The following is a 72,089-nucleotide window of genomic DNA, read 5'->3' as shown; positions in this document are numbered from 1 at the left end:
AAAATTTGAAGTCATTCCGGATTGATTTGATATGTTTCGGCACAAGATATAGAATTTGAAAGTTCAAAGTTCATAGATTTTGATTTGAGGTGGAATTCGTCGTTTTGATGATGGTTGATATTTTTTTAGGCCTCGAGTAGGTCCGTGTTATGTTATGGAACTTGTTTTTATGTTCGGACGGGGTCCCGAGAGGCTCGGGTAAGTTTCGGATGGTTATCAGATCAAATTCGGACTTAAGGAAATGCTGGAACTGCTGCCTACTGGTATGATCGCACCTGCGAAGCTTTGATCGCAGGTACGAAGCCGCATGTGCGCGCAACCAGTCGCAGAAGCAGCCAAGAATGGAACTGGGCAGTGCTCGCAGGTGCAAAAAAATTGCCCGCATCTGCGAGGCCGCATATGCGAAGGGGAATGCGCATCTGCAAGCCCGCATATGCGAGAAGGGCGCCACAGATGCGAGATTTTAGAAGGTCGGCTGTTTCCGTAAGCGCATTTTTGTCCGCAAAAGCGGATGCGCAGGTGCGAGCCCAGGCACCGCAGGTGCGGAAATGCCTGGGCAGTATTAAAAATGAGGGTTCCGAGAGTTTTTCTCATTTTGGACATTTTGGAGCTCGGTTTAGGCGACTTTGGAGAGGAAGTTTTCCACACAACTTGGGGTAAGTGTTCTTGACTCCCTTGTGTTAATATTCCATGAATCTATCTTCATTTTTAGCAATTGGTTGATGAATTTAAAGAAAACAATTAGGGGTGTTGGCCTAAAGTTCATAACACAAATGTTTGAGTGTTGAACATCGATTTGGAGTCGGAATTGAGTGAAATTAGTATGGTTGAACTTGTAATTTGATGGGTTGTTGAATTTTATGAGTTTCATCAGATTCCGAGACGTGGGCTCCACGAGCGATTTTTGGAGTATAATTTCGGATTTTGTGGAAAATATTAGTATTTTGATATGAAATTAATTCCTATAAATTGTGTGGACTGAATCAAATTTATTGTGGCTAGATTCGAGCCGTTCGAAAGTTGATAGGCACAGAATGGAATTTCTGGAACATTATTTGGCTTGCTCGACATTGGATTCGGCTTGTTCGAGGTAAGTAACTCTTCTAATCTTGGAGCTCAGGGTATGAACCCTGATTATATGTGTTATGTATTTGGTGTTGAGGTGACGCACATGTTAGGTGATGGACGTGTGGACGTGCACCGTATGAACCGTGTAGTTGTTTGAACTTGTCTGAAATCATGAAATCTCTACGTACTAGAGTTATCAAAACGTGATTCATGCTATAAACTATGTTTAGACTACATGTCTATCCTGTTGGGACCCATCGAGATCATTTCTGCTATTAAGTTATTTGTTTTCATTGCATTACATACTTAGTCAGACGCATTCATATGCATATCATATCTCAGTCTATGTTTTTATTTATTGATACATTATATTATCATTTTCGGTCTGTTTTCATGACATTGTGAGCCCATAAGAGAGAGACTGGAGAGATTGATGACTGAGTGAGGCCGAGGGCCTGATTGATTCTGATATTGAAACTGATTTATGATAGCGTTTGGGCTGAAGGAGCCCCTCGGGAGTCTATAACACCACCCCAGTGAGCGCGGATGATATTATTGAGGGATGGATTTCCCTGGACATGGATTTGTCCGAAGTACTTACTACCTAAAGATGGATTTCTCCACAGGGTTGGATTGCCCTTTTTTCCTCGGTACTGGGTGACTTATAGTCAATGTTGTATATGTTCTGGGATGGATTTCCCTGGGCCGTATAGGCCATATACAGTGCAGAGTGGTTGAGCATGATGAATGGAAAGTGTGAGACAGTGAGATTGAGTACTCTGAGAGTGTGAGTACATGATTCATCTCTGAGATACAATATATTGACATGCACACATGACATACAGGCATCGAGATGTACTTTCCTCATGTTGTACGGTATTACATCATTCATTATTTTCTCACACATGTTATCAGATGAGCATAGTGATGCATTTGTTTTACACTAGTTATCTGAAAAGAAAATGAAACATCTTATTTATTATTATTGAAAGTATTTTTGGGAAAAATTATTGTTTTCAAACTTATTCATATTTTTGGCAACTTCGGTAAACGATTTGGGTTTCACTAATGTACTTGAAAAGGGCAGAACTATTTTCGAAAATCATGATTTTGCTGAGCATCTTACTCTGAGTTACTTCTTGTATTATTTGCTTTATGTTGTTATGAACTGTTATTGGTATTTGATGGTGGACCCGACCTTGGTATAAGCTCGTCACTACTTTCAACCTAAGGCTAGGTTTGTTACTAACTCAGTACATGGGGTCGGTTATACTGATACTACACTTCTGCACATTGCGTGCAGATGTGGGCTGTTGTTGTTGCTGTACTCAATGGTTGCCGGATTCGAAGATGTACCTGCGTTCCGGTTGTAGCTACCTCTTGTTCATGGTAGCCTTAGATTTATAACAATCTGTTCATGTACATTTCAGACATATGATGTATTATTACATATCAGTTTTGTAAATTCTATTCTTAGAAGCTCATGATTTGTACTACCAGTTCTTGGGAAAATGTTTAAGATTAAGACCTTTATTTACTTAAATTGCTTTAATAATTGTTATTGGAATTGGATAGTTGAAAGTTGGCTTACCTAGCGGGTTGGGTTAGGTTCCATCACGACTAGTTAGATTTTGGGTCGTGACAAGGTGGTATCAGAGCTCTAGGTTCATTGGTTCTACAACTCATGAGCAAGTGTCTAGTAGAGTCTTGCGGATCGGTATGATGACTTCCATACTTATCTTCAAGAGGCTACATAGCATTTAGGATATATACTTCCTATCTTTCTTTCCTTATCGTGCGAGATTGATTCAGGTTGAGACATAACTCTTTGAATTCCTTCCACGTATTCGTATGCGCACATGAGCGCTCGGTATCAACTGTGCATCGCCGGCTTGTGATTCCATGGACGAGGTTCGAGGTGAGTATTCTGTGTTTTGGTGATGGGCCAGTCTGGAGGACTTGAGGCCATGGTTAGACCGCAGCTTAAGCTCGGTAACTTCACTTGTAACTTGTACATTTGGACTTATATGTCCAGTAATGTCCCTACGAGTGGAATTTGTGGCTCGATGAGCGGTGGAATGGCTTTGTGATGAGTATGATGTAACTACGGGATGTGTTAAGACGATTTGAATATGACGAGAAGTATTTTCTTGAAATATAAAGGAAAGGCCATTGGGTGCTTGATTTTCGATTTGACGTAACGTACAGTCTCGAGTATGAATATTTTGAAGGATCTTTCACATTGTTAAATATTTGGACAAACTAAAATCTCATGTCTTGTTAATAAGTTTGGACTTGGAAAAATTAAGTGATTGCATAGTAATTGTGACTGCAAAAGGGTATAACAAGATACTAATTTGAGGCTAAGCAGATGGGTTATCTCCTACGGAGTAATCTACGTAGGTGTGTTCCTTATGATGTGAGTAGAGAGTTTCTCTTCTGCCGACGGGGCGTGTTGGGATTTGAATTTGAATCTGGTTGAGAAAGTTGACCAGAGTGGTAAGATAATGAATGCGAGTCTAGCGGACGATTGGGGTATTTTTATGGTTGGCGTTGTATGAGCTTGAGAAGAATGTTTTTCGTACTGACTGTGGAATTATGGCAGTAATAGAGTATTGGTATTGTGAGTTATGGAATGTTTTAATCTATGGCTTTGAGCCAAGTGGGGGAGCCTGCTATTGATAATTCAATTTCATGGTTATATGTAAAGGTTTAGATTTTGGATGAGGCATACTGGTGGGTTAGTTATGACTTGCAGAAGTTGAGATCGAGGATGACTCGAATAAAAAAATTCCTGGATACGGGTTATATTGCACTTATGAGTATATGGAAATCGTAGGATGAGTGAGTTGTTATTTGTGAATGATGTAGTGCGCACGGAGTATGAATTTGATAGGTGGTGTTAAAGTGGAGTTACTTCTTTGAGTGTTGTTGTGCTAATGGGGCACGTGTCTTTTGGCCCATTTGGGCGGTGTAATTTGGATTTGAACAAAGAGGGAGACTCTCGAGAAAGTTCCAATAGGTTCGAGGTTTATATATAGCAATTGAGAATATCTCCGGACTTGTGTATGGATAAAACCTGAGATTTGCATTTGATGGTGCCTGGACTTACGAAAATTCTGTATGACTATGGATTCTACATTTTAGTATAAGGAAGGTAAGAATAACAATTTTAAATTCACATAAGGTATTTTTAGAGTGAGTATTACAGTTGTGGTATTTCTGGAGGTGCTTAAGAAGAATACATTGACTTATGGGCCTTAGGGCAGTGTGGTTTTATGTTAGGGCGTCTTATAGTGAGTTGTGGTTAAATATCGTGGTGTTTTAGCAAGGAGAAATATCAATCTGAAGACAAATTCAGAAAGGACTCGGAGAAATAGGACAACTGGGTAGTAGACTGGACCAGTATGGTAATGGTAGGATCGGTCCTTTGGGTAATTACGATGTGGTAAGACTTTACAAATGTTTTGGTGGCAGTATTCTTGGGTTTGGTGACCTGCGTGACTTTGTTGAGTTAGAGAAAATCAGTTCTGATGGCTTGATTATATGCAAATGGATTCCAAAGCATTCTCGAGGATTTCTACCATGGTTGGAGATGGATATTTTCCTATCGGCCTGAGGAGCATATGAGTATTGTGATTTTCTACCGGATGAGATCAAATGGAAAGCTTCTGACTGATCGGATATGTATTCTACTTGTGACTCAGAATGATTATGAGGTTCTCGTATTTTCTTTTTCATATGATGGCATAATATATGCGGTGTGTTGTGTGGGATTAAGGTTTGCGTGTGCAAGGTCACAATTTAGTTTTGAAAGAGAGGTCATAAATTCTTAGAGGGCATAGACGATTTTTGATGTTTAGATGAATGCTATAACTATTTGGTATTGCATGAGTAGAGCGTACATTTCAGAAGGCGCATTATGTTTTAAATTATGGATATTTCATGGGTATTGCGGCATTTTCCTGGTTGATCGACTATTGATTTTAAGACGTTGCTATGTGGCACGAAAGAATGGGAGGAATATTCCTCGTGGGATAATTGTGTATAAGAGATGTGTTAGACATTCGGGCGGTGGAGACTGGATCGGAAATGGTGATTTGGGTGTCCTATGGATTTGGAGACTGGGAATTTTCAGGAACAGATTGTTTCATGGTTGCGGACTGTGAAGTTGTGGCCGAAGCTAGCCAGATAATAGAATGTGTTATGATTCAGTCATTATGGACTTTCGGAGGTTATTTATCCAATTGTGGGTGACCAGAGTTGATTTGGGGGTCCATTGGTAAGCCCAATTAGGAGGTGTATTCTACACCGAGTCGGACTGGTTGGCTCCACACTACGATTGTCAAAGAATGTGCCATTCGATTGATGTTGAACTTATGCGTGTTCTGAAATGATCTGCAAGTTACTCCTTTATGCTACGAGGAGTTGTGATTCATTGGTTATGTGCACAGATGGTGCGGTTCTATTGGGGGCTTCATGGCAGAATTCAAGCGAGATGAGTATTTGGGTATTGCATGATCGATTGCGTTATGGTTATGTTCTTTCAGGTTTCGTGTGGCATTTTTGTCATTTGCCTCTCCGTGGTTATCGATTTTGAGCAGGGTGACTCGAGGTAGATAATATGGACCAGCGTTTGGATGGGGTCGTGCATTGCAACGGAGTTATGTTAAGGTATGAACCTTGTGTTAGAATCGTGTGATGGTTCTACGGTGTGTGATGGATTTTCAGCATTTCTTTGTGGCGGTACTTGTTAATCTTGTGGGGCAGTTATCTCATTTGAGTCATTTTCCATGATTGAGTACATTTGAATTTTAGCATATTGGTGCACGGATGGCACGGGTTGTGGCTCTGAGTTATATTGGTGCGACATGTCTATGGAATAGTTGTGTTTAGTAATATAAGGTCATTGGACCCAGAATGGGTACTGTCAGGTTTGATTACGGTATATTTGGGAAGATGACATTGAAAGTTAGCTAAGAAAGGGATTATAGTTCTGGTTGGGGCGAGAGAGTTCCATGACTTGCTGATCTGATAAGGGGTTACAAGATTCTGCATGTTTCTTTTATTATCAACAGTGTACGAAGTTTTTGGGGTGTTGTTTGGTTCGATATGGGGTTTAATACTAGTATTTGGTTGGTTTTGAGTAGTTACTGTGATCAGAAATAGTGCTACGAGTATGCGAGTTGTGTAGTATGTTATGTGATTATATCTGGGATTATGGTTATGGCTGGATATAGCTTGCTCAGGTTTATACAGTGTGTAGATGTGAGATTCGGGTCTTGAAAAGAATTCTGGATGTTAGAAATTTGGCTCCATGGTTTTTGGGCTAAGGTTAAATTAATGATTTCAGTTTTGTTGTGTGGTCAGGCCTATATAGAATAGGGTGACGTGATATCACCCCCGGGTACGTGTGTGACAAGATGAAACAGTGATTTGATGGCTTGGAAATAACTCTTGGCACGTTCGAGGACGGACGTATGTTTAAGTGGGGGAGAATGTAACGACCCGGCCGGTTGTTTTGAGTATTAGAACTCTGTTTCCTCATTTACTGCTCAAATTGTACATTAAAGTTGTTGTGTGAATTGTCGGGGTGAATGGTTCGTGTCCGGTGAGGTTTTGGAATGAATTGGAATACTTAGTTCTAAGGTTTAAAGCTTAAGTTAAAATAGTGATCGGATGTTGACTTATGTGTAAATGACCCCGGAATGGAGTTTTGGTTATTGCAATAGCTCCGTATGGAGATTTTGGACTTAGAAGCGTGTCCGAAAAATTATTTGGAGGTCCGTAGTTGAATTAGGCTTGAAATGGCGAAAGTTGAATTTTTGGAAGTTTGACTGGGGGTTGACTTTTGATATCGGGGTCGAAATCCGATTCTGGAAATTAGAATAGGTCCGTAATGTGAAATGTGACTTGTGTGCAAAATTTGAAGTCATTTCGGATTGATTTGATGTGTTTCAGTACAAGATATAGAATTTGAAAGTTCAAAGTTCATAGATTTTGATTTGAGGTGGAATTCGTCGTTTTGATGATGGTTGATATGATTTGAGGCCTCAAGTAGGTCCGTGTTATGTTATGGAACTTGTTGCTATGTTCGGACGGGGTCCCGAGGGGCTCGAGTAAGTTTCGGATGGTTATCGGATCAAATTCGTACTTAAGGAAATGCTGGAACTGCTGCCTATTGGTGTGATCGCACCTGCGAAGCTTTGATCGCAGGTACGAAGCCGCATGTGCGCGCAACCAGTCGCAGAAGTGGCCAAGAATGGAACTGGGCAGTGCTCGTAGGTGCAAAATAATTGCCCGCATCTGCGAGGCCGCATGTGCGAAAGGGAATGCGCATCTGCGAGACCGCAGATGGGAGAAGGTCGCCGCAGATGCGAGATTTTAGAAGGTCGGTTGTTTTCGCAAGCGCATTTTCGTCCGCAAAAGTGGATATGCAGGTGTGGGCCCAGGCACCACAGGTGCGGAAATGCCTGGGAAGTGTTAAAAATGAGGGTTCCGAGATGCTTTCTCATTTTGGACATTTTGGAGCTCGGTTTGGGAGACTTTGGAGAGGAAGTTTTCCACATAACTTGGGGTAAGTGTTCTTGACTCCCTTGTGTTAATATTCCATGAATCTATCTTCATTTTTAGCAATTGGTTGATGAATTTAAAGAAAACGATTGGGGGTGTTGGCCTAAAGTTCATAATATGAATTTTTGAGTTTTGAACATCGATTTGGAGTCGGAATTGAGTGAAATTAGTATGGTTGAACTTGTAATTTGATGGGTTGTTGAATTTTGTGAGTTTCGTCGGATTCCGAGACGTGGGCTCCACAGGCAATTTTTGGAGTGTAATTTCGGATTTTGTGGAAAATATTAGTATTTTGATATGAAATTAATTCCTATAAATTCTGTGGACTGAATCAAATTTATTATGGCTAGATTCGAGCCGTTCGAAAGTTGATAGGCACTAAATGGAATTTCTGGAACATTATTTGGCTTGCTCGACATTGGATTTGGCTTGTTCGAGGTAAGTAACTCTTCTAATCTTGGAGCTGAGGGTATGAACCCTGATTATACATGTTATGTATTTGGTGTTGAGGTGACGCACATGCTAGGTGACGGGCGTGTGGGCGTGCACCGTGTAGTTATTTGAACTTGTCTAAACTCATGAAATCTCTACAACCTAGAGTTATCAAAATATGATTCATGCTATAAACTATGTTTAGACTACATGTCTATCCTGTTGGGACCCACCGAGGTCATTTCTGCTATTAAGTTATCTGTTTTCATTGCATTACATATTCAGTCATACGCATTCATATGCATATCATATCTCAGTCTCTGTTGTTATTTATTGATACATTATATCATCATTTTCGGGTTGTTTTCATGACATTGTGAGCGTATGAGAGAGAGACTGGAGAGATTGATGACTGAGTGAGGCCGAGGGCCTGATTGATTCTGATATTGATACTGATTTATGATAGCGCTTGGGCTGAAGGAGCCCCTCGGGAGTCTGTAACACACCCCCAGTGAGCGCGGATGATATTATTGAGGGATGAATTTCCGTGGACATGGATTTGTCCGAAGTACTTACTACCTGGAGATGGATTTCTCCACAGGGTTGGATTGCCCTTTTTTCCTCAGTATTGGGTGACTTATAGTTAGTGTTGTATATGTTCTGGGATGTATTTTCCTGGGCCGTATAGGCCATATACAGTACCGAGTGGTTGAGCATGATGAGTGAAAAGTGTGAGACAGTGAGATTGAGTACTCTGAGAGTGTGAGTAAATGATTCATCTTTGAGATACATTGCATTGACATGCACACATGACATACAGGCATTGAGATGTACTTTCCTCATGTTGTATGGTATTACATCATTCATGATTTTCTCACACATGTTGTCAGATGAATCTAGTGATGCATTTGTTTTACACTGGTTATCTGGAAAGAAAATAAAATATCTTATTTATTATTATTGAAAGGATTTTTGGGAAAAATTATTGTTTTCAAACTTATTCATATTTTTGGTAACTTCGGTAAACGATTTGGGTTTCAATGATGTACTTGAAAAGGGCAAAACTATTTTCGGAAATCATGATTTTGCTGATCATCTTATCTCTGAGTTACTTCTTGTATTATTTGCTTTATGTTGTTATGAACTGTTCTTGGTATTTGGTGGTTGACACGACCTTGGTATAAGCTCGTCACTACTTTCAACCTAAGGCTAGGTTTGTTACTAACTCAGTACATGGGGTCGGTTGTACTGATACTACACTTCTGCACATTATGTGCAGATGTGCAGATGTTGGCTGTTGTTGTTGCTGTACTCGATGGTTGCCGGATTCGAAGATGTACCAGCGTTCCGGTTGTAGCTGCCTCTTGTTCATGGTAGCCTTAGATTTATAACAATCTGTTCATGTACATTTCAGACATATGATGTATTATTACATATCAGTTTGGTAAATTCTATTCTTAGAAGCTCATGATTTGTACTACCAGTTCTTGGGAAAATGTATAAGATTAAGATCTTTATTTACTTAAATTGCTTTAATAATTGTTATTGGAATTGGATAGTTGAAAGTTGCCTTACCTAGCGGGTTGGGTTAGGTTCCATCACGACTAGTTGGATTTTGGGTCGTGACAAGAGTCTACTACATTCAGTGCCAAATGCCAATACAAGAGAGAAAAGATAATACGAAAGGAGAAACAAGGATTGCGGACACCGGTAGCTACCTCGTAAGTCTCCGATAATCAGCTCGCGTGCGAACTCAACGACCGTCAGAACCGGACACACCTGGATCTGCACATGAATTGCAGGGAGTAGCATCAGTACAACCAACTCAGCAAGTAACAGAATTAAATAAGGAACTGAGAAGCAGTGACAAGCTATAAAAAAATACAGATCATTTTAAAAGTTTTCAGTAAAGGGTGAACATGCTTTCAAATCTGGTGGTATAAGTCAAATCAGTTCGAGCTCAAGTAAAACTGATATGAATCTTCCAGAAATTTCACAACAACAGAAGATAAAGTCTAAGTGCAACAATAAATAAAAAAAACATGCACATATGTAGGCATCATCATCATCATATCGTACCCGGGCGTAATAGGCTAAACGTACCCGTCCATCATAAAGCTCGATAGAATCGTACCAGTCCACGTGGAGTTTGGTAAATCCCATCTGATAAGTGGTTGAACAATAGGTGTCGCACCTGGAAGACTATAGCGCGACTCGGTTGAGTAAAATAGGTACATATACATAATGCATGCTCGACTAATGAATCACATTCTGAACCTTTCGGAGTGACGTAAGGTCGTTGCCCCTTCGATTAGCATTATGGACATCCATACAATCAATATAAACCTCAATATGGTTCAAGGATCATATATACATACTTAGAATAATATTACAAGGAAAGAGCAACATGGACAGTCTTAGTTGCTATGAGTAGATCCGTTATAGAATAACATATCGTTTATGTTCGTTTCACTTTAGATCATGCCAAAAGAAAGAAGGAAGTGCCTTAAAATACCTTATACCCAATCCTTCTGTATTCAGTCGAGCTTAGCCTCCTTTACTCTGAATCTATGATTAACAATAAGGACACCAACATTACCATAATGACCTTAACAACTTTTATCGAGCGACAAACTCATTCTATAAGAAATCGGACAACATCTCCCCTTAGTTTCTTGACTTCCCCAAGTCTAAAAAACAACAAAAACACACACAATAGCTTACAATACATTCTCAGTTCCATACCAAGCTCAAACAATCAACAACAACTAACCTACTTTTTTTCCAAAATTTCGGCAGCACCTATATCACTTCCTTCCAATTCAAACCAACACTAAAAACAACAAAAACAACATCAACAACAACACATCCAAGCTTCTACATCAAGAACGAGCCGAAACCTAGATAAAAAACCTTTCAAAACAGTCCTATATGCACAACACCTCAAACTTACTTCCAACTTCAAGTTTAAAATGTTTTCCTTCAATATCTAGGCTTGATATGGCCTAAATTTGACTCAACCTAATGAGAAGGGTGAAGAACATACATTATAGCACACAACTTCATTCGCGAAGGAACCGTACTTTTGACGGGCCAGCCCTTTTTTATGCGCCGTATTTCCCCAATTTTCTGACCTTAATTCGTTGCTATGTCTTCCTCAATCCGCCATGAAGAGAGAAAGAGGCAAACTATCGACTAGTTCGGGTTCCTTAGGCTTGAATTCACTTATTTCACCTTATCCACCTTCGATTTAGCTTCCAAACCCTAAGGATATATTTAGGAGGTCTAGAGAGAGTTTTAGGTTTGATTTGGGTAAATAATGAGGCATGGAGACGAAGGCCACCACTTTATATGGCAAGATAAGTCTCCACCGACTTTGTGGGTCCCAAAGGGAGCTTCTTGCAGTCTCACAAAAATATAAATATTGATCTACTCTAATATCGTATCAATGAACAATTTAATACATTAAAAACTAGACTCATAGAAATTCAATTTGGTAGGTGGATTACCCCGTAGCTCAAAATTTATTGGAAAAAAACCTCAGTGACATATGACCCAAATTTCAGTAAAATTTATGAACGTAACTTGTGACGACTATCGTCGAGTTTTGTTTCACAACTCCCTTGACTTCAAAACTTAATGCACGAATATTATATAAATAAAATACCTCATAACATCCCCTTCTTATCATGTTAAGAACCCTAGTCTCACCCCAAAAGTACGGGTTATAACATTCCCAACTTTCAATTTTCGACGAAACTGATTTTCTTCGATTCATTTAGCTTCTAAACCTTCCAACCCTCACGATACTTCCTTAAAACTTGTTTCAACCCATCATTATTTTTGAAAAGGCACTTCAACTCTCCGGCTTATATTGATTCTCTTAAGATAAATTCTAACATGAAAGTACGTGGTGTAACACAATCCATGCCCAAAATTACATCAAATTCTACCATATTAAGTAACAAAAGGTTAGCCCTAGTCTCATAGCCCCAATAGATATAAAACAAGAATGATAGATACGGTCCACCATAATAGAATTCTCAACAGTTGTAGAAACATAAATAGGAGTATTCAAAGAATCATGAGACATATCCAAATATGAAGCAAAATAGGGTCACACAAACAAATAAGTAGAACCTAGATCAAATAAAACTGATGAATCCCTATGATAGACCAGAACACTATATGTGGTTACGGCATCTGAAGCAACAACCTCAGTCATACCAGGGAAAGCATAACAACGGGTTTGGCTCCCCCCTTTAGGACGTCCTCTACCCGCATATCTTGCACCTCTAGCTGGCTGTGTAGGTGGAGTAGCAACTGGAGAGGAAACCATAGCCTGAGTACCCTGTAGAGGTCCCTCCCTCCAAAGTCTGAGACAATCTCTCACAATGGCCTAGTATCACCACACTCAAAACAACCCCTCTATGGGTGTGGCTACTAGTACTGAGTCTGCCTCGAATGACTGGAATAGCAGTTGTAGGAAACCCGTGCAGAAGCTACACTGAAGGATGGATGTCCGGTATGAGTACCCTAATGTCTCTATCTAGCTGGAGCTCTATGAGTAACCTGAAGTGCGGACTGAACTGGTCGACTGACAAAGCCTCTGCCATGACGAGCTGTAACTGAAGTGTTGGAACCATTGAATCCTCCAAAACCTTGAGGCCTCTTGGCCTCCCTTTACCCCTCTCCTGCCCCCGGATACACTCCAATATCCTAGCAATCTCCACAACCTGGCAGAATGAAGTATCAATTTCCAACTCTCATGCCATCCCGATTCTGAGGCTATAAGTGAGTCCTTCAAAATAAATGTGCAGACTCTCTCTCTAACAGTCGAAACAAATGCAGGTGCATGATGAAATAACTCAGTAAACCTTATAGCATACTTGGACACATTCATACACCCCTGACGCAACTACTCGAACTCGGTGGGCAACTCTTCCCTGTGGGTCTAAGGAATAAACTCTCTGAAAAAGAAATCAGTGAACTGGGACCAAGTGAGTGGCGATGCGCCAGCTGACCTACTCGCCTCATAAGTCTGCCACCATCTATATGCCGGCCCCATCAGCTGGAAAGTAGTAAGGTCAACCCCGCTCAACTCTACCAAACCCATAGCACACAGGATACGGTGACATTGGTCTAAGAAACCCGATGCGTCCTCAGAAGGCCCGTCGCTGAAATAAGGAGGATGATACTTCTGAAACCTCTCTAACCTCTTCTGCTCCTCAACCGGCGCAACTAGCCCGACCATGGGCTGGACCGCAATCATGGGCTGCACCGGTATAACAACCAGAGCCTAATGAACATGAATGTATTGCTCTAGAGTACGTGTAGTAGGAGTCTGGACCCCCAGCCTATGAAGTAGCTAGTGAAACTGGAATCAACACAGCCTAAGCCAAGGTCTCAAACATGCTCAGAAAGTGCGCCAAAATCTCTTGAAGTCCAGGGGTAGCAACAGGCACCTCGGGTTCCTGCTCCCCAATCAGAGCTACTGGTAGCTCCTTAGTCACGGCCCTAGCACGACCCCTTGCTGCGGCATGTGCTCCGCTTCTACCTCTGCCGCGACCTCTTGCATCACCGGCCTTGGGGGCAACATCATCAGTAACTGAAGCTTATCTCCTCACCATATGCGAGAGAATAGAAAGACAAAGGCTCAAACTCCGAAATCAATAAATCCGTACAACAAAGAATGAAAGAAATGAAATTTTCTAATAGTTCTATAGCCTCTCGAAGATAAGTAGAAATGTTTCCATATCGACCCACAAGAGTCTACTAAACTTGCTTATGACTCATAGAACTTATGAACCTAGAACTCTGATACCAACTTTTCACGACCCAAAATCCTGCCAGAGGGGCCGTGATGGTACAAAGACTCTAAGATTCGGTGAACCTATCACATACAATTACAATCAAAATATAACAACTTAAGAGTTTAACAAAAATACTACCAACATGAGTACAATAAACAACTTCCCAAAGCGAGGTAGTACTGAGTGAAAAACTCTGCATGGAATATATAACCAGTCTCGACGAATACAATACTATCTAGAATACATAAATAATAGAAAACAAGATAAAGAGGGTGACTCTGAGATCTGTGAACGGAACAGTAAGGATACAATACAATCTCCAACCAGCTCTAGCACATCGCCTAACGATCAACTCGATCTGCACAAAGAATGTGCATAAGCGTAGTATGAGTATACCACAGTCGGTACTCAGTAAGTATCAAGACTAACCTTGGTGGTGTAATGATGAGGTTCAAGTCATGACACTCACGAGTCAAATAACCTGTGCAAAATATCAACAGAAAATTGACAATAGAAAGCATAATCGAACAAATATCAACAACCTCAAAGAATGTGTAACAGCAACTCAATATAGAATAATCCGTTTTTGCCAACAAAACATCAATGGGAACGGGGCATGTAATAACATATCAAAATTTTTTAACCAACAACTCATAAAGCACAAGACAAAATATTTAAGAAACACATTTGTGATCAAAATATTAACCCCGGTTCCAACACATTAACAATAACAAAAGAACACCCCGATATATCTCAAAATATCCCCATCAAATCCACCCTTATGACTCCGCATGCAATAAATAATGGAATGCCTCCCTTAAGTCACCGCATGCATATAACAAGCAACCCTTATCTCGCCGCATGCATATCACAATAAAATACCTCACTTATGTCGCCGCATGCGCATCTCGCCACCCATATACTCCATGCAACAACAATCAACCCGCACAACAAACCCACATGTGCCACAATATTACAAAATAACAATACCCCAAAGTCACATCAAGATATAGCCCACGGCTCAAGAACAAGGTGCACAATAACATTACAATAGCACAAGAGTGCGGGGAGCATTTAGCAATATAGCATGTTTCATATAGCAAACAACACCAATTCAAAGCATATTAATAGCCTAAGGCCTAATCCGGTCATATATCACACATACGCCAGTGTACACACTTGTTACCCCGTGTACACATCGTTTCTCAAAACACAATTATACAATTTAGACCAAATCCTAAAGGTACCCCCTCCCTCCCCCCCACAAGGTTAGGTAAGATACTTACCTCAAATAGCCCTAATCAATACTCTAAAAATACTTTTCTTTTAAAATTCACCTCCGCTCGACTCAAATCTAGAAAAAATGGCTTAATAATATAAAAGAATTCAAGAAAAATCAATTTCAATTAATAAAGTTGCAATCTTTACCAATTTCACGAAAATCAACAAAAGTCAACCCCGAGCTCGCCCGGTCAAAACCCGAGTCGAGGGGTAGATCTCGACAATCTATAACCCCACGAGTCCAAATATATGATTAGTTTGCAAAACCGAGTCCAAACCGACTCTTAAATCTCTAATTTTGCATTTTTTAAAACATAGTCTAAAATTCCCAAAAATTCCCTTCAAATTTCATGATTTTGATGTTAAAATCCATAAGTAATCATGTTATAATATCAAAATTAAGTGAAAATTACTTACCCGATGACTATGTGTGAAAATCCCCTTCCACTAAGTCTAGTGCTCAAAATGTGATAAAATGAGACTAATACCCGAATCCAATCTTTTAACCCAGGTGCAGATGTCACATTTGCGACCAGAGGCGACGCAAAGATCGCAAAACCGAAATCTGTCTGCCCCAAGAAATATCACAAATGCAACCAAAACTTTGAGTTTTCAAAGTCAGATCATGTCACAAAAGCGACCAAATGGATCGCAAATGCGATTAGCCTAGCCTAGCTTCCCCCTGTGCAAGTACGATAATTGCAAATGCAAACTGGTGCTCGCATTTGCGTGACCTGCAATACCAGCACACCAGCAGCACTGAAACAGTCCAAAACATTCTAAAACACGTCAGAAACTTATCCGATCCCCCGAGGCTCCACACCAAACATTCCCACAAGTCTGTAAACATCACACGAAATCGCTCGCGAACTCAAAATGCCAAAATAAAATTCGAAACCACGGTCGAACACCAAAATGCATCAAAATCACTATGAAAACTCAAGAACTTCTAAAATCACAACTAAGTGTTTGATTCCTATCAAATCAACTCGGAATTATAAGTTCCAAATGATAAAACAGATCTATTCCAAGTATCAAAACTAAAATTCGAGTCCGATAGCTACAAAGTTAACCCATGGTCAAACTTAAAAAATTTCTAAACCTTCAAATTGTCAATTTTTGACAAAAAAAGGCCAATTCATCCTAGAAACCTCCGAGTTCAATTTCGGACATAAGCCTAAGTACAAAATCATCGTACGCACTTACTAAGACCATCAAAATATCGTTCCAGGGTTATTTTCACAAAAGTCAAACTTGATCAATATTTCCAACTTAAACTTCCAAACTAGGAACTAAGTGTTCCAAATCAATCCAAAACCTTTCCGAAACAAACCAACAAACCTCCCCAAGTCACATAACCACAAATAAATATACGAGAAGCTTCAACAAGAAAAATGGGACTCAAATACTTAAAATGACCAGCCAGGTCATTACAACTACTATAACTCTAAAGGGTATACTATGACAATTGCTACAAGTTGCATGTTTACCCAACAAATTTCGAGTATAACACGAGAGGGAAGATCCTAATATATACTTGAAAACAATGTCACTATTGCTGAAAATCAGTCTCAAGACACTTAGAGTTAATCTTTTTCTATTGCCTCATCATCATATTATCCAATACTGCTGTTTAATCAAGAATAGTATAATCAAATTCTTCAAATGTTGAATAAGGAAAAAGAAGTGGAGAACACAACTAATACAGTAGGTATTATGACTGATCTTATGTCTTATATAGTTACTCATGACTTGACAATAGACATAGGAGCATCAAATATAATGGCCTTTAATCTAAATCTATTTAGTCATAACTCATGAGGAGTTGACTGAAAATAAATAGAGGAAAAGTTCATTTACCTACAGGAAAGCAGGTGTCCATAAATATTTATACTAGCGATTCACTGCTAGAAATTCGGTAAAAACTGACCACGGTCGACCGACCAATTTTGGTCGGTCAAAAAACCGGCCAAAAATCCGACCAAAGTTGGTCGATTTTTCAAAATATTTTATTTTTTAATTTATTTTTACGAGACCGGCCAACTTTGGTCGGTTTTATTTGGCGCAAAAATGCGAAAAACTATTTTTGAGTCCCGCAAAATTTATTTTTCAAGAAACCAAAGAACTTTGGTCGGTTTTTCATTTAAAATAAATTAAAATTAATATTAAAAAAACCGACCGAAATCGGTTGGTTAATTCGGCCAGTCATTTTAAAAATCCGACCGAATTCGATCGGTAATTTTATTTTTTAATAAAACCGACCAACTTTGGTCGGTTATTTTCGTGCGAAAATACAATTAAAGAGTATAAATGAAATAAAAGACAGTCTTAAAATAAAATGCACCAATGGTCTAGTGGTAGTATAGTATCCTGCCACAGTACAGACCCTGGTTCGATTCCCAGACGATGCATTTTTAATTACATACTTAAAATACCGACCAACTTTGGTTGGTCGGTTTTTTCGGAATTTTTTTTATTATTTTAATTGACCGACCAAAGTTGGTCGGTAATTTCCGACCAACTTTGGTCGGTATGCCCTTCCGACCTTCAAAATACCGACCACACGTTAATGGTCGCATTTTGGACGGTTATTGGCCATTACCGACCAACTTTGGTCGATTTTTTTGGACGGGTTTTTCCGAATTTCTAGTAGTAAATTTCTCTATAGATGACGATGGAGTTAGAACATTTGGTGGTATTATTTTTTATTTTTGTGTATTTTAGGACCTCCCAAGCGAGAAAGTGATGAAGAGTTGTAAATAAGAGCATTATGTCTCCACAATCTAACCAAAGAGTACTCAGCATAGTCAAATGACGCTATAAAATCATTTTCAATGAACAACTTCAATCTTTAACAATATTTCAAAAGTCAACAAAAAGCCAACCTTGACTAAAACTAAATCTCAGTAACCCCTCTGCGAGGCAAAATGTGTAATTTGTTTTCAAATTCGAGTTCATTTTGATATTCAAAACATAAAATTTATTCTAATACGTTTTGGTTGAAAAATTCATTTTATCTTGTTCAGATCCTCGTTTTAATGTTAGATCTAGTGATAGATTCATGTAATACCCATAGATTCAAGTTACAATCACTTATCCTAAACGTGTAAATGAAACCTTAGCTTCAATCCTCTCAAAACCGAGCTCCGAAAATCAGGAAATAAATTAAAATTATAAAATCTAGCGTTAAATAGTTTTTTTGAAGTTGATGTAAAAATACGGCTCGGTAGTCCACATACCACTGTGGCTGCATTTCCTGCTCCACGAACCACAGACCAGGCTACAACTTGGTCCTGACAGTAGTGACTGCACTGCTACCCTCCAGCAAGATAGCCATATATTTTCATAGAAAGATCAAAATGATAATATATTTGAACCATTAGAAACTAGGCTCAATGAACTACAACCTTCATTCTAATATCATCAACATATTTCTTATAAATTTATACTAGTTTTCTTCTGCAATAAGGCCAAATGCAGAAGACCATGCTTCAGCAATTCAAATCTTTTAAAACTTGCTCCAAATAAGCTGAAAATCAATCGATCCCATCGGTGACCCATCCAATTATCCCAACTAGTCCCAATACCATATATAGACTTAACTAAAAGCTCAAAATATAAAAGGAAATACCATAACTTAGAATCAAGGTTCAAACCAAGTTATGAACTCTTAAATTTTTCATGCAATAGTGTCGAATTGTACTCGAGTCGATCATGTCCTAATCAGAACATATGTATAAGTTCAAAATCATCGTAGGAACCCATCAGAACTTTTGAACAATGAATATAAGGTTGTTTATTTAAAATGTTGATGTTGGTGAATTATTTAAGTACTTTAGGATTTTAATAAAGAACCAAGTATTCCAAAACACTTCTGAACCCTTCGAGACTCGTGCCACCCATACTCATAAGTCATAAATCACTAAAGGAACCTACGAGGAGTCTCAAATAAGGATTTAAAAAAAAAAAATCAAAACGACTGGCTGAATCGTTATACAAAATTAAGTGTGACTATCAGTTTAACTACAACGTGACAATAAAGCAACTTTCGAATCTTCCAACCACCATTTTTGATACTAAGGAGCAGCTAGCATATTTTTGAAAAAATTCTTGGTAAATTATGACATGAATATTTACTAAGCCAGCTGAGAAAGAATAACGTGTTTCATACCTCAGCTTGAGAAGGAATATTGAAGCGGTAGACAATACTTGCATATACGTTACCAAGAGAGAAACATGGTTGGGCGACTCATGAGGGATAGATCCATATTCGCACACAATATCTTAGCCTTTGGCAAAATTATCTAAACCGCATGGCCAATTCATATGCATATTATAATCTGCATGGAAAACTTACTTGCATATCATTATCCACATGTATAATCAACATGCCAAAACTACATATATGTGTGAAACTCATATACAAATGAAGGTGCATATGTACAATGCATGAATATATATAAATCGACATACATATCACTAAAATGTTAGACTAGCTAGTATATGGATGATTCTAATAATATTATACTACCATGGAAAGATTCTCAAGTAGTCATGTAATAAGAAAAAGTCACATAAAGCATACACTCCATGTCATAATAGCCGAAGAAGGAAAACACCGATATTCACATGTAACGATCCAATCGGTTGTTTTGAATTTTAGTACCCTATTTTCTAGTAAGAGATTACCCGTAGATTTGTATGATTATTCTGGTCTTGCGGATATGGGCGATTTGGTTCCCCAAGGGCTCGGGAACATTTTGGTACACTTGCATGCTAACTTGACCCTTAATGTTTATTAAGTTAACTTTGGTCTTTGATTTGAGTAAATAATCTCTGTTTTGTGTTTCAAGACTTGTAGATATGTTAGCATTTAGACCCGAAGATTTTGGGCTGTTTTGGTGCATGTAAAAGAAAGTTGGAATTGCAGAAAATTATAGGTACAATAGAGTGCATCACGATAGCGAGCACTATGTCGCGGTCGTGTAAGGGTTGGGGATTTGACCTTCATGGTCATGTGAGTTGTCATCGTTGTTGCGTAGGAGGCCAACTGATTGATCTTCATGATTCTGGGGCTCCTGGTCACGATGAAATGAAGGGTTTTCGTTTAGGGGTTTAAAAAGCTAATTTTCTGAATTTAAGCTCATTTCACTATTTTTGGAGCTAGGGAACTCGGATTGAGGCAATTTTGAGGTAATTTTTACCTGATTCTTGAGGTAAATATTGCACGCCCATGGATTTTAACACCTAAAAACTAGGAAATTAAAGGTAAAAGTTATGGTGTTGACTTGAAAGATAAAAGGATGATTTTTGAGGATTTGAACATCGAGTTGGACTAGGATTGAGAATCCACATACATTTTGGACTAATGAGGTTACGACCACCAAAATTCGATGTTTATTTCGGATTTAACCATGTGGGTCGGGGTTGACTTTTGTTGACTTCTATTGACTTTGAATATTCTATTATGAAATTGCGTATTCGGACTATATTTGACCTTGTAAAGTATTTTTTACTAGATTGTGGACGTTTGAAAGCTTCAAAGTGAGGTAAAGCAGTATTTGAAGCTTTAAGCTTGCCATAATAAAGTAAGCATCTTGGTTGAATTTAGGGGTGACGTATATACAAGATGACGAGTCTATACGGATGCCAAGATTATCCGTTTGAGGGTAGATTGAAGGCTTTCTTATTCCTTGTTTGTTACATGCTGTAGTTGCTACATATTTTATCTGTTGTATGACTACTTTTACTATATGTTACAATGCATTCTTCGCATGCTACTTTAACAATATGGATTTCATGTACCTGTTGTACATGGTGGACCAATTTAGTTATACACTATTTTTTATGTGCACTTTGTTAGCATACATGTCCTTTTATCATTACTTATTTAAGACCGGTGAGAGTCATTTAGGTATAAGGGTATGTGGACTCACGTTATTATTGAGGTATCGGGTAGGGTATGTAATACATGTTCCTGTAGGGCATATGAATTTTATGTTCCTATTGTGCATGGATTTAGAACCTTCCTTCTAGAGTCGCGTGATTACCTATGCTACCTTGGGCCATGATGTGACGTAGAAATATGGCACTTTCAATACTAATTTCATAGACTTTAGCTTACATTTAAAGCATTATAAGTTGTCTCTTATATTATTTTATTGTTTTGTAGGAAATCGGACTTGAACAGCCAAGAATACGAAAAAGATGTCAAAAATTCTGAAAAAGTCAGATCGCATAACCGATATGCGATGTAATTTTGAAAGTGTTGAAGATCACATTTGTGGCTATGCAACAAATGTGCGGACCGCAGATCACATCCGTGATCCATTCCGTGATCGCGGAACTTTCCTAAAGGCTATTTTTGTCACAAATTTGTCCCCTTTTTGGCCATTATAAATAGAAGAGTTAGGGTTTTTGCGGTCATCTTGGTATGAAAAATTTCCTATATTGAGAGTAGTTAACTTTAAATACTAAAGTTGTGGACCCAAAGTAGGTATAATGTTAATGGGTATTTACCATTGTGTGTGTGTGTGTGTATATATATATATATATATAATGGGTTGTTGATTTCTCTTTATTTTTCATACTTCAATTATAGTTTGTGGTTGCAATCATTAACTATTGCCATTTTATCTTATCTTTCACTTGGAAAAGTGGGTTAGAGTTTGGTAGAAATGAATAACAAGAACTTGAGGCTTTATACTTTGTTTAATAGAATTGCTTAGGAATAAGTGGGTTCTACTTGGCATATATTGGTTGCTCTTAATTGTCGCTCTTTTATGTTTGATAAAATGATAAAGAGGAAATACAACCTAACTATTGGAAAATATTGGGTATTCATATAGAAACCATTTGCATATCAAAGAACTTCCCATTAGAAATATATCATAGTAACACCAATAGCATTATATTTCATAAAAAGGGACACAACCTTGGTTTCTTAATCCAATTAATCAAATCTCGTAACAAAATAGCTTTTCTTCATAATCTACAAATATCAAACTTTTTCCATACTAACGGAGTAGAATTACAATCTTAGTCAAGTGACACACTATTCAAGTAATATTTCACGCCTATTCTATATGGGATTCGAACCCAACCTAGTTGGGTTATTATATTTGACATCGAATGCTTTACGCTATTTACATCAGTATAATTTGAGTATATCAATTTTTGGCGCTGTTGCCGGAGAATACGGTTTTGAAATTACTAACTAGTGTGTGCTTTACTTTAAGTATTTTTCTATTCTATCACACTTTACTTGTTTTGTTTTGCATAACTAGGCAAGCATAGGCAAGCCAAAGAATGTGTTTGCAGATGTGGATGAATTCATTGATGATTTAAATGCCATTATCCCTCCTAGAGTTGACGCGGCTACCTTCAAAATCGACCATTGTCTCTACCTAATGCTAAAGGCGGGAGGGTTCTTCCGAAACTCTATCGATGATGACCCAACACAATACCTCAAAAATTTAATGGGTGTGTGCAAAGCACAAGCAAAATCATGTATCGGATGATGCCTTGAGGTTGAGGGTGTTCAAATACTCTCTAGCTAAATAGGCAAGGCAACAGATTCATAGTCTACATCCATTCTCCATCCACACTTGTGACGAACTTGTGCATGTTTCCTAGGAAAATGATTTTCACAAAGCAAGAAGTTCGAACTTAGGGACAATTTTTTTTCTTCAAGCAATTACCGAGAGAACAACTTCATGAAGCCTGGGTAAGATTAAAGCAATACTTGGTGAGATCACCAAATCATTAGTTTCGGAAAAATATTTTGTTGGAAAAGTTCTACAAGGGTTTGAACCCCATGAACCAACATGTAGCCAACAATGTGGCGAATGGACCTTTCATGGACAAAACATTTGCAAGAGTCGCCTAAATCCTCGGTAAGGTGGCCAAACACAATCAAGCTTAGCATTCGGGTGACACGGTAGGTGGTGTCTCATATGGTAACCCTTATTTGACCAACATCATCAAGGAAAATCAAGAAAGAGATCAATTAATTGCCAGGCTTGCCACCAACGTAAATGTTTTGAAAAACATATTTGTGAAAATCTAAACAAAGAAAGTGAATATTTTGGAAGAAGTACAACCAATGTCGAATGTTAACTATCAACATCAAGAAGGCCAGCATCAAGAATATCCTCCAATGCAATATGAAAAAGCAAACTATGTTAACAATTCACAAGGAGAATATCAAAGTAGCAAGTTCGAGAAGTTCTATGACATATTAAGGAAATTATAGGTGAACATTCCATTTGTGGAAGCTTTTCAAGAGATGCCTGGATTTTCTAAACACTTGAAGGATTTGATCACTAAGAAGAAGAATATCAAGAAAAAAATGGTGAGTGTCACCTACCGGATCAGCTCGATCATCTCAACAACTGTCGTCTAAAAGAAAGAGGATCCTGGGATTTTTACCATTCCATGCACTATTGGATTGCGTGACTTTGCAAGAGCTCTGTGTGACAATGGTGATATCATACTTAATTTCACTTGCTATTTACAAGCAAGCGGGATTGGGGATGTCTAGGCCTACTAGTATGAGATTGTAAATGGCCGACCATTCGGTGAAGTGACCGGTGAGGATAGTGGATGATGTGCTTGTGAAAGTGGGGAAGTTCCTCCTCCCCGCCAACTTTGTTATTCTTGATTATTCTGTTGATAAAGAAATCTCTATCATCTTGGGAAGACCATTCCTTACAATCGGAAGAGCACTTATAGACTCGAAAATAAATGAGATTAAAATTTGGGTGAATGACGAAGAAGTTACTTTTCAAGCAAGTAAGGTCATGAAACTACCAAATCCATATGAGAGTATCTCGGTACTTAATGTTGTTGATGTGGTAGAAGATGCCATTGAGGTGAAGATGGAAGAGGAATGCCTTGGTGAGGCATTGGAGGCGATCTTGATGAATTTTGATGATGACGACATAGAGGGAAATGTGGAGACAATGAATGCATTGGAAGGGTTTCGTTCATACACTTACAAACCAAAGAAATTTTCTCTTGACTTAGAGAATAGAGTCACTCCTCCTGCCAAGCCTTCAATCATTGATTCGCCACAACTTGAGCTCAAGCCACTACCACCACACTTAAGGTTTAAATTTCTTTGCTCTAATGACACTCTACCCTTAATTATTTCATATTTGTTAAATGATGTGCATGTTGAGCAATTATTTGAGACCTTGAAGGAGCATAAAAGAGCCATTGGTTGGACAATAGCGGATATCCGGGGGATTCCCTCCGGTATTTGTGATCACAAAATCCAACTTGAAGAAGATAGAAAACCTAATGTAGAGCATCAAATGAGGTTGAATTCCTCCATGCAAGAAGTGGTGAAGAAAGAAATTATAAAATTATTGGATGGCGGGGTTGTTTACCCCATTAGGGATAGTCCTTGGGAGAGTCCGGTGCAATGTGTGCCAAAGAAGGGAGGCATGACCGTGATTCAAAATAACAAAAATGAACTCATTTCAATGAGGACAGTGGCCGGATGGAGAGTTTTCATGGACTACCGGAAACTCAATAGTGCCACGTGAAAATACCATTTGCATATGCCTTTTATTGATCAAATTCTTGATCGGCTAGCGGGAAGGTCATTTTCTTGCTTCATGGATGGTTATTCCGGGTATAACCAAATAAATATAGCCTTGGAGAACCAAGAGAAGACGAAATTCACTTGTCCTTATGGGACCTTTGCTTTTAGCCGAATGTCATTTGGGCTAATTCTTTTAGCAGAATGTCTCGGACATGGTGGAAGATTTCTTGGAGGTTTTCATGGATGAGATCTCCGTGGGTTGTGAATCATTCAAAAATTGCTTTGACAATCATAGGTAAGAGCTCAAAAGATGCGAAGAGACCAACATGTTGCTCAATTGGAAGAAATTTCACTTCATGGTGGACGAAGGTATCGTTCTTGGCCACAAAATCTCCAAGCAATGCATTGACGTTGATTGAGCAAAATTTGAAGTTATTTCCAAGCGTCCTCCTCCCACTTCGATCAAGGGTGTTCGAAGCTTTTTGGGGCATACCGAGTTCTATCAGCGATTTATCAAAGACTTCTCAAAGATTGTGAGTCCTATGTGCAAGCTTCCTGGAAAGGATGCTAAATTTGTGTTCAATGATAAGTGCCTTAAAGCTTTTGAGGAATTGAAAGCAAACCTCACCACGGGACGTATTATTGTCACTCCTGATTGGTCTCTTCCATTCGAGCTTATGTGTGATGCTAGTGGTGTGGCTATTGGGGTGGTGATTGGTAAGAGACACAACAAGATACTACATATTGTCTATAATGCAAGCAAGACACTCAATCACGAAAATGAATTACACAGTGACTGAGCATGAATTTCTTGCCATTCTCTATGATTTTGAAAATATCCGGGCCTATTTGTTGGGATCCAAGGTGATAGTCTTTACCGATCATGCTGCTCTCCACTACCTTATGGCGAAGAAAGATGCCAAACTGAGGTTGATTAGGTGGGTCCTTTTGTTGCAATAATTTTCCTTTGAAGTCAATGATCGGAAAGGAACGGAAAATCAAGTAGTGGATCACCGATCTAGGCTTGAAGAGGCAGGGAGACCAAAGGGAGATCTTAAAATCAATAATGTTTTCCCATATGAACAACTTTTGGCAATATCTAGCACTTCAACTCCTTGGTATGCTGATATTGCAAACTTCTTAATTAGTGTCCTTATTCCCGACTAATTAGAAGTTTATCAAAAGAAGAAGTTCTTGAGGGATTGTAGGCAATACTATTGGGAGGAGCCCTTTTTGTTCAGGATATACGTTGACAACTTCTTTAGGCGTTATACTCCAGAAGATGAGGTGACTCCGATTCTCAAAGTGTGTCAGGACTCTCCAGTTGGGGTCACCACGGTGGAAATCATACGTCGACTAAAGTACTTGAACATGGCTACTATTGGCCATCAATATACCAAGACGCAAAACTGATGGTCAAATCATGTGATTAATGTCAAAGACAAAGGTTCATTTCTAGAAGGCATATGGCATGATGTATATCTTAGTGGAGGTAGAGATCTTTGATGTGTGGAGGATCGATTTAATGGGTCCCTTTGTGAGCTCATATGGCACGATGTATATCTTGGTGGCAGTGGATTATGTCTCAAAGAAAAACATATTTACTCAATTTGGAACTCCAAGGGCTATCTTTAGTGATGGTAGATCTCACTTTTGCAACAAATCCTTTGTGAGGTTGCTCGAGAAATATGGAGTTAAGCACAAGGTTGCTACTCCATACCATCCTCAATCGAGTGGTGAAATTGAAGTCTCCGACCGAGAAATCAAGAACATTCTAGCAAAAACTGTTAATTCAAATAGGACTGATTGGTCAAGAAAGCTAGATGACTCTCTTTGGGCTTATGAAGCGGCATTCAAAACACCCATTGAAACTTCGCCTTACCGGTTGGTTTTTGGTAAGGCATGTCACTTGCTGGTAGAATTAGAACACAAAGCCGTTTGGGCATTGAAAAAGTTGAATCTTGACTAGGCCAAAGCTGCTAATCTAAGGATGACCCAACTCAATGAGTAGGATGAGCTCCGTTTCCAAGCCTATGAAAGTGAATCAATGCATAAAGAGAGGATGAAATCTTTTCATGATAAAAAGATCTTGAAGTGAGAATCCCAATCCGGCGACTTGGCCTTACTCTTCAACTCAAGGTTGAAGTTCTTTCCGGAAAAACTTAAGTCCAAATGGTCCAACCCATTCAAAGTTGTTGGTGTGTCTCCTTATGTCTCTATTGAATTAGAGTCCGAAGATAGGACTCGAACCTTCAAAGTGAATGGCCAAAGTGTAAAGCACTACCTTGGGACTATTGGAAGAAGGAAACTTATAGAACAATTCCAACTGAAAGATGGTCCCACACCAGCCTCCTCGACTGATAAGCCATGAAGTGGTAACATTGTCGTGCCGTGATGTTAAATCAAGCGCTTATTGGGAGGCAACCCATGTGTTAGAATGTTTTTAAACTTTTTATATTATTTGTTTTTTTATGTTTATGTGTGTTTGTTGAACATTTTCAAGTGTAGGTTTTAGAGTGCAGAGTGACCAAAATACAGATAAGTTGGATGCAAAAGCACAGGGTACGTGGAGTAAAAAGAGCCGATCTTCAGAAATTTTCCGTGGCCACAAATGCGACCGCATAATGGTTTCGCTGACCGCATAGTGGTCGCGAATGTAGCCAGACACTCCTGAAAACAAGTTGCTCAAAATTGCGGTGGAAGGCCAATTTCATGGACCGCATTACATTTCTGCGACCAAAATTTTGATCGCACATTGGTCAAGCACCAAATAGGTAAAAGTCCATCGCGAAATGTTTCTACGACCGCAAAAACTATTTCGCAATAGCAAACTCATCACAGAACGCACATGTATTAAAACCCCGGTCTACTGCTAATTTCCCACTTCTTACTTCCCCTAATCCAATTTTGAACTCAAAGCTCAAACACACAACACACTCTACCAAGAGACTTCGATCTCTTTCCAGGCTGTCTTTTACGTGCTATTCCAATCACCATATCTTCAACTCATTTCAACGCATCCGGTAAGAACTTCTCCCCCCTTTTTCTTTTGCGTTTCAATAGATTCGCACCATTTACCCCTATTCCATGAGCCCCATTCTATTTCTACCCTAATTCTATGCTACCTAAGAATCCCTTGCCGGGATTTCTTCTACATTTTTATATGTGTTGGGTGATTATTGGGAATGAGTGGTATGTTGAAATTGTGGGGCTTGGGTAAAGTTTGTTAATGGTATTGATTGTTGTTAAAATAATGCCCGTTAGGTGTTTGTGTGTTGCTGTCAAAATTGCTCAGACGTGGTTCTTTGTATGTTGATGTCACGACCCCAAAATCCCATCTTAGGTAGTCGTGATGGCACCTAGTCTCTAAGACTATGCAAGCCTAACACACACTGAGAATTTAATAGAAATAATAACTAAGATATTAAACCAAACTGATAAACATCATGATAAACCATAACGGATCAACAGTTACAGTAATCCCCAAAACCGATAGACCTGAGTCATAAGCTCTACTGAAATATACTGAGAATCTCTAATAAACACTATTTGATAAGAAGTAACAATACTAAAAGCAATAGCAGAAGGTGACTCCGAGGCCTGCGAGCATTAAGCAAGTATACCTTGAAGTCTCCGGAATATCTGGATCAAATCACTGGCGCCCGGCATGAGCAGAAGTACCTTGATCTGCACAAAAATATGCAAAAGCATAGTATGAGTACACCACAATGGTACCCAGTAAGTATCAAGCATAACCTCAGTAGAGTAGTGACGGAGTCAGGTCAAGACACTAAATAGACATAGAAAGCCTGTGTAGAATATTAATATAATCTAACAACGGAGAAATAAAGTAATAAATGAAAAATAAGCAATTTATCACACCAGGCTAACAACGAAAATTAAGGCAAAGGACGACAAAGAAGGAACATATGATAAAAGCAAAAATGATAAACTGTAGTTAAAATACGAGTGAAATGAATTTAAGGAAAATAATACAATAACCGTTCAAATCAGCGAAGCTTTCCAATTTAGAATGGACAACAAAAATCACATCGAGGTACTACACCTCATGTTCCCATTTCAGAAATCACAATCACAATCAGAATCTTCCTTATATCACTGCGTGAGCCTTGCATTTATTTTTAAAAATATTTTTTCCGAAATAGCTACACGCCTTTTAGCCCCCTTGTCTCACTGTGTGGCTTTAAGTAATTCTCTTACTAGCAACACATGTACAAATCCCACCTTATCTCATCACATGTATTTCAATACCCACCATTATAGCACCACATACGTATCAATATCACAACACAATAATCAATCGCACCTCACGTGCCCATATGCCACAATATTACCAAATCAACAATAACAAGGTTACCATAATACATAGCTCACGGCTCAACCACAACATGTTCAAAAATCTCAATAATAACAAAATGAATGAGAAATAACTCAACAAGGAAGGATGCCCAATAATCAACCCTTCAAGCACAAAGTACTAGTAGCTTTCACAACTACAACCTCAATAACTCAACAGTGAGGTATTCCCGAGAAATGGCAACTTCCAATTCAAGTACGTAACATAAGCTTAACAATGAAAGAGATAGCATGAAATAGAAACTACGACTAAATGCATGATAATAAATCAACAATGGTGAGGATAACATGTAACAACAACTACAAATAAATGCATATAAGAGTAACTTTGACAATAAAAACTAGAACATGTAATAACAACTACAATTAAGGCATGCAAGAATAAAATAAACAACAAAAGATAGAACAAATAATAATAACTTTATATAAGTGCTTATAAGTAACCTAAGAGTCTAAACCGGTCAAATATCACAAATAAGCCCGTGTACATACTCGTTATCTCGTGTACGCGTCTTCCACATAATTCAAATTGTACAATAAACCCAAATCCTAAGGGGGTAGTTCCCTCAAACAAAGTTAGGCACGATACTTACATCAACTAGGCCAAATTAATACCCAAATATAGCTTTTCCCTTAAAGTTCGCCTTCGCACGGCTCAAATCTAGCAAAAAATAACTTAATATCATCAAACAATGCAAGAGAAATCAATTCCGATTAATAAAGCTAAGATCTTTACACAATTCCCTAAAACTCAACAAAAATCAACCCCGAGCCCGCCCGATCAAAACCCGAGTCCAAGGGTAGATCTCGACTACCCATAACCCCACGAGTCCATATATGTGTTTTATTTTCAAATCCGAGTCCAGTTCGATTCTCAAATCCCAAATTTTTATTTTTCAAAACATACACAAAAATCCCCAAAATTGCACTCAGATTCTCATGAATTTGATGTTAAATCTCATGTATAATCATGTAATATAATTGAAAATAGATCAAAATCACTTACCCAATGATTGTATGTGAAAATTCTCTGTCCAAATCACCTCCTACCGAGTCTAAAATTCAAAGATATGAAAATGAGACTAAAAACACGTCTTCCAGCCCTTTTGTTCAGCTACAGATGACGAAATTGCGACCTTGGGTTTGCATTTGCGAACCCTCACAATTGTGGAACATGGATCACAAAAGCGAACCCTGACAACCCACACACATGTCCCAATTGCAACAAAGGCTTCGCAATTACGATGGCATCCTTCTTTACAAAGGCGACACAATAGTTGCAAATGCGACCCAACCCAATCTTATACTGTGTTTGCAAATGTGAAGAGGGAGTCGCATTTGCGACATCTGGACCTTCCCTTTCCTCTTTGCAATTGCAATGCTGGTGTTCGTAATTGCGACTACTGCAGCACCAGCACACCGACAACCTATAATGAGCTCAATCCAATCCGAAACACGTCTGAAACTCATCCGAGCCCTCGAAGATCCAAACCAAACATTCACACAAGTCTAAAAATATCATACGAACTCGCTCGCACGATCAAAATACCAAAATAACATGTAGAACCAGAAATCAGACATCAAAATGCATGAAATCCAAAACAAAACTCAAGAATCTCTAGAATTACAACCAAATGTCTGAATCCTATCAAACCAACTCTAAATTGCACAAAATTTTATAGACAAGTTCCAAATTACAAATTGGACATATTCCAAGTCTCAAAACCAAAATACGACCCCTATAACCACAAAGTCAACCAACGGTCATACTTAAGGAAACTTCTAAACTTTAAATTGCCAACTTTTGGTAAAAAAAAATCAAATCAACCTAGGGACATCCGAATTCAATTTCGGGCATACGCCTAAGTCAAAAATCATGAAACGAGCCTATCGGAGCCATAAAAATACCGTTTCGGGGCTATTTTCACATAATTCAAACCTCGGTCAATATTTTTAACTTAAACTTCTAAACCAAGAAACAAAGGGTTCAAATCAACCCAAAATATTTTCGGAACTAAACTAACTATTCCCACAAGTCTTATAATCACAAATGCACATTTGTAAAGCATCAAAAGGAAAAGCGAGGCTTAAATACATAAAACAACTGGTCGGGTCATTACATTTGATTTCATGCATCTTTGTAGCTTGCATGTAGTATGGGGTAAGATTCAAACTCTAGGGTTGCATATGTGTAGAACATCAATCTATGTGAAGATGATGACTTCTGCGGTACCTCACAACTTATACACGGACCGTAGAACAATCATACCTCTGAGGTACATTTCTTGCTTCTGGGTTAGTGATTTCGCTGTGGATTTTGCAGTCGCGAAAATAGTATGCGGACCGCGAATCTATCTCACATTGTTTCAGCAACCATGCCATTTTGGGGTTAAATCTACAATGATTTTGCGGTCCGTGGATTCATTTTGTGGCCTCTTGTGCGGTCATCATAATTGTTGGCCATTTCATTGTTCATTTTGCGATGCATTTTGCGGTCCGCAAATCTGTTTAGCGATATGATATGTGGTCCGCATAATGTATTTTCCATGTATTTCCTTGTCATTCTCCATGAGTGCTTCTATAATATGCTGAATTGAGTTTAGTTGGCAAGAATGACTCCGAAGAAAACACAACCATCCACAACAATCACAACTAGAGGAAAGAAATGAGTGGCAGTTACATATTCGTAATCACGTAAGCCCAACCCTAAAAAGCCTTGCACATTGATTACATAATCCAAATCCCCCTCCCATTCTAAACTTTAAATTGGCAACTTTCGGTAAAAAAAATAAAATCAACCTAGGGACATCCGAATTCAATTTCAGGCATATACCCAAGTCAAAAATCATGAAACAAGCCTATCGGAGCCATAAAAATACTGTTTTGGGGCTGTTTTCACATAATTCAAACCTCGGTCAATATTTTCAACTTAAGCTTCTAAACCAAGAACCAAAGGGTCCAAATCAACCCAAAATATTTTCGGAACTAAACTAACCATCCCCGCAAGTCTTATAATCACAAATGCACATTTGTAAAGCATCAAAAGGAAAAACGAGGCTTAAATACATAAAATAACCGGTCGAGTTATTACATTTGATTTCATGCGTCTCTGTAGCTTGCATGCAATATAGGGTAAGATTCAAACTTTAGGGTTGCATATGTGTAGAACATCAATCTATGTGAAGACGATGACTTCTCCGGTACCTTACAACTTATACACGGACCGTAGAACAATCACACCTCTTAGGTATATTTCTTGCTTCTAGGTTAGTGATTTCGCTGTGGATTTTGCAGTCGCAAAATTAGTATGCGGACCGCGAATCTATCGCACATTGTTCCAGCAGCCATGCTATTTTTGGGTTAACTCTACAATGATTTTGCGGTCCGTGGATTCATTTTGTGGCCTCTTGTGCGGTCATCATAATTGTTGGCCATTTCATTGTTCATTTTGCGATGCATTTTGCGGTCTGCAAATCTGTTCAGCGCTATGATATGTGGTCCGCATAATGTATTTTCCATGTATTTCCTTGTCATTCTCCATGAGTGCTTCTATAATATGCTGAATTGAGTTTAGTTGGAAGGAATGACTCCGAAGAAAACACAACCATCCACAACAATCACAACTAGAGGAAAGAAATGAGTGGCAGTTACATATTCGTAATCACGTAAGCCCAAACCTAAAAAGCCTTGCACATTGGTTACATCATCCGAATCCCCCTCCCATTCTGAAGAGGTTAGGGTACCGCTCGACCCAGTGCCACCAATTGATCCTCGCACTAAAATACAAAGGAAGAATTCTGAGGATAAAATTAGGTTATGTGTTGTCAGATCTTGGAATAAATACAGAGCCGCGTTGGACAAAAGAAACATCCTCAAAGAGAAAAGGATGAGCTTGAATGGAGTTAATTATAACTACCCTCATATACTGGCTAACATCAAGAAGAAGAAATATGAGTTCTTTATTGAGCCTCAGGGGGAATAAAATGAAGTAGTTGTAAGGGAATTCTATGCCACCTATTTACTAAGCAACAAGAAAGGCGTCGTGCTTACTTGTCATCGATCAAAGTCAGCGGGGTATATGTATATCGTAGCCCCACAGCAATCAATAATGTTTACCTTAAGGCCACGAAGATGATTAAAAACGAGTGTATTTATCATTTGGTCCGGGTTACGCATACCAATGTTGAGGCACCTACACTTTAGTCCATGCCCGTTATGAGTGAATTTTCGGAGGTATTTCCGGATGAGCTCCTTCGAATTTCACCGGATAGGGAGATTGATTTTGGGATTGATGTGATGCCGGGCACGCAGCTTATATATATTCCACCCTACAGAATGGCACCGGCAGAATTGAAGGAGCTAAAGGAACAATTGAAGGAATTGTTAGAGAAAGTTTTTGTTCGGCCGAGTGTGTCGCCTTGGGGCGCACTGGTTCTCTTTGTAAGAAATAAAGATGGGTCACCTAGAATGTGTATTGACTATTGGCAGCTCAACAAGGTCACAATCAAAAATAAGTACCCACTGCCAAGGATAGATGACTTTTTTGATCAATTGAAGGGTGCTAAGTACTTCTCCAAGATTGATTTAAGATCCATGTATCATCAATTGAAGATTAGGGAGCATGATATTCCAAAAATAACTTTTAGGATCCGGTATGGGCACTTTGAATTCCTGGTAATGTATTTTGGACTAACAAATGCCCCTGCAACTTTCATGGATCTTATGAATCGAGTCTTCAAGCCTTTTTCTTGACTCCTTCGTGATAGTGTTTATTGACGATATCCTTGTATATTCGCGAAGTCGAGAGGACCATGTCGATCATCTCAGGGCAGTTCTACAGACTCTGTATCAGCACCAGTTGTATGCGAAGTTTTTGAAATATGAATTTTGTCTTGAATCTATCACGTTCTTTGGTCATGTCGTATCCAGAGAAGGAATTGAGGTTGATCCTCAGAAGATTGCAGATGTGAAGAATTGGCCTAGACCTACAACTCTAATAGAGATTTGCAGTTTCTTAGGCTTAGCGAGGTATTACAGGAAATTTGTGGAGGGGTTCTCTACTGTTGCCTCTCCGTTGACTAAATTTATGTAGAAGGCGGTTAAGTTTCAATGGTCAGATGCTTGTGAAAGGAGCTTCCAAGAGTTAAAATAAAGATTGACTACGGCACCGGTGTTGACTCTACCAGAGGGTACAAATGGGTTTGTGGTATATTGCGATGCTTTAAGAATCAGACTTGGGTGTGTATTAATCCTACATGGCAAGGTGATAGCTTATGCTTCTAGGCAACTCAAGAATCCTGAAACGAACTATCCAACACGACTTAGAGCTTGCAACGGTGGTCTTTATATTGAAGATTTGGCGTCATTATTTGTATGTGTGGATATATTCACCGATCATAAGAGGCTTCAATATATTTTCAAACAGAAAGAATTGAATCTGAGGCATAGAAGATGGCTTGAGTTACTCAAGGATTATGACATCGATATCTTATATTATCCGGGGAAGGCTAATGTTGTGGAGGATGCTCTTAGCTGGAAATCTATGGGTAGTTAGGCTCACTTGGAGGCATATCAAAGGTCGTTGGCCAAGGAGGTTCATGGGTTGGCTAGTTTGGGAGTTCGTCTTGCGGACTCTAGTGCAGGAGGGGTGATTGTGCAAAATAGGGATGAATCGTCGCTTGTGGTGGAAGTCAAGGAGAGGCAATACAATGCTCCATTGTTGGTACAATTGAAGGAGGGGATTCATAAACATAAGACCATGGCCTTTTCTCTTGGCATGAATGATGGTATACTAAGGTACCAAGGGTGATTATGTGTTCCTAATGTAGATAGTCTCCGGGAAAGAATCATGACCGAGGCTCACACTTCTAGGTATTTCGTGCACCCGGGCTCTACAAAGATGTATCAAGATCTTAGGGAAGTCTATTGGTGGAATGATATGAAGAGGAATGTAGCAGACTTTGTGGCAAGATGTCCAAATTTTCAGCAAGTGAAGGCCGAGCACCAAAGGCTCGGTAGGTTGGCACAGAACATAGAAATGCCAATGTGGAAGTAGGAGATGATAAATATGGACTTTGTTGCGGGACTACCTCGCACACCTCGTAGTTATGACTTGATTTGGATGATTGTGGATCGATTCACTAAATCAACTCACTTCTTACCTGTTAAGGCTACCGACATAGTAGAACAATATGCTTAGTTGTATATAAAGGAAATAGTTAGGTTGCATGGCACTCGGGTTTCTATTATCTCATATCGAGGGGCACAGTTCACGGCTAATTTTTGGAAGAAAGTTCAGCAAGGTTTGGGTACTGAGGTGAATCTTAGTACAACCTTCCACCCATAAACCGACGGGCAAGTAGAGAGGACTATTTAGACACTCGAGGATATGTTACGCGCTTGTGTTCTTGACTTAAAAGGGAGTTGGGATGATCATTTGCCGCTCATGGAGTTTGCCTACAATAACGGTTATCATGATAGCATTCAGATGGCACCGTTCGAGGCTTTATATGATAGGAGATGTAGATCTCCCATTGGGTGGTTCAATATTAGGGAAGCGGAGTAGATAGGGCTAGACCTCGTGTATCAGGCTATGGAAACGGTTAAGATCATTAAGGAGCGGTTGAAAACTGCTCAGAGTTATAAGAAGTCCTATTTAGATGTTTTTCGTATGGATTTGGAATTTAAAGAAGATGATTGGGTATTCTTGAAGGTTTTCCCTATGAAGGGTATAATGCGGTTTGGTAAGAAAGGTAAATTGAGTCTGAGGTATGTCGGACCGTTCAAAATCATCCAGAGGATTTGTCAGGTGGCTTACAGTCTAGAACTACCTCTAGAGATGTCTTTAGTTCACCTAGTGTTTTATGTATCCATGTTGCAGAAGGTGGTTGGAGATCTGTTGCTTATTGTTCTGGTTGAGACTATTGAGGTTAATGAAGAATTGACTTATGAAGAAATTCCAGAGAACATGAGAAACTTCGGAAGGAAGTTCTGCGGTCCATTATGTGACCGCAAAACTGCCACATACCCAACCCGAACATACCAGTTTTGGGACCTTTTTCTGCGGTCCCTTTTGAGGGCCGCATACCTATTTTGCGGTCCGATCTACGACCGCAGACCTAGCTTCATAGAGTTTATGTTTTGAAATTTTCACCCGATCCCATTTTCATAAAAATAACCTATGGGTTATTTTGGCTGGTCCTATCTGATACTTAGAGAGAGGTGATTGGTCTAGAGTGAGAGGGGAAGTTCCTAAGATTATTGTTTACCAATCCTTGCTCAAGTCTTGAAAAATTCACAAGAAAAAGTCACAAGGTCTTCATTCAAGAGGTAAGGTTCCATACCCTAGTCTTCAATTTTTAGTTTGGGGTAGAATATGGATAATGGAGAGTGTAATTCTTAGGTGTGGGGGTGTTATCTATGCATGCATGTACCAACAAAGTTGTATGAAGGTTGTTGAGCTAGAAAAGGGTAGATATTGGGTTGGGGATGAAGGAATCCACCATAAGAGGACCTTTAAACTTTAATGCACACCTAGTGTTTGATTAAATGCTCAAATGAGCTGGAACTATGAACTCCTTCCTAATTTGTGTTCAATTTTGCTATATCTCTAAATAGATCGAAGTGGCTAAGAATTCCAGAACATCGTAGTAATTTAAAAAGCTCGAGGCGAGGTATGTTGGCTAAACTTCTCTTTTAGAATTGAACCCCACAATGTCCTTGTAAGGTTGTTCATTATAAATTAACTATTCCGAATAAGCCTTTTGTCAAAAGATATATGTTCAATATATATTCCAAATGTTCTTGTTATATTATGTTCTATTTGAAAATGTGCTTGAAGCATGGGTTGCATGTCTAAATATTATAACTTCAAGTCGTGATTTAAATGAAAGCTATTATGCCAAGTTGTGTAAGAAGTCTCAATGTGCTTAACATTCTTAGTTGCTCATATGTGGACTTAAAGTCTTGAATAGAAATAATTTGTTGTTGATGATCCGTGATGATGTTTGAAAGTGAAAGAGATGAACATGAAATATGAAATACAGCCAACGTGCCAAGAGTAACGTTATGTTATGGCCATTTGTGCCAATGAAATGAATGATATATAAAAGATAATGAAATGAGTTGTCAATCCTTTAAATAAATAAATACCATGGGAGTATCGTTAGTCACCGAGGAAGGGTAGGTTGAAATAACCTAACTCCGAAACTACACGTGCTGGTGTAGGAGTGAATTGTGATTGCTCCCCTTTATTGGGATAAGATTGATGTGATGAGAATATTTCCATTTATTGGGATGAGATGATTGCTATAAAAGTGTGATGTCAATCCACATGGCATTGTGGTGAGACGGCCTAGCCGGTCGGGTCGTGATCGGACGTCATGCTGCACACATGGTGGTGATTGTGCTTGAGATTATGATTAAAACAATGATTAAGATTGAGATAATGATTGTGATTATGGTTTATGTCTTTGGGTGAGACGACCTAGCCGATCGGTCTGTGATCGGACTCCGTGCTAAGATCGCGGTGGTATATCGGTGCTAAGATGTCCCAACCTAAAATATAGAAATTTACTTGAAAACTTATCTTGCTCCTAACTTGATGTTTTGGTATTGTTTGAGGCTCCCATTGATTTTATGATTGTACTTCCTTGTGTTATCATTCATTCTATTGAGAGGGTGTTTAGTCATTCATACTAGTACTATTCCATATGTATTAACGTCCCTTTTGCTGGGGGTGATGTATCCTTAATAGATGCAGGTGGTTCCACAGCAGGCAGCTTTGATCATTGATAGCGGCACACCCTCTTCCCAGCTAACTTGGTGAGCCTCACTTCATATCGGGGTTGTATATCTTTCGTTCCTTGTGTATTATGTTTGGAGGTATAGCCGGCGCCTTATTGCCGACACTATCATCGTACTCTTTTGTATCTATTAGAAGCTCCGTAGACATAGTGTGGGTGGTATGTTGGTGTTGGGGAAGTCAAAATAGTAATGTTGTATTTATATCACACGGTCCACTTCAAACTATGGAAGTGTATGTATTTTGAACTTTATAAATGATGTAACTAATGATAAGGAATCGGTGTTGTCACATGATCCACCCCCGCATTGTCTAATTAATGTAGTGGATCTTTCCTTTGTTCATGAGTGTGTTCGGATAGAAGGTATCGTACAGGCTTGCTCGGCCGGGTCATCTTGGTTGAGCGCCGGTCACGCTCCCCGAGGTCGGAGCATGACAGAGAGCATTGAATACTTCATTTATTTGGAGCTTTTTGGATAGATTCCAATACTTTATCTTCATTGTAAGCTTTTATGTCTTTTTTTTTAATACTTTCTTCTTGTATTTTAGCATGCGTAGCTAACTTTAAATACTAAGATTTTGGACCCGAAGTAGGTGTAATGATAATGAGTGTTTACCATTGAATATATATATATATATATATATATATATATATATATATATATAGTTTACCATTGAATATATATATATATATATATATATATATATATATAACGGGTGTTGGATTTCTCTTCATTTCTCATGCTTCAATTATAGTTGGTGGTTGCAAATATTAACTATTGCCATTTTATCGTATCTTTCACTTGGAAAAGTAGGTTAGGGTTTAGTAGAAATGAATAGCAAAAACTCGAGGCTTTAAACCTTGTTTTATAAAATCGCTTAGGAATAAGTGGGCTCTACTTGGCATATATTGGTTGCTCTTAATTGTAGCTATTTTATATTTGGAAAAATCATAAATAGAAAATACTACCTAACTATTAGAAAATATTGGGCAGTCATTTAGGAACCAATTGCATATCAAAGGATTTCCCATTAGAAATATATCATATTAACACCGATAGCGTCACATTCCATAAAAGGAGATACAACCTTGTTTTCTTAATCCAATTAATCAAATCTCATAACAAAATAGCTTCTCTTTATAATTTACAACTATCAAACTCTTTCCACACTAACGGAGTAGAATTATGACCTTAGTCAAGTGTCACACTATTCAAGTAATCCATTCACGCCCATTCCTTGTGGCATTCGACCCCAACCTAGCTGGGTTATTATATTTGATATCGGCTGTTTATGCCATTTATATAGGTGTAATTTGAGCATATCAGGCCATATGTGTACATGTCTGTGATTTGAGGTACCTGTGGGTTTTAGGTTTGATTATGATCCCGATTGACGAGTTTAAGCATAAAGGTGGAATACTTATCTATTTCTAGTGATCCTTTGTATACTTGATGCATTCTTAAATGCTTTACTAGTGCATTTCAACTATATGTGCTGATTTAATCTATTATTTACATATGTTGGACTTGTTTAGCTGAGATAGGGTATTTTACACCACCTGGTTAATTTGTGCACATCTTATTATGTTGATTATATGCCCCTTCTCTATTACTATTATGTATAAAATTGCAAAGGTTTGTAAAAAGAGTACATTTTTTTTACCAAACTCTTGCCAATACTTCATTGAGGCCAGTCTAGGTGCTTACTGAGTACACATGTCGGTTATACTCATACTATACTTTTGCATATTATTTTTATAGATTCTGAGATCTGTACGACGGCAATCAGGAAGATGCTTAAGCGTTGTACGTAACTATCATGGTGAGCTTCTTAGGTTGAATTGAAGTGCCTTGGATTCTTTTTATCTTATTATTACAATTCTCATTCCAGACAAGGATATACTTATTTAGACTCATGCATTAATCGATTGTAGTAGCTCATGACTTGTACTACCAGTACCTGAGGGTTGTATTTGAATATTCCACAATTATATATTATCATATTAGAATTATGTTATTATATTATCCATTCTTGGGCCTTGTTTTTATGTCTCTATGGTATCAAGATTTGTTGGTTATGCTCGTTGGTTCTTCTAGTAATTTGGAGTTAGTTTCCATCACGACCTTAGTGGGAATTAAAGAATTAAGGATTTGTGTCTGAATTCTTCTCTGCCTTTGTAACTGCTAGAGCTTTATGTAAATCCCTTTCCAAGGTGTATAAGTCATTTATTCTATTCCTCTCTGTCAGAATGGCTCTTGTTTTCTTGTACTTAACATAAAAATCTTCATCAGTAAATTTCAAGGACCATGTATTGTCTATCATAAACTTGCTAATAGATTAAAGATTCTTCTTTAGTTTAGGCACAACAGAAACATCCTTTAAGTTCAAATTTCATCCAATGCTTGCATTCCATATGTGTATAATTTGTAATTTGGCACCATTCCCTACTATTACAGAGTCACTTCCTTTCAAATGAGATATATTTTTGAGTATATCTGTTGATTGAATCATGTGATTAATATCACCTAAGTCCATATAAAGATTGTTGTTAGATTGATCATTAAAGGTCGTATCTGCGAATGGCTAATGGACTTCTTGTTGTACTTGATAAGAGTAGTCCCACTTGTAAAAATAACAAAGTACAGTATGAGTTATTTCTCCCACGTATTTGACATGGATTTGGTTTTGGGCTATCCTTTTGTTGATTGTTTCCTCTATTAGTCCTTCCAAGCTATCGTTGGTAAGGTTTCCTAGTTCATCTTCCTCTGTGCTGTCCACTTCTTCAAAAATATTGCCACGACCCCTCCCCTTTGGGATTTTTGAGCCATAAAAGTCATAGAGGTGTCAAGATGAGATTGTCCAGCCTGTTCTTCATCATCTTCTCTAATTTTGAAGCCTTTAAAAGTAGTCACAATTTTTCCAAAGGTAGGGCAAAGGGATTTCCCTAGCATCACAGTTCTAAGCATCTTATTTTTACTCCCAAAGGCCTCTACAAAAGTTTATAACCTTTCTATATTCATCCGCTGATTTTTGTATAGCCATAAGACTATCAAAAATTCCTTTAAATCCTATAATTTAATCATTTATTGACTCAGTTCCTAACCTCACAGTTTGAAGTTATTGTTTCAATTGAAATTCTTTGGCCAATCTTTCTTGTAGGTAATGTTCCTCAAGACAAGACCACATTTATTTAAAACTTGAACACCCTATGATAAGGAACATAGACTCTTCGGTCATTATTCAAGAGAGCCAACTACTAACTAGATGTGACGACCCGATAGGTCATTTTGAGTGTTAGCTTCCTTTTCTGTGTTTCGAGGAAGAGTCGGTAGCTATTCTAGACTGGCAGGTTTAGAAGTTGAGATCTAAAGATATTCCTTCTGTGAAAGTGCATTGGATAGGTCAACCGATTGAGGAGGATACTTGGGAGTCCAAGTCCGATATGAGGATTAGATAACTGTACCTTTTTGCCAGTCCAGGTATATTTCTATGTCGGTTCGAGGGCAAACATTTCTTTTAGAGGTGGAGAATGTGACGACCCGATAGGTAATTTTGAGTACTAATTTCCTTTTCTATGTTTCAAGACTTCTCAAAGCTCAATTTAATGATTTACACTTGTGTGCATAGTCCGTATCGATTTTCACAAAGCTTATACGTGAAATTTAAAAGAAAATATGATTTTTGACTTTAAATGTGGCAGAGTTGACCACGGTCAATATTTTTGGTAAAACACCCTCAGATTTGATGATTCCAATAGGTTTGTATGATGATTTTGGACTTGTGCGCATGTTTGGTTGGGTCCCCGGTGACCCGAGCACGTTTCGGCGCGTTATGTGAAAAGTTAGAAAAATGAGTTTTGAACTTGAAAATCTTGAGTTTTAATGATCGATTCTTAATTTTTATATTAATTTGAAGATTTGAGCTAGTGAGCGAGTTTGTATTATGTTTTTACACTTGTGTGAATATCCGAATTAGAGCCCGAAGGGCTCGTGTGAGTTTTAGATGTATTTTGGATGGTTTTGGAACAACTGAAGAAAATTTGGTGTAGTTAGTCTGCAGGTCTCTGAAATATGAAGACCTGTTTGCAACTGCGAGCTTTGCTTTTGCGAATTCAAGCTTGCATTTGCGAAGGGGGAATGGGAATTGAGAGCTTCGCTTTTGTGAAGCAGTGGTTGCATTTGCGATCTGGAGGGACCGGGGTGGTTATTCAGGCCGACAAGGACAGTTCCAGGGCCAGCAGTCACGTCAACTGAGGGGGTTGGTAATACATGTGGGGATCTGAGGCATGTTGCAAAGTTTTCCCCCAGGTCACAGAGCAGTATGCCACAGTAGGGTACTGTGCCATGATTCTAGCACTGATTGCTTCACCACCCGCTTAGCCAGCTAGAGGCGGGGGTTAGGCTGCCTGAGGTATCTTTTATTGTTGAATATGGTGGATCTTGGTATGGATTGGTTGTCCTCGTATCATGCTATCTTGTATTGTCATGACAAGACCATGACTTTAGCCATGTCGGGGTTGCCTAGATTAGAGTGGAGAGGGACCCTCGATCACTCCACTAATAAGGTGGTTTCATATTTGAAGGATCAACATATGGCCAAGAAGGGGTGTTTGGCGTATTTGGCTTATATTCGAGATTTTAGTACAGAGGTTCCTTCTATAGATTTGGTACTGATTGTGAGTGAGTTTCCTGAGGTGTTTCCTACAGATTTGTAGGATTTGCCACCCGACAGGGATATTGACATTTGCATTGATTATCTTCTAGGCACTCAGTCTATTTCTATTCTTCTGTACCGTATGGCTCCAGCTGAGTTGAAAGAATTGAAAGATTAGTCATATGATTTGCTTAATAATGGAGTCATTAGACGTAGTGTTTCACCTTGGAGTGCGTCAGTGTTGTTTGTTAAGAAGAAGGGCAGATCGATGAGGATGTGCATTGACTACCGGCACTTGAGCAAGTTCACAATTAAGAACAAGTATTTGTTGCCTAGGATCAATGATTTATTTGACCAGTTTCAGGGTGCCAAGGTGTTTTCCAAGATTGAGTTGAGATATAGCGACCATCAAGTGAAGATTAGGTCATTAAATGTCCCTAAGTCATCTTTTAGAAATCGATATGGTCATTACATACTCTTAGTGATGTCATTTAGCTTGACTAATTATCCAGTAGCCTTCATGAACTTAATGAGCTGGGTGTTCAAGTATCTGGCTTCCTTCGTGGTTGTCTTCATTGATGATTTTCCGATTTACTCTCGTAGTAGAGAGGAGAATGAGCAGCACCTACGGATTATACTTTAGACTTTGAAGGATCGTCAGCTATATGCCAAGTTTTTAAAGTGTGAGTTCTAGTTAGACTCAGTTACCTTTTTGTGTCACGTGGTGTATTCTGAGGGTATCAAGGTGGATCCTAAGCAGATAGAGGCAGTTTCAAAACTAGCCTAGAACTACTTCAGCTACAAAGATTCGGAGCTTCTTAGGTTTGGCGGGTTACTAACATTAGTTTGTAATATGGGTTTCTTTGAGAGTATGGCGCATGCAGGAATACATCCTATAGTTCCTGCTACTTCTCAGAGAAGAAAATGATGGATATGTTCCATAATTGTTTGCTCCCTATTTTGATGGTGATCCAGCAGTTAATGCCCATGACTTCTTAGATAAAGTCCATGTGCTTTTAAATAGTTTAGGCCTTATTGTGTCTAATGGAGTTGACTTTACTACTTTCCAAATTAGGGGACCATCTAAGAGATGAAGGCAGACATATGAGCAGGGCAGGACAACAGGATCACTAACTCTCACTTGGACTTAGATTTCATAGCTAGAGATGTTCAAACGGCTCACCAAGAGGGGCGTGTTGCATGGTCTGTTTAAGCATTTATGTTAAGAGGGCATGACTGCCATTGAGTATTAGGAAAAGTTTGTTTGAGTTGTCTCATTATGTTGTTTTATTGATTCCCACCAAGAAGGAGAAAATTAAGAGGTTTATTGAGGGGCTTAACTTTGGTATTAAGATCTGGATAGCACAAATAGATATAGAACAAAGGATTGGGCATGTCTGTGGTCACGATACATATGCTTCTGAGGCTAAAAAGCCTCGTGGCTCAGGTGGTTTCAGTGGTGCCTTGTTTGATGGCAAGGAATATTATGGTAGTGGCCATCATGGAAAGATAGTTTAGTCAACACTTTAATTTTCTCATGGTGCTCCTACAGGGTAGTCATATTTCAGTGTACCTCCAATTCATGGTTCTTATAGTGCACATATAGGATAGTCCCAGTAACATGAAGGTTCTCTTAGGGGCTCTTTTTAGTGTGGAAATTTGGGGCACATTAGGGAGAATTGTCCTCGACGCCAAAGATGTACCAGTCACAGTCAGCAGGGAACTAAGGCTATGATTCCAACTCCAGTTACTACAGCATCACCTAGCAGCTATGGGTGGTACTCAGCCTAGTAGGGCTCGTTCTAGATATGGAGGTCTGTTAGGTGATGGACATGCTCATTGCTATGATTTTTCTGGTAGGCTAGAGGCGGTTGCATCTGATGCTGATAATCACATGTATTGTCTTAGTTTGTCGTAGGGATGCTTTGGTATTATTTTATCCTATTTGTACTTATTCTTATGTGTCATCATATTTTGCATCATATTTAGGTATGCATCGTGGTTCTCTTGATATTCTTGTTTATATGTCTATGACTACTGAGGATTATATTATTATAGATTAGGTTTATCGCTCTTGTGTGATCACTATCGATGGGCAAGACATGTTAGTTGCTCACTTGCTATTGGATACGGTGGACTTGGAGGTGATTATTAGTATAGATTAGTTATCTCCATATTATGCTATATTGGATTTTTGTGCTAAGATTGTTATATTGGCTATACTGCAATTTCTTAGGTTGGAGTGGAGAAGGGAAACTTAGTCACTCCATGAATAAGGTGGTTTTATTCTTGAAGGCACAACGTATGGTTGATAAGGTATGTTTGGCCCATCTAACTTTCATTTGGGATACTAGTGCAGAGGTAGTAGTTGTAAGGGAGTTCACGAATGTGTTTTCTATAGATTTTTCAGGTATTCCACCTGATAGGAATGATGAATTTGGCATTGATTTGGTACTCGATGCGCAACTTATATCTATTTCACCATATTATATTGCTCCAGCTAACTTGAAGGAATCAAAGGAGAAATTACAATATTTGTTGAGTAAAAAGTTATTAGACCAAGTGTTTTTCCTTGGAGTGCACTGGTATGTTTTGTTAAGAAAAATGATGGTACTATGAGGAAGTGTATAGACTATCAGTAGTTGAATAGGGTTACTATCAAGAACAAGTAAGCATTGCCTCGTATTGATGATTTGTTTGATCAACTTCAAGGTGCTAAGGTATTCTCTAACATTGAGATCGAGTTATCATCAGGTGAGAATTAGAGCGCCGGATATCTCCAACACAATTCTTAGGACTCATTATGGTCATTATGAGTTCTTGGTGATATTATCTGGCTTGACTAATGCTCCAATGACATTTATGAATTTGATGAATCAGGTATTCAAGCATTATTTGAATTCTTTTGTTATAGTGTTCATTGATGATATCTTGGTTTACTTTCGTATTAAAGAAGAGCATGACCAATATTTAAGGATTGTGCTTCAGACTTTGAGGGAATGGAAGATTTATGCTAAGTTCTCCAAGTGCGAGTTTTGGTTGGATTTAGTTGCCTTCTTAGGTCGTGTGGTGTCCGGTAGAGTTATCAAGGTTGTTCCTAAGAAGATTGAGGTGGTTTAGAAAATTCCTAGACCTACTTATATTACGGAGATTCGGAATTTCTTATGTTTGGTAGGTTACTACCGTTGCTTTGCAGAGAGATTTTCATCAATTGCATCCCCAATGACTAAGTTAGCTCATAAAGGTCTTTCTCTTAGATGGTTTGATGAATATGAGGTGAGCTATTAGAAGATCAAGACCAAATTGACTACAACTCCAGTGTTGGTGTTACCCACGGGTTCAGGGTTATATATGGTGTATTGTGATGCTTCACCCATTGGTTTTACGAGTGTATTGTGTAGGATTGTAGGGTAATTGCCCATGCATCACGACAGCTGAACATTCATGAGAAAAATTCTCCTACCTTGATTTGGAGTTGGCGGCGATTGTGTTTGCATTAAATATTTTGAGGCATTGCTTGTAAGGTATCCAGTAAAATTTACGTTAATCACCATTTTCTTCCACACCTTTCAAGCAGAAGTACTTGGATTTTAGGCAGTAGAGGTGGCTTGAGTTGATTAAGGATTCTGATATCACTACTTGTATCCTCCTGGGAAAGCTAATATTGTAGTGGATTCTTTGTGTAGAAAGGAGGAGAGTATGGGTAGTCTGGCATACATTCTATTTGAGGAGCGTCCTGTGGCTATGGATGTTCAGGCGCCCTTGGCCAACATATTTGTGAGATTTGATGTTTCTGAGCCTCGCAAGGTACTTGCTAGTGTTGTTTCCCAGTCATCTTTGTTTGAGCAGACTAAGAGTCGCTCGTATGATGATCCTCATCTGCTTGTACTTAAGGATACTGTGTAGCAAAGTGGTACCAAGAAAGTTGTCATAGGTGATGATGGTGTTATGCAACTTTAGGGTGGACTTTGTATGCCCAATGTTGATGGCTTAGGGGATTTCAAACTTGAGGAGGCTCAAGGTTCACGGTATTCTATTCATCCAGGTGTTACAAAGATGTATTGTGATTTGAATCCCGATAATTGGTGATGCGGGATGAAGAAGGACGTTGTTGGCTATGTTTCACGGTGTTTAAACTATAAACAGGTCAAGTATGAGCATCAGAAATCAGGTGATTTGACTCAGAAGATGGTTATACCACAGTTGAAGTAAGAGCATATCACTATGGCTTTCGTGGTAGGCTTACCACATACTTTGAGGAAGTTTGACAAAATTTGGATAATTGTTGATAAATTGACTAAGTCTATGCATTTTATACCAATTTTGAATACGTATTTAATGAAGAGGCTGGTAGAGATTTATGACCGTGGATAGTTTGTTTGTAGGGGTGGCAAAATGGATAAAACAAAATAAGTAACCACCCATATTATCCGCTAAAATATGGGTTGGATAATGAACATTTTAAAAACGGATCAAATACGAATATTACCCATATTATTCATATTTTAAATGGGTAACCACTATTTATCCATGGGTAATAAAGTCAAAACCTCCCCCAAAAGCATTTTCGCCCCCTTTTACCCCAAAAGCATCGCTAAATCCAAAAGCATCACCATATTTCTCTCACGCTCAGACACTCAGTTTCCTTCCCCTCTCTCTCCCCCCCCCAAATTTTACCCTAATTCCCAAACTTTTTCTCACTTCAGTTTACCCTAATCCAAAAGCATCCCCTCTCTCTCCATGGATTGAATTTCGTCACAGATTAACAGTGCAAAAGGTACCAACGTTTTTCCCTATTGATTCAATTGCTTTATTTTACTTCTTTTTTACGAGAATAGCTGCAGTTCTCTAGAAAAAAGTAAAATCCGAACAAATCATACCATCGAGCGATGATTGAAAACATTAGCCTTATCTTTCATATGAATCGAAGCTGTAGATGAGCAATTATTGCCGTTTGGACTGGACTAGCTTTTGTGACATAATGTGAGTCTTTGAATTTAATTTTGAAGAATTCCGGTATTGCGTGGCAGAAAATCATCTAATAAATTATGACTCTGTCCGTTTTAAATATGGTAAGTCAATGTGACGCTGTTGGGGTTTAGTTAAAAAACGAAGTTAAAATATGGTAAGTCAATCGTCTTTGTCCCATAAGATATGCTAAATTATTTTACCCATTGTTCACTTGGCTATCTCAGTTTCTTTCCCCTATGCTGATGAGTGAAAACATTTAGATGTACTCATTATAAAGCAGAATTGATGTCTTGTCAAATATGGTTTCGTATATTTTAATCCATGGCATGGTTGTGTTTAAGTCCGTCTGCAATGTGTTAGTGAGTTGCTAGTACTACAAGTTTCTAATAATTAAATCGGCAGTTAATTGATTTGAAACCATGACTTGCATTTCCCTGCTACACTTGTTATTGGTTTCATCTTTTAGAGTTAAATGTAAAGATTGGGAAATTTCTTCCGAGTTCTATTCTCTATTCTTTTTCATCACTATGTGATTGAATTCTATTCATTTGTTTGTTTTCATCATTATGCAATTGAATTCTTTTTACTTCATCTTTAGGTAGAGATGTCAATGGAAGGTATTGATGATTCTTGTGAACAAAGCTCTTCAACTACGCTAAAACGAGAAAAAAGACAAACGTCTACTGTTTGGGATTCTTTTGTTAAGGTAGTAGAGCCTAGTATTTATAGTGATGGAAAGATTAAAGTCAAATGTACGCTTGTGAAAAATAATATATATACGATTCTAAATTTGGAACATCGAATTTGAAGCGTCATTTGGTGATAAAACATCCATGGGATACTGCAAAAGAGGGACAAAGTGTACCAATAGATCAAAATATTTATCGAGAGAAAATGTCATTGGCCATAGTCAGGCCTAACTATGCTTTCAGTTTTGTTGAATATAAAGGCATCAAGGACCTTCATTTATACTTAAATCCCGTTGTCAAGCACATATCAAGAAACACAGCCAAGTCAGATATCTTGAATATGTATGCAGGCGAAAAAGAACTTTTGAAAAGTGAGCTTGCAGTTATTCCTAGTAGAGTATGTTTAACATCAGACTTGTGGACTTCAGTAGCATCTAATGGGTATATGTGCGTTACGGCCCATTATGTGGATTTAAATTGGGTTCTTTAGAAGAGGGTGTTGATTTTTCGTCATGTTCCTCCTCCACATTCAGGCGCGGTTTTAGGTCCCTTATTGATTAGCTTTCTTAAAGAATGGGGAATCGAAAAGAAAATCTTTACCCTTACTTTGGATAATGCTACTTGCAATAATGGTGTAATGGATAATTTAAAGAATCATTTGTCTTTGATGCGTTCATTAGTTTGCGAGAGAAAGTATCTTCATGTCCGTTGTGGGAATCACATTTTGAACTTAATTGTTAAGACGGGCTTAGAGAAGGTTGATGCAGCTATTACAAAAATTAGAGAATGTGTTAAGTATATCAAGAATTCAAAAACAAGAATAATAAAATTTGTGGAGTGTCTAAGTAATCTTGGTCTACCATGTTCTAAGAAGCTACGCCAAGATATGCCTATTCGGTGGAATTCCACTTATCAAAAGCTTGAAAGTGCTCTTCAATATCGGGAAGCTTATATTCACTATAACTTGCTTGACATTGATTTTAGACACGGACTTTCTGTAGATGAATGGAAAAGGGTCGAGATTATAGCTAAGTTTCTTAAACCATTTTATGACATTACGACTTTGTTTTCTGGATATAAGTATCCCACGACTAATTTGTATCTTCCTAATGTAGGGAGAATTGAAATATTGTTGGAAGAACAAAAAAATAGTTGAGATTCAGTGATGAGTGAGATGGGCACTTTGATGTTGGTGAAGTTTAAGAAATATTGGGAGTCGTATAGTGTCATTTTATCTATAGCTATTATCCTTGAACCTCGATATAAATTGAAGTTTGTTAAGTTTTGCTTTTCAAAGCTTCATCCCGAGGAGATTGCTAATGAAAAAGTGAAGGTTATTGAACATAACCTACAATTGTTGTTCAAAGAGTACTTAATACCTTCGACTACAACCTCATTATCAGGGGATCATGCTTGTAGTAGTGGTAGCAATGAAATGAGGGATGCATTTGATGAGTTTGATGAATTTGAGAGTCAATTGGAGTCAAGTATAGGTAAAACACAACTAGACTTATATTTGGAGGAAGCCACTCTTGACCGTAAAACAAATCCGAATCTAGATGTACTTGGCTTTTGGAAGGATAACAGGCATAGATATCCAGAACTCTCATTAATGGCACGAGATGTCTTGAGTGTTCCTCTCACCACAGTAGCTTCTGAATCTACGTTTAGCATTGGTGGTCGTGTCCATTCTTCCCGCCAATGCGGAGGCAAAGCTATGTACTAGGGATTGGGTTTGTGAAAGAGAAGGTAAATTAATCTTCTCTAGATTGATTTATTTTATTTTTTTAATAACTAATAAGTTGTAATATCTTATTTTTTTTCTTCTTAAATTGTTTAAGATCTTGATGATGGATCCGAGTCTGACGAAGAAGATGAGATTGTTGTTGATCTTCAACCTTATCTTGCGAAACTTAGAGGTAAACCTTATCAGGCTTGGGACTTTAAGCTGTTTCTCCTTCTGGGAACCTGAGCTTTGAAGTGATTCTTTCTGGTGAGTTTTGTGTTTTCGCTCCCCTCTCTTTTGGTTTTTCTCAGTTTGTCATGAATAAAGATTAAAATCGCTGCATTAGGGTGGTTTTTCTTTATGATATCACCCTTCTTATGGCTCAATTCAAGTCACTCTATTTCTGGAACTGATGTAAATCTTGCACTTTCTTCTGCTAACGCATCACAGAAGGCTCTGTGTGTTATAAAGCTGTCCTTTCTGTTCACTTTTCAAGAAACAAGAAGGAAAAAAATACTCAAACTTGGTTTATTAGTTGCATTAAAATTCAGGACATAGATTTACTGCATGTATTTCCACAAACTTGGTTTATTATCACTTCATTTTTATTTCTGGACAAATATACACTATCAGTAGTACTCATACATATTTTGGTTGTTGTTATTGCAGTATGTCGGTGTTGGTGTGCATATCTCGGAACGTGCAGCTCGAGAGGCTACTACCGGTTTTGTTCACAAACGTCTAAAGCATGATGTTCTTGGTCAAAGTTCCGCTTTCTGCCACAAGTTGCATCGGCTACCACAACATTTTTATTGTCTTTCAAATGACTGCTGTCAACTGGATATGCTATTACAATGTCCTAAGGGTCTACTTTTGTGCATTTTGCTTTGTAAACACTTTATAAGTATTTTGCCGGTAGTTTAAATAAATTCTGCTAGTACATTTTTGACGTATTTTGCTGGTGTATTTCAATGTATGTTGCTCATTTGCTGCTACAATTAGTGTCAAAAGAAGTTATTATATATGTTCTGCTGTAGTGCTTTTACTTCATTTGTCAGTCCTGAGTTGGAAAAATCCTCTGTAAATGCGGGGGTTCAACAGTAGAGTTGTATAGGAATGAATTTTGTACATGTAGTTGATGGTTGTCAATTGTATCTTCCTCCGTTTTGCTTGATGATCAACTGGGTCACTGAACAGTTGAGGCTAATGTGAAGCCATGAACGGATAATACGGTTAACCGTTTTATCCGCCGGTTAACCCGTTTTTTATCCGTATTAAATATGGTTCGGGTCGGATATTTTACTCGTTTTTGAATTACCCGTTTTTTTTTTTTTTTTTTTATTATACCCGAACCGTATCCGACCCGACCCGCATGTTTGACACCCCTATTTGTTTGCATGGGGTGCCTATTTCTATCATTTCAGATCAGGATAGACCGTCGTGTTCTGGGATGGTAAAAGTCGCCGGATTTAAGGTGAGTCTTGTTGGTGACTGGTCGTTGAGCTATGGTGACTGTTTCACATCCTATTTTTTATGGTGTTAATGGTGTTTTGGAGCTGCTTTTTAATGGCTTTGTGGCCGGTTGAAGGTGGTTTCAATGGCTGGTTTTTGGATGTGTTTAATTGGTGGTTAGCGGAGCTCCGATGGAGGCTCACATGGTGGAAACACAGCGGTGAACGAGTGATGAAGATGACAGCTAAAATGGAAAATGAGAAAGATAGTGATGGCGCTGCGGCACTACTGCTTTAGCTACTATTTTTAGCTCTAGGGATTCCTAATGTGCTCTCCCTCTATTGTGCTGTGCATCGTATAGTATTTATAGTGAATGGGGTGTGTGAACATGTGAGATGTCATGTTCAATTTTCATGTTTGCTCTCAGTCACTCCAATCTATTCAAATATTCAAATATTCAATTTTCATGTTTACCCAGACTCATATCTAACTTTTAAGTCTTAATCAAAGTCTAAGTCAATACTAAAAGTCCATTATCGATCAGTGGGGTCAATTCTAGGAGCGTGTTACGTTTTTGGATTACCAAATTATAAGGTATCCACACATGTAATCTGTTTTTAAAATGTCTTAAAAATAGAGAAAATAAGTCTGAAATCGTAAAAAAAAGTCAACTATTTATACACACCCCCATGATCTCGGATGATTGAGATGGTCCAGACTCATCCATAATCATGGTCCAAATTCTATCGGATCAGCTATGCATTGCCAGATCCACTCGAACATTTCTTGGTCAATCCCCTTCTGCGATCATAACTGTTTACCCGTAAAACGGTACAGTTGAATTTATACGTGGTTTCTAGATAAGTGAACTAATTTGATCCTGAAATAATACAATAATTGAATAATTGTACAATACTTAGCCTTAAAATGTAGATGAAACAGCATAAATAACAGTTCTGGGAACAAGGTTTTCAGGGACAGCAATGATAAGATCAAAAAACGGAAAAATAAGATTGTGTCAAGCTTTGTATAAAATGTGGTGTAAGTTTTGCCAGAAAATTCGTGTCCTTTACAATGATAACTGGGCTCACTATTTATAGCTGTGTCTAGGGAAGGAGGTCCTAGGATCGTGCCCTCCTTTAATGTCAATTATGGGGGTCATTGACGAAGATGTAACGGTGAATATAAATGCCAAATTCTCTGTAACGGGTCGTCGCTCTTAATGCTGCAGAATATTCTTTATTAAATGCTACCGGGCGCAGAACATTTAATACACCTTTATGAACGTTATCCCTTCTGGTGATAACCGAAATGGCTGCGTTCGGTCTTCGTCCATCCCCGTCTAGGGTTCCACGTGTCTTTCCTTTAGATGACCACGTGTCATATCATATTTCACCCTATACAATAGTAGCATAAAAACCTGCACCAACACCTTTTTTACCACTGGATGTGATATGAATGTGCTTAACCACCTTTGGCCTAAACCCAAACCATACCAACAAGTTATAAAACATTAATATCATCATGTAAATGCTATCAAAACTTAATTTGGAACAAAAATGAGGAGAATGAGGGGTTGGGTTATTAGGATTTGGGAGGTTATTGAAAGTGCAGGGAGGGGGGGAGGGTGAATTGTGATTTTTCTTTTCTTTTTCACAGTAGTCGACTAATTTGAGTTCTAGTCGACTGGGCTTTTCAGCAATTGAATGAAAAAGATAAATTGCAGAAAGTAAATGACACGATATATTTTTATACTAATTCGGATTCAGAGTGAATCCTACGTCCAGTCCCCTTAGGTTGCAAGGGTGATCTCTTTCAAGTATGAAGTGACTTAGTATAGATGAGTTGATGTTGTTGCACAAAAGAGGGTTAGCACTTCCAAAGATAATATCATCAACATAAACTTGAATAATAAGATTACCTCCTGATGATCTTTTGATAAATAATGTAGTATCTACTTTACCTCTTTTAAAGTCGTGATCAAGTAGAAATGAACTAAGCCTTTCGTACGAGGCTCGTGGAGCTTGTTTGAGTCCATATAGAGCTTTAGTCAACTTATACCCATGGTAAGGGAATTTTGAGTCTTCAAAACCAGGAGGTTGTTTTACATATACCTCATCATCAATAAACCCATTTAAAAAGGCACTTTTGACATCTATCTGAAAAAGTCTAAATCATTTGAAGGATCCATATGCAAGAAGAATCCGTATAGACTCTAGTCGAGCTACTGGTGCAAAGGTTTCATTGTAGTCGACTCCTTCGTGCTGTGAGTAGCCTTGGGCTACTAATCTGGCTTTGTTTCTCACGACCTTTCCATCTTGATTAAGCTTATTTCTGAAAATCCATTTTGTTCCAACTACAGTAGCATTTGCAGGCTTAGGTAGAAGTTTCAGACTTGATTTTTATTAAATTGATCGAGTTCTTCCTGCATTGCTTGTACCCGGCTAGACTCTTTTAAGGCTTCCTCAACCTTCTTTGGTTCAATCTGAGAGATGAGTGCTACTTTTGCCTTTTCTTGAGAGCTCCCCTGATTTTCATTCCTTCACTTGGATCTCCTATGATAAACTTTTGAGGATATTCCGGTTCACTCCCCCACTCATTTAGACATGTTGCAATCGTATAAGTAGTTGACTCCTTCTGTGATTCTGGTTGGCTGTTGACAGGCTCACTAGTTGATTCTGTGACATTGTCTATCATATCAGTCAACTTTTGAGATCTGCTTGACTCTGGTGTTTCTTGACTGATATCTTCATCACCTGCAATAATTTCTTTCTCGGTCATAGTGTTATTTTCATTAAATATGGCATGTACTGATTCTTCTACAAATAAAGTACATTTATTATAAACTCTAAAAGATCTACTATTTATGGAATAACCCAGAAAAATACCTTCATCACTTCTTGGATCAAATTTTCCAAGATTGTCCTTACCATTGTTGTGGATAAAACACTTGCTGCCAAAAGAATGGAAATAACCTATGTTGGACCGTTTACCTTTCCATAATTTATATGGAGTTTTCTTCAAGATAGGTCTTATAAGACATCTGTTGAGAATGTGGCAGGCTGTGCTTACTGCTTCTGCCCAAAAATGGTTTGGCAGGGAATATTCCAATATCATTGTTCTGGCCATATCTTGTAGAGTTCTATTTTTCTGCTCAACTACCCCATTCCGTTGAAGTGATCTTTGAGATGAGAAGTTGTGAGTATATCCTTGATCATTGCATAAATCTTCAAATGCTCTTCTTTCGAATTCTCCTCCATGATCACTTTGAAAGGTAGTAATAAGGTACCCCTTTTCTCTTTCAACTTTCTTACAAAAAATGTCAAAGTATTTCAAAGCTTCATCTTTGTGAGATAAGAAAATCACCCATGTAAAACGTGAGTAGTCATCAACAATAACAAAAACATATCATTTTCCTCCTATGCTAGTAGTTCTGGGGGGTCCAAACAAATCCACGTGGAGCAATTGTAAAGGCTTGGTGGTAGATACAATGTCTTTGCTTTTGAAGGAGTTTCTGGTTTGTTTACCAATTTGACATGCATCACATACATGATTTCTAGGAAATTTGAGTTTAGGGAGACCAATAACTAAATTATGCTTGGAGAGTTTCTCAATAAGATGCATGCTTGCATGATCAAGTTTCTTATGCCACAACCATGGATCATCAGATATAGATGCTAAGCAGATGTGACTATCTAGATTTTCAATACCATCGAGAATGTAAATATTTCCATACCTTTTTCCTGGGAGTATTATTTACCTGTCTCATCTTCAATAGCACAACCTGTTTTCTTGAATTTAACTTCGCACCCTGAATCACATAGCTAACTTATACTCAGGAGATTGTTGCTGAGTCCTTCAACAAGATACACTTCAGTAATATTACAATTGTTATTGAATGGAACTGTACCAGTGCCAACTATCTTTCCTTTTGAATCCTCGTCAAATTTGAAACTTCCTCCATTTATCTTTGTAACTTCTTTGAATAGGTTTTTGTCACTTGTCATGTGACTGGAACATGCACTGTCTAAGTACCATTTTCCTTTTTGGCTCTTTCTGTGGTGTTCCTACAAAATCGAATTATCACTTTTTTTTAGGTACCCAAGCTTGCTTGGGTCCTTGTTGGTTAGTTCTACTAAGATCGGGATTGTTTTTCGATTTCCAAATCCATCCTGAAATATTAGATTTATGAAATCAACAGAAAGAATATTTATGTCCACTTTCGTTACAGTAGTGACACATAGGGGCTGATCCAGTTTTTGATCTACCACTCGTGTTAGTACTTGTGGACTCAGTTCTAACCGGTCCTTTTTCAGTTGACTTGTAAGTCGCCTGGTTAGACTTGACAGAACTGTTACTGGTGGATTGTGCGTTACATTAAGTTGCATTTGCAATTCCTGAACTTCATCTTGAAGTACATCTCATTCAATTTCACATACTTCAAGCTTGAGTTTCCAGTCTTTCTTTTCCCTATTTAGTCTCATTAGTTCATTCATCATTTTTTGAGACTCTTTTAGAGTAAGGTCAAGAATATCCTGCAATTCATTGCATCTATCACAGTTATAAGATCTTACCTCGCTTGTTTCTCCTCGTGCCATGAAATAATTTTCATTATCTTCTTTGCATTCATCGTCTGATGCATCTTCATCAATCCAACAACCCGAATATTTGTTCATGTCGTTTTCCAGAATGGTCATGAAGCATATATTTGCTATTTTCTCGTATTCCGAACTGTCTTCATCACTCCAGCTTCCGAAAGATTTGTTTTTATTGAATCCTCTGGAAACCTTTCTTTTAAAATCTGGGCATTTCAGCTTGAACATGCCCAAATCTTCCACACTCATAACATTTTTCATCATTCTTGTCTTGTTCATTATATTGCCTGGTTCGCCTAGGGGGAATCCTACCTCTTCTTGTGTTTCTGTATCTTCTTATTAAACCATCCATGTTCCTTGATACCATATCAATCTCTTCTTCAAGAGCTTCTGGGTCGTCATCAATATCATTTTCTGGTCTTTCAGTAGTATCTTTGAAGGCAACTATTTTCTTCTTTTCTTCCTGGTTTGTTTTCTTGAGGTGAGTTTTCTCGAATGCTATAAGATCTCCTCGAAACTCATCATATGAAAGTTTGTTTAGATCTTGTGATTCGAGTGCAACTACTTTTGTCTGCCAAGTGGTAGGTAGACTCCTTAGAATTTTTCAAACTTGATCACCACTTGAGTATGGTTTACCAAAAGCTTTTTGATCGCTAATGATTTTGCTGAACCTTACAAACATTTCCTCAATGGATTCTCCTTATTTCATCTGGAAGAGTTCATAGTCATGATCAACATGTTAATGTGAGTTTCTTTCACTTTGCTGGTTCCTTCATACGTAACTTCCAGTTTATCCCACATTTCTTTAGCCGTATCACAACTTGAGATTTTCTCATATTCCTCTCCACTTATAGTATTATAGAGTAAATTTTGTGCCTGAGCATTAACCTGGACAACTGCTATTTGCTCGTCTGTGTACTCATCTATATCTTCTGGATCAGCAGGTGGTTGAGTTGCTGCTGGTAGTGGATAGATCCCTTTTTTGATAACGCGTCATATTTTGATATCATAGGATTTTGTATATATTTTCATACGCACTTTTCAATGAGAAAAGTGTTGTCCATTGAAATATGGTGGCCTAACTTGCGATGTTCCTTATTGACTGAGTGCTCCAATAATTACTTGATTTGCTACGATCTTTTCTCACAAGCTATTAAGCAAAAAGTGTGAGACTAGCTCTGATACCAATTGAAAGTGCAAGAGGGGGGGGGGGGAGGGGTGAATTGTGATTTTTTTTTTCCGTAGTGATCGACTAATTTGAGTTCTAGTCAACTGGAATTTTCAGGAATCGAATGAAAAAGATAAATTGTAGAAAGTAAATGGCACAATATATTTTATACTGATTCGGATTCAGAGTGAATCCTACGTCCAGTCCCGTTGGGTTGCAAGGGTGATCTCTTTCAAGTATGAAGTGGATTAGTACAGATGAGTTGATGTTGTTATACACCAACAACTTTTTTCACTCGTTCTTCTCTCTATAATTGATATAATGCCTCACCAGTGTTCTTTTCTCTCTCTTCATAGTTACACAAGAAATCTAGAGCAGATTACAGTATTTTGTTTGAAGTAGAACAAAGAGATTGAAGTTGGTTTGATCAAAGTATATTCTCTTCAAGTCTGGAACATATGTATATATATACTTCGTTAGTCCTTCTTGACTCTTGAATGACGTGAATCTTGAGAGATTGCAAACCCAAGGGAGTTGATCCTTGAAAGGAATCATAGATTGATTCTTTCTAGGAATAAAGTTAAATTTTCGTTGATCTTCTTTGATTTGTGGTCTTGACAAGCTTTTCATCCGCTAGGCATATCTTTTCGTTACTTAAGTGATTTGCGATAGATCCCTTGATTTCTGGCTCAAACGATCTCCAGTGCAGCGTTTTTGCGATCTCGTTTTTCTTTGATTTGGGACCTTCCTGTAATAGCTTCCGTCAATCATTTATCGAGTATCTCTGCTGCTTCTTCCTTTTTCATCTCTAATCATTGATTCTTTACCTTGCACTGCTCCCGGTAATAGATTGTTTCGTTAATCTATTCTTGAATGATCTTACTTCTTGATTCCTGAAAATCTCTTTCTCAAGGTCAGGGTGCCTCCCACCATTTTGGCGACTAGAAACTACGGAAAGAAAATCTGAAAGTATATTTATTCATTTATCTACTTTTTTCCATTGATAAAACCATCAAAATTTCAACTAATGTTTTTCCCGTCAAAGTTTCGATTAATATTTTTACCATCGAAAAACCGCCGTTGAAATTTATGGAATCTTTAGTAGTGTCAACTTCCATTTAGTTAATTAATCCATGACGAGGAGGCGATGTGGTTTTTTTTTCAACGAGCTGATGTAGTTCGACAAGTGGTACTTTTTTATATTGTTTTGATGCAAAATTTGGTAGGTTGCTAGTGTAGTTCCCTAGCAGCAATTCTGTTGTTTGCTTAAATAATCTTGAAATAATAAAATCTTCCTGATATTGCTGTCTGATTCGTTATATACTCTTTGAACTCAACTAATCATTTCTTCCGATATACAAAATAGAGAACTTTACTTTAAAAGATGTTCAATCAAACCATTTGTTCTTCTATATTAAGCAAATAATTACATATGGAGACAACTGGAGCTATTCACGACGAGTCATGTACATTGAAATTGGATCATCTAGCCCTGAGCAACCAAGTAAACCTTGTTTATACGGTAAGAAAGTTTTCTTCTTCATCTCTTTCAACCATTCCCTCTTCATCTTGTAATGCAACTCATGAGCCGAAATTGGTACCTTCCTCCTCCTCGAGCTCGGTACCGCTGCTCCCACATTAGTACTATTCGATTTAGCATCTTCTTGACGGGCTTTCTTCACCAACTCATACTTGTTCAGCTCTTCTGTATTGCTAGTTGCTCGACTCTCAGAAGCACTTCTGAATAGCAATAAGTCTTTCAGCTTCCATTTTCTGTTCCAGAGTGATATCAATGATGAAACTGAAGACGAATCCGAAGAAGAACAAGCAGCAGTAGGAGAGGTCTCTGTGTTTTCTTGATCAATGTTTTCATTGTGATCAAATAATAGCAAATCAGAAACTCTCAAAGGAGATAATGATCTTGTTGCTTTGTGCCTGCTGCTGGGACTTGAAGAGTTTGAAGAATTTTGAGTTCTTTCCCTTCCACGACTATCATTTTGACTTAAAGGCTTGATTCTTCCTCCATCAAAGAGCTCATCAGCTGCTGATATTGACCTTTTCTCCAACTCATATCCACTAAATACAAAAGTAAAATCATCGTCGTGTGTAGCGTTAGTTTCTTCATAAAGGGCGGGGATACGGGAAGGACTGAAAAAGAATGCATCAAAACGTTCAGGACTTGAAGGAGCACTTATATAAGGAGTAGTACAAGCACTGTCGTCCAAGTTGAAATCTGCAGATGGTGATGGCAACATCATTTCCATCTCCATTAATTTCTGTACACAAAATTGTGAGCACTTTCTTTGGTGAGAGAATAGGCAATTAATTAGCTTGAGAAACTGGAGAAGAGCGAATGATGATATATAGAAATATATAGGTACATGCAGGGGAGAGTGCGTGGAAGTTGGAAAGACGAAGGAAAGTGATATGATTTGATTTTAATTGATGATATAATACCACGTACTAATATGCTTAAAATAATATTAAATCAGAGGAGGACAAAAACTTTTAATGATTAACCTAAATGAAAGTGCACATGACATTAGATTATTATATTTAGTTTGTTTCGGTCAGAGAAGTGCTGCTATATTCACCAATTACCCTTAACCTAATTCTATTTGGATTATTGAAATTTTGAAGCAGAGGAGGACAGCATAAACTTTTGGTGATTAGATAAAAAGAAAAACAACATGACATTTTGATTATTATATTTAGTTGGTTTAGTTAGGGTCAGAGATGTACTGCCGATGCTATATTCACCGGTCACTGGCCTTTAACTTTTTATGTAAAGTGGGAATCAAAAATGAATTAAACATAACCTTTCTCAATTTTCCAACTAGCAAGTCAAGGGATGGAAAGGAAAATTATAGAGAAAATAAACATGAAAAAATAAAAATAAAGAAAGAAAGATAAAGAATATACTCAACTTTTATTTTCTTCATTTTGTTAAAGATAAACGCTAGAAGGAAACAAATTAGTCAGTTTTCCATGTCGGCTAGAAAGAAGCAAAATATTTCATGTAAGAGAACCTTTTGTTTCACAAAGACTGACTTTTGGTTATTGATGTTGGGCATTTATATTTTTATATGTTTTAATGTTACTTTACCCATGTTTTAATTATTTTTGGTGCTATTTAGTGTTTAAAATGCCCAACATATGTTAATTATTGGTTTTATGACTAATTGTGTTGTGTGTGATGATTTAGGATGTTTGTAGTGCAAAAATATGAAGAAAAGATGCTGCAGCTATAGGAGAAGAGGTCGGACAGTTTTCTTGACGATGGATCTCTTGGCCAGTTTTCTTGAGGGATTAAGGTCCGATTTAAAATACCAAGAAGATTTTCTTTTGCTTTTATTAGGATAGCATAGGTAGTAATTCCCTTGGTTTTTCTTTGGGCATCGGTTCTTTTCCAAGAGATAAATTATTTTGAACCGGGTACTTTTTTTTAGAATAGTGTAGGATATAGTGACTTAGACTGAATTCGGCATGCTTAATAACTTGTTTGATACCAACAGAGTTAGACCTCGGCATGTGGATTATAACTTTTCTTATGAGTTTTCTAGAACTACTTGTGTCTTGAAAAATGAAATAGCTTATTTTGTGATGCTAAGGCTCATTTTCTTGACTTTTGTGCTAACTGTTGTGCCTTTTGCATTAAAATTATGGCCTAGCTCTGTACTCGCGTTGATTGAGAGTTGGAATGTAGCCATCCTAATTGACTCATGTGCCATTGTATGGTGAGATTTTCATATAGTTCCTTGTAGTACATTTGTGTATAGAACTTGCCCTGCATGTGAGTTGAAGTGCAATCCTAGGTTTTGCTCGATTTGAAATATGATTTTAGGCCTTCTTTGATCCTTTTTGAATTTTAATGCTACCACAAATAAAATCATCTCTAGTTAGCCATATTGAGCTTGTAAACCTTTTGATTGGCACCTACATTACAAGCCCATACCCCTTTTTTTTTTATTCTTAATCGACAGTACTTTGATCCTTTTACCTCTTAAAGACTTAACATGTAAAATAAGCGCTAGAAGAAATAAGGAGGGAACTAGAGTTACTTTCGAGTGGAACCAACGAAAGAAATAAAGGTGCACTTGTTTTGTAAGAAGTACACTACTAGTATAAATCAAAACAAAATCTGAGAGAAGAGGGAAAAAATAAGCAAAAGCAATATTACATCTTGTCTTTGCTAGTGAGTGTGAGTCGAAGTAGTGCTTAAAGAAAAAAGGAATATTTTGGGGGTGATATTATTTGTGATGTTTGAAGTTGGGTTGAAGAAAGTTGCGCTTAAAGTGATTACTTGATTTGTTAAAGTGATTACTTGACGTGTTAAAGTGATTAGGAGGTTTAACCACTATTTTCTATATATATCATACCCGTCTCTTAGCCCACGTTACAGTAATGATAATGTCCTAATTGATTTTACACTGAGCATGCCTACATTAGTAGAGATTTATATAACGGGAAAGCCTATGGTACCTTTTGTGCGCATGTGAACTTCTTTGAGAGAGTGAGTGATTTCTTCCATTGTTTGAAGTCCTTAAAATATGTTCGAATTGTATTTGAGTGTGTGGACTATCTCTCTTTGATTTGTGGTGAGGGCACATATTTCATGATAGATAGATGACTTTATTAAGCTCTTCTGTCAGAGTAAGTAAGTTGGCCTGAAAGTAGTTATGCTAGGGATGTAGTTTCTGAGGTTGAGATGTCCCGAATTTGCTATTTGATTATTTTGAACTGCTCAATATTGTGCTTGGCATGTTTTTAACATGGAGAAGTAAGTAAAGAATATATATGCAAAGGGATAATTGTTGGTATCAACCAAAGTCATTGGTGCTTGAGCTTAATTGAAAAATTATGGCTTGATAGTGATAAGCTTAATTTTGTTCGATCTATTGTAGGTTGATTTTACTTTGCTCGAGGACGAACAAAGGTTTAAGTGTGGGATGGTGATATTGGGCATATTTTTATATGTTTTAATATTATTTTACACATATTTTAACCGCTTTTTGGTGCTATTTGGTGTTTAAAATGCCCAACATGTATTAATTATTGGTTTTATGACTAATTGAGTTGTGTGTGATGATTTAGGATGTTTGGAGTGCAAAAATATGAAGAAACGATGCTCCATCTATAGGAGAAGAGGTTGGATGCGTTGCATCCAACCTTGAAAAAAAAGATTATTTGGTTCATCCTTAGTAGTGAAGTCGGGAGAAGGCATGCACCCCAGCATCCGATGCTGAGAAGTTCAAGCTGAGGCGGACGCGAAGCATCCAACTCAGCATCAATCCCTGAAGCTGATTCGGAAAAGGAAAATTTTGGCCCACGACTTTTGTACGCAATATATAAGCCAAAAACGCCTCTTTTAGGTCATAAAAAACACTTGGAAGCGGAGAAACGCCACCACAGAGTTCGGACACCATGAAATTCATCTTGAGTTCTTACTTTTCCCTTCTTTTCTTGATTTGTATGTATTCTTGGGAATTAATTAAGATTGCTACCATGACTATGCGTGGCTAAACGCATTTATTCTGGGGTTATGGTTTCACATGAATGTTGATATTTGAAATTTGATTTGACGAGTTAATTTATCATATTGGGTTGTTTATTTATATCCAGAGTTTAATTATTTTACTGCCTAGCTAACAGTGAAATACTATATATGAATCTTGAGTAGAACTTGACAAAGGTAATTCTTAATTGCAATAGGATTGAATAGAGCGCGATCTTAAACCTAGTCATTGGGGAATTGATTTGCGAATACAGATATAAATATACTTATTTGCCGTGCTTAGCTAATAGTGTAAAAAATTGTTAATGCATTCTTTTTATCTCTAATCTCATATAAATATAGGGGTTAGATTAAATTAAATAGGTGAGTAGAAGTTGTCAAATTTCTACGAGTATTATTGTTCTTGCAGGTTAATAACCTAGATTAATTAATAAGTCGAGTCAATTGAAGAATTCAACAAGATTGTTATCCAACCATGACTCTGGAATCTTACCTCTCATTGAATTATAAATTGCCGTGCTAAATGTGATAATTAATTGGATTTTCTTTTAATCGCAACTTAAGTTAGTAGAATTAAGTAAACAATAATCACTTTGAAATTGTTCTTGACTTGATAAATTAGAAATTACTTGATTTAATTGATAATTGATTACAAGTTCTTGTGGGAACAATACTCTACTCTGTTTACCCGAAAAATTGGATAACGTTAAATTTGTGTATGGTTCTAAGGATATGTGATACAGTTTGATACAAATCGTAGAGAAAAATAGAAATATTTGTGTTCTTGGCTATGAGAATGGGAATAGTGAGCAAAAGAATGAATAAGGTAAAATAAAATAAGCATGAGAAAATATCTTTCAATATGAGAAGTGATCTTTTGTTATAATGCATTTTTCTCTGTGTGCTGCTTACAAGGACGGACCCCCCCTTTATAATAGAGGGATCCTACTTCATTTATAATAAAATAAAACATATAGTGGAGGACCCATGATGATTTATCTCTTTCTCGATTTCCGCCAAGATTCTCTCTCTTAGTGCGGTTGTAACGACTCTTGTCTGTGAGCTCGACACTGGTTCGGGCTTGTTATTGGGTCGAACCCTCGGTTTTGGCTTGAGTTTGACCTCCGGGGTGGGCGTAGCGCATTTCTAACCTCGAAGCAATGCCTTGCGGACCGATTCGGTCACGGGCTCGATGAAAGTATCGAGCTGACTCCTCGATCAACCTTCGGACTCGAGGCTCGTTTGTACTACCTTCGAAACTCATCCTAAAATCTCACTTCGGTTGCTTACCATTCGAACTCGATCGAAGGTAGGAAGGCCGAAATCTATTTTGACCGTATACAGATAGTCCCCTCGTTTCTCAAGAAGGATGTGGTGAGAATCGATATGATTTTTGACGGTTCGATCGGGTTATAAGATGACATTTTCACAGGGCCCGATCATGACGTATGTGATAGCTGTCCCATCGATTTAGTCTTTTCAAGGTATTTAATGTATGTCAGACGGTGGTCGGCCACCTCTGATATTGAACCGTCACGATGCAAGCCTATAAATAAACCCCCCCCCCCCATCTAACATTTACCACTTTTATATCTTTCACTCTTCCAAATTTTCTTACCCTTTCTCTCTATGCCGCCACTTGCAGAGCCATCTGCATCAATTTTTCATCTTCCTTTGCCTTTCTTTCTCTTGTATCAATGGCCAAAACTTCGAAAACTGTACCTCAGAAGGAGAAAGCTTCTTCTTCACGACCGTCCGACGATAAGGCGCCGGTGGAGCCGCCTACCTATGAGTATGTTCCTGGCCCGTATAATCTGAAGATCGATTTTAAGGTTGAGAATTGTTCATCTGTTCCGGGTCGATGTGAGCATGTGTCGATGTACATGTGCTCGATAACGGAGGGTCATCTCGAGGCTGTGAGGAAAGACTGGAACTGGGGTTCCGAGGTTGTGTTACAAATTCCCTCCCCCGAAGAGAGCGTCATCACCCATGTGGAGGGGTTTTTAAGTGTTTACACTTACCCATTCACGTTGGGTCCTATCGACCCGGTGATCATCGATTTTTGCAAGAGATATCAGGTCACCCTTGGTCAAATTCATCCCTCTCTATGGCGTAAAGTAACCTTACTTCGCTTCTTTTCCAACAAGGCCGGGTGGGGCTGGAATTTTCCCTGAATCACCTCATACGACTGTATCGGCCTCAAATCTTTCGAGGACTAATCAGGCTTCATCGTCGGGCATCGAAGGCTTTGATGTCGAGCATCGACGAAGACAAGGATCGGGGTTGGATGGGCCGTTATATTCGAGTGAGGACCTGTGACCTCATTCCGGAAGAGAAGATGCCGTTCCCTGAGGAATGGAATTTCGACCGTAAGTGGTTTTCATAAGACGTTGCTTTTCGTATCATTTTCCGATTTTATCTAATGTCTTTCTCCGATATACAACTGCCCCTTGGATGCCACAAGTGGTACCCGACCTTGAGGATTGGGTTCAGAAGTTAGCCTCGACTTCCTCTTATGCCGAACGCGCTTGGCGTGATTTGGCAAAAGGTAGGTGGGAGGCCAAGAATCATGGTAAGGTTTGCTTCTCGTGTTCTTCAAAATATTTTTTATGCTCCATTCATCACCGATTTCCTTTCATGCAGGTGTAACCAAGGATGCCGTTTTGAGGACTTCGAGTGGTGAAGAAGGAAACAAGTCCCGGGTCCCGGAACCGGGGAAAGATAAAAAGCGAAAAGCTGTCTCTCGGCCAGAGGACCCCAAGCCCAAAACTCGAAGGGTGAGGAGGAAGGCAATCGCTCTTTCGATGGACTCGGTCCAACGACTGAGGGAAGAAGAAGAAGAAAAAGATGATGCCTCGGCTTTGGTGATCCGATCTGTGAAAGCTATCGAGGTCGCCAGAGCTTCCGAGCCGATGGAGGCTGTACCGGTCGGGGTTGATTTCGGTACCCCGAGTCTCGATCAGAGCATCCCGAGCGATTCGCTTGGGACCATGACAGTGGGTCGTTTTCCTTCTCTTCCAACCTTTTCTGAGGAGGCGTTAAATGAGGCTCGAGAATTAAAGACCCCCGATATGGGCGGAGGTTCTAGTATAGGGGATCCTTTTCGGGATTGCTTTACTGGAGTCGATGATGCCTCCGACATTGGTGATGCTTCTCTTCTTCTAAGATGAGGCCCAACGTTTCATTACTCGGGTAATGAGTTTACTGTACTTGGTTTCTTCATTCTTTCCCCAAACTTGACTTGTGTTATTTCCCTACTGTGCAGGCCATTAGTAGGTTTCGAGTCGACCTTAGCAAGTGTGAGGTCGAGCTTTAGAAGGTCTCGGGGGAGAGAGATGCCCTGCGGCTTCTTTGCAACCAAAAGGACGAGGCTATAAAGGACCTTCAAGCAGATTTGGCTAAGGCTCATGAAGAAGAGGCCGAACTAGATAAGCAGGTGAGCCTCGTTCTGTTAGAGTATGGGTTTGACTCAACTGTGGAAGTTAACCCTTCGTTATCTCAGCTGCAGCAAAAGGTTGAAAAGATCGGGTTACTTTGGGAAGAATTCGATCAAATCAAGGCTGAATGTAATTGGTGGAAGGAGACTATCGACCGCCTGGCTGCAGAAAAAGAAACCATCTTGGCCAAATTATTATCGGCCGATGTTCAGCTTCGAAGCATCAAGCAAAAGGGTTCGGCTCAGGCTAAGAGGATCGAGGAGCTTGAAGCACGACTTGCTGAGGCCAAGGTGGAGGTTGAGTCGTCGAAATTCATGGCGGACAAGTCCATTGCCGTGTACCGAACTGATGCCGAGGCTGCTCAGATGGAGGTACGAGAGGCGGCGGATACTGCCGACACTCGAGCACATTGGATTGCCGAACTTGCTAAGTGTCGGTCTTGGAGGGAGACCCTCGAGGAGATACACGCTCGAGGTTTCAACCTTGCTGAAGAGATAAAGAAGGCTAAAGAGCTCGAAGCTGAAGTTGAAGCCTTGGCTTTTGATGGTGATGATGAAGGTAGCAAGAGCGAATCCGAGAATGGGGGGGGGGGAGGAGGGGGAGCCCGATAAAGAAGAGGCCATTCCTGAGGATGACCAAGAAGTTAAGTCTTTAGTTTTTATGTTGTAATCAACCATGTAGATAATTTTGTATATTGATAATTCTGCCGACTTGCTTCTGTTTTGTGAAGATTTTATTCACGCCTTTATGAATTTTTTTACAAGGATCTAAACAACTTAATCGAATTTGGACTTCGTAGTCTCTATGATTGATCGAGTATTTTTTCATACTTGAAGTGATGTAGCCCTTAGGCTTATTAGTTGAGTCAATGATTCGAACTCAAAGAAATATAGCCCGTAGGCGTAATGGTCTAGTGAGTGCTTTCTCAAACTCGGAATAAAAGTAGCCCGTAGGCTTATCGTCGAGTTAATGATTCGAATTCGAAGTAATGTAGCCCGTAGGCATAATCATCGAGTGAATGATTCGAACTCGAAGTAATGTAGCCCGTAGGCGTAATGGTCGAGTGAGTGCTTGCTCGAATTCGAAATAAAGTAGCCCGTGGGCTTAGTAGTCGAGTGAATGATTCGAACTCAAAATAATGTAGCCCATAGGCGTAATGGTCGAGTGAGTGCTTGCTCGAACTCGAAATAAAGTAGCCCGTGGGCTTAGTAGTCGAGTGAATGATTCGAACTCGAAGTAATGTAGCCCGTAGGCATAATGGTCGAGTGAGTGCTTGCTCGAACTCAAAATAAAGTAGCTCGTGGTCTTAGTAGTCGAGTGAATGATTTGAACTCGATGTAATATAGCCCATAGGCATAATGGTCGAGTGAGTGCTTGCTTGAACTCAAAATAAAGTAGCCCGTGGGCTTAGTAGTCGAGTGAATGATTCGAACTCAAAGTAATGTAGCCCGTAGGTATAATGGTGAGTGAGTGCTTGCTCGAACTCGAAATAAAGTAGCCCGTAAGCTTATTGGTCGAGTTTATCTTAATTCTGTTTGCATAATAAATCTCCAAATAGTGGAATTTTTCTTGGATATAAGATGTTGGCAAAGAGAACTTTCTTTGCAAGTCACTATAAAAGTGTTTATGTTTCGTGTCTGGGTTCGGGCCAACTACATGAGCATGGTTCGTTTTGACCATTTGGCTCTTACAACTTTTTTTATTGGAAACATGTTATTGCGAAATAACTTTCTTGCATCAGAGTTTGATATATTCGAGGGCTAATGCCCACAGTATTCGATGTCGATTGTAAAAAGGCCTCGGATACTGTTGTAAGCGCAGCACGATCATTGGTTGCCTCATTAAAAACCTTGCCGAAAAACCCATTTGGGATAAAACCGGCGTCAGAGTTTGATATATTCGAGGGCTAATGCCCCCCCAGAATTAGATGTCGATTGTAAAGAGGCCTCCAATACTGTTGTAAGCGCAGCACGATCATTGGTTGCCTCATTAAAAACCTTGCCAAAAAACCCATTTGGGATAAAACCGGTCTAAGAAAAAGAGAGTGCAACGTGTGCTTTCGGATCTTAAAGCTCCGTATTGAGGGATCCATCTTAGCTCCTGATCGAACTTTTGCAGGGTCAGTTTTGAAATGTAAATGAATACGGGAGAGTCATACTTTAGTAGTAGTATCGCTTTAGATGTGCCACATTCCAATTGCTTGATAATTGTTTGCCGTTTTTAATACCGAGCCTGTACGATCCTTTTCCGACGTTCTCGAGAACCTGATATGGTCCTTCCCAATTCGGTCCTAGATTTCCTTCGTTTGGATTTTGGGTATTGATGGTGACTTTCCTTAGCACTAAGTCCCCGGGCTTGAAATGGCGGAACTTGGTTCTTCGATTATAATATCTTTCGATTCGTTGGTTTTTGGCGGCCAATTGGACGAGAGCAGCTTCTCGTCTTTCGTCTGATAATTCGAGGCTGGTGTTCATAGCCTCGTTATTATATTCTTCCATTGTGTATCAAAATCTGGTACTGGGTTCGCCGACTTCGACTGGTATCAATGCTTCAGACCCATATACTAAGGAGAACGAGGTCGCCCCCGTACTGGATTTTGACGTTGTTCGATATGCCCAAAGGACTTCGGGTAGGATTTCTTTCCACTTTCCTTTAGCATCGTTCAGTCTCTTCTTTAGGTTCTAAATGATGGTTTTGTTCGTTGATTCGGCCTGTCTGTTCCCACTGGGGTGATACGGTGTTGATAATATCCTTCTTATTTTGTAGTCTTCGAAGAATTTTGTCACTTTGCTGCCCACAAATTATTTCCCATTGTCACATACTATTTCGGCGGGTATCCCAAATCGGCATACGATATGATCCCAGATAAAGACTATAACTTCTCTCTCTCTTACTTTCTCGAACGCCTGTGCTTCAACCCATTTAGAGAAATAGTCAGTCATAAATAAAATACATTTAGCTTTACCTGGGGTAGATGGCAGAGGGCCAACGATGTCCATTCCCTATTTCATGAATGGCCATGGGGATAGGACCGAATGAAGTTGCTCTCCGGGTTAATGGATCATTGGTGAAAACCTTTGACATTTGTCATAATTTCGAACAAATCCCTTCGCGTCTTTGCCCATATCGGTCCAATAATACCCTGCCCTGATTATTTTTTGGACTAATGGATCGGCACCGGAGTGATTCCCACAAGTGCCCTCGTGCACCTCACGTAGGATGTAATCGGTATCTCCTGGACCCAGTCATACTGCTAATGGTCCATCGAATGTCCTTCGGTATAGCATTCCATCTGAAGCCAACGTGAATCGAGCACCTTTGGTCCGTAGGGCCCTTGAGTCTTTAGGGTCCGATGGGAGCTTTCCGTTCTTTAAGTATTCGATATACTTATTTCTCCAATCCCAGGTTAAACTCGTAGAATTTATCTCGGCGTGACCTTCTTCGATCATGGCCCTCGAGATTTGAACGACAGTCCCCGAGCTCAAGTCACCTTCCTCGATCAATGATCCCAAATTCGCAAGTGCATCAGCCACACTGTTTTGCTCTCGTGGAACATGCTTTAAAGTCCATTGTTTGAAATGGTGCAAAGTGACATGTAGTTTGTCCAAATACCTTTGCATTCTATCTTCTCGAACATCGAAGGTTTTGTTTACCTAACTTACCACCAACAAAGAGTCACATTTGGCTTCGATGACTTCTGCTCCCAAGTTTTTAGCTAGCTCGAGACCTGTAATCATGGCCTCATACTCGGCCTCGTTGTTAGTCAACTTGGTAGTTTTAATAGATTGCCTAATAGTGTTACCTGTGGATGGCTTTAAAACTATGCCCAATCCGTACCCTTTTACGTTCGAGGCCCTCGAGGACGTACCCGATTTCAGCAGGAATTCTTTTTCGACTTCGGGTACAAGGGCTTGCGTGAAATCAACCACGAAGTCTGCTAAAATTTGAGACTTGATGGATGTACGTGGTTGGTATTCGATATCGTACCCACTGAGTTCGATGGCCCATTTGGCCAATCGGCCCGATAGTTCGGGTTTGTGCAAAATATTACGAAGTGGGTAAGTTATTAATACGCATATGGGGTGACATTGAAAGTATGGTCGTAACTTTCTAGAGGCGCTTATCAGTGCAAGTGCCAATTTCTCTAAGTGTGGATATCTAGCTTCTGCTTCTCCTAAGGTTTGACTTATGTAATAAATGGGAAATTGCATACCTTGCTCTTCCCGAACTAGGACACCGCTTACTGCGATTTCTGATACTGCCAGGTATAAGAAAAGTTTTTTGTCTGCTTTCGGAGTGTGAAGTAGTGGTGGGCTCGACAGATATTATTTCAGTTCCTTCAGTGCCTGTTGGCATTCTGGGGTCCAAGCGAAATCGTTCTTCTTTTTTAGTAGGGAGAAAAATTTGTGACTTCGATCTGATGATCTCGAAATGAATCGGCCTAGGGCCGCAATTCGTCCTGTTAGCCTTTGTACAGTTTTTACACTGTCCACGATGGTGATATCTTCGATAGCCTTGATTTTATCGGGGTTAATCTCGATTCCTTGATTTGATACCATGAAGCCGAGGAACTCGCCCGAACCGACCCCGAAAGCACATTTTTCGGGGTTGAGCTTCATGTTGTATTTCTTTAAAATCTCAAACGCTTCCTGCAAATGGGTCAGATGGTCCTCTACGCGCAGAGACTTAACTAGCATGTCATCAATGTAAACTTCCATTGATTTACCTATTTGTTCTTCGAACATTTTATTTACTAGGCGTTGATAAGTAGCCCCAGCATTTTTTAGCCCGAAGGGCATCACATTATAATAATATGTTCCATATTTGGTGAAAAATGAAATTTTTTCCTGGTCTTCCGGGCTCATCTGGATTTGATTATACCCGGAGTAGGCATCGAGAAAAGTGAGGATCTCGTGGCCGGCTGTGGCATCGATCATGCGATCGATGTTAAGCAACGGAAAAGAATCTTTAGGGCACGCTTTGTTTAAATCCTTATAGTCCACGCACATTCTAAGCTTGTTTCCTTTCTATATGGACCCTATCTTGAGAAGTTTGGTTACCTCGTCTTTTACGAATGCGTGTTTTACCTCGGACTGGGGTCTTCTCTTTTGCTTTACCGGTCTGAACTTAGGGTCCAAGCTCAACCGATGCGTCGTTATGTCCGGTGGAATCCCTGTTATATCTAAATGGGACTAGGCAAAACAATTAATGTTATCGATAAGAATTTGAACAAGTTTCTTCCTGAGTTCGGGGCTCAACCCCGTTCCTAGGTATACCTTTCGTTCGGGCCAGTGCTCGATCAGTGTGACTTGCTCCAATTCCTCAATTGTTGATTTGGTGGCGTCGGAGTCATCGGGAATCGCGACGGATCGAGGGACCCTTAGATCATTATGTTCTTCGATCATCTGGTTATCTGGTTGGGTCGAAGCCGATGTTTGTGATTGCTATTTGGTGTCTCGTTCTCCTTCTGAGGACGATCCCTTTACTGACGAAGGCGAGGATATTGGTTTGGCTTCCTCGACGACGAACATTTCTTTTGAGGCTGGTTGTTCTCCGTAAACTGTTTTGACTCCTCTCGATGTTGGGAATTTGAGGACCCGGTGTAGGGTCGAAGGTACAGCTCTCATGTTGTGGATCCATGGCCTTCCGAAAAGAGCGTTGTACCTCATGTCGCCTTCGATCACGTGAAACTTCGTTTCCTAGATGGTTCCGCCCACGTTTATTGGTAGAATTATCTCTCCTTTGGTGGTTTCACATGCCATATTGAATCCTTTTAGAACCAGGGCTGCGGGTACGATCTGGTCCCATAGGCCGAGCTGCTCTACGACCTTCAATCTGATGATGTTGGCCGAGCTACCTGGATCAATCAACACACGCTTAGCTTTAGTTTTATTCATGAGTACGGATATTACCAGTGCATCATTATGAGGTTGTACGACCCCTTCTGCGTCTTCATCATTGAAGAACAAAGTTCCTACGGGTG

The 72,089-nt window shown here is 38.8% G+C and overlaps 3 protein-coding genes and 1 long non-coding RNA gene across 4 annotated transcripts; 3 read left to right on the top strand and 1 right to left on the bottom strand.

Moving 5' to 3' along the window:
• Positions 1–24,733: 24,733 nt before the first annotated feature.
• Positions 24,734–25,884, top strand: LOC138907575 (uncharacterized mitochondrial protein AtMg00860-like). The gene is made up of 3 exons (XM_070198175.1): positions 24,734–24,950; positions 25,150–25,434; positions 25,691–25,884. Exons 1-3 carry the CDS (start codon positions 24,734–24,736, stop codon positions 25,882–25,884), a joined length of 696 nt encoding a protein of 231 aa, XP_070054276.1.
• Positions 25,885–26,242: 358 nt separating this feature from the next.
• LOC138907574 (uncharacterized) lies at positions 26,243–26,686 on the top strand. Its single transcript, XM_070198173.1, has one exon. It carries the CDS (start codon positions 26,243–26,245, stop codon positions 26,684–26,686), a length of 444 nt encoding a protein of 147 aa, XP_070054274.1.
• Positions 26,687–47,155: 20,469 nt separating this feature from the next.
• Positions 47,156–50,989, top strand: LOC104088936 (uncharacterized). The gene is made up of 4 exons (XR_684657.4): positions 47,156–47,330; positions 48,123–49,962; positions 50,055–50,206; positions 50,609–50,989. It is a non-coding gene; the product is annotated as an uncharacterized lncRNA (long non-coding RNA).
• A 7,466-nt stretch (positions 50,990–58,455) lies between these two features.
• LOC104088937 (uncharacterized) lies at positions 58,456–59,505 on the bottom strand. The gene has a single exon (XM_033654196.2). The coding sequence runs from the start codon at positions 59,422–59,424 to the stop codon at positions 58,603–58,605; it is 822 nt and encodes a 273-aa protein (XP_033510087.1). The 5' UTR covers positions 59,425–59,505; the 3' UTR covers positions 58,456–58,602.
• Positions 59,506–72,089: the final 12,584 nt, after the last annotated feature.

Source organism: Nicotiana tomentosiformis, chromosome 3, assembly GCF_000390325.3.
Source record: "Nicotiana tomentosiformis chromosome 3, ASM39032v3, whole genome shotgun sequence".
Taxonomy (NCBI): Eukaryota; Viridiplantae; Streptophyta; class Magnoliopsida; order Solanales; family Solanaceae; genus Nicotiana; species Nicotiana tomentosiformis.
Note: the sequence above shows the minus strand (reverse complement) of the source record. Positions and strands in the feature narration are given on the sequence as shown.

Coding starts and splice junctions, on each gene's coding strand:
- LOC104088937 (XM_033654196.2), bottom strand. CDS start 59,424: ATGGAGATGGAAATGATGTTGCCATCACCATCTGCAGATTTCAACTTG.
- LOC138907574 (XM_070198173.1), top strand. CDS start 26,243: ATGGGTCCCTTTGTGAGCTCATATGGCACGATGTATATCTTGGTGGCA.
- LOC138907575 (XM_070198175.1), top strand. CDS start 24,734: ATGCCTTTTATTGATCAAATTCTTGATCGGCTAGCGGGAAGGTCATTT. Junction 24,951..25,149: donor TGGTGGAAGATTTCTTGGAG/GTTTTCATGGAT, acceptor CAAAATTTGAAG/TTATTTCCAAGCGTCCTCCT. Junction 25,435..25,690: donor GGCTATTGGGGTGGTGATTG/GTAAGAGACACA, acceptor TTTCCTTTGAAG/TCAATGATCGGAAAGGAACG.